The sequence below is a fragment of the Coffea eugenioides genome, chromosome 3 (genome assembly GCF_003713205.1).
Source record: "Coffea eugenioides isolate CCC68of chromosome 3, Ceug_1.0, whole genome shotgun sequence".
Taxonomy (NCBI): Eukaryota; Viridiplantae; Streptophyta; class Magnoliopsida; order Gentianales; family Rubiaceae; genus Coffea; species Coffea eugenioides.
Genome location: NC_040037.1, coordinates 7,254,108 through 7,325,444, shown reverse-complemented (window position 1 = coordinate 7,325,444; position 71,337 = coordinate 7,254,108). Strand labels below are relative to the sequence as shown.

The 71,337-nt window shown below is 35.3% G+C and overlaps 8 protein-coding genes across 9 annotated transcripts in view; 7 read left to right on the top strand and 1 right to left on the bottom strand.

The window, feature by feature from the left end:
- The first annotated feature begins 14,567 nt into the window (after window positions 1-14,567).
- LOC113765183 (probable pectate lyase 8) lies at window positions 14,568-19,848 on the top strand. Of its 2 annotated transcripts, none has more exons than XM_027309270.1 (7): window positions 14,568-14,837; window positions 15,291-15,344; window positions 16,296-16,370; window positions 17,683-18,325; window positions 18,426-18,529; window positions 18,685-18,823; window positions 18,930-19,848. In XM_027309270.1, exons 1-7 carry the CDS (start codon window positions 14,716-14,718, stop codon window positions 19,149-19,151), a joined length of 1,359 nt encoding a protein of 452 aa, XP_027165071.1. In that variant the 5' UTR covers window positions 14,568-14,715; the 3' UTR covers window positions 19,152-19,848. The 2 variants fall into 2 exon arrangements, with proteins under 2 accessions (XP_027165071.1, XP_027165070.1); XM_027309269.1 differs by having other exon boundaries at window positions 15,288-15,344.
- A 3,833-nt stretch (window positions 19,849-23,681) lies between these two features.
- On the bottom strand, window positions 23,682-26,928 carry LOC113765430 (inosine triphosphate pyrophosphatase). Its single transcript, XM_027309603.1, has 8 exons — window positions 26,767-26,928; window positions 26,599-26,663; window positions 26,144-26,207; window positions 26,014-26,023; window positions 25,306-25,337; window positions 25,080-25,192; window positions 24,318-24,394; window positions 23,682-24,214 (listed from the first exon to the last, which is right to left on the bottom strand). Exons 1-8 carry the CDS (start codon window positions 26,903-26,905, stop codon window positions 24,088-24,090), a joined length of 627 nt encoding a protein of 208 aa, XP_027165404.1. The 5' UTR covers window positions 26,906-26,928; the 3' UTR covers window positions 23,682-24,087.
- Window positions 26,929-32,756: 5,828 nt separating this feature from the next.
- On the top strand, window positions 32,757-37,594 carry LOC113765907 (receptor-like protein kinase 2). Its single transcript, XM_027310149.1, is given in 3 exon segments — window positions 32,757-32,810; window positions 33,860-36,869; window positions 37,077-37,594. Coding segments are annotated over 3 exon segments (3,582 nt in total).
- Window positions 37,595-43,613: 6,019 nt separating this feature from the next.
- LOC113765906 (putative disease resistance protein At1g50180) lies at window positions 43,614-46,733 on the top strand. Its single transcript, XM_027310148.1, has 3 exons — window positions 43,614-44,658; window positions 45,371-46,608; window positions 46,719-46,733. Exons 1-3 carry the CDS (start codon window positions 43,614-43,616, stop codon window positions 46,731-46,733), a joined length of 2,298 nt encoding a protein of 765 aa, XP_027165949.1.
- Window positions 46,734-50,098: 3,365 nt separating this feature from the next.
- On the top strand, window positions 50,099-50,872 carry LOC113765535 (glycine-rich protein 23-like). Its single transcript, XM_027309752.1, has one exon. The coding sequence runs from the start codon at window positions 50,173-50,175 to the stop codon at window positions 50,662-50,664; it is 492 nt and encodes a 163-aa protein (XP_027165553.1). The 5' UTR covers window positions 50,099-50,172; the 3' UTR covers window positions 50,665-50,872.
- A 3,560-nt stretch (window positions 50,873-54,432) lies between these two features.
- On the top strand, window positions 54,433-59,059 carry LOC113765905. Its single transcript, XM_027310147.1, has 5 exons — window positions 54,433-54,531; window positions 54,652-54,741; window positions 55,613-55,762; window positions 56,221-57,809; window positions 58,026-59,059. The coding sequence occupies exons 2-5, from the start codon at window positions 54,682-54,684 to the stop codon at window positions 58,930-58,932; spliced, it is 2,706 nt and encodes a 901-aa protein (XP_027165948.1). The 5' UTR covers window positions 54,433-54,531; window positions 54,652-54,681; the 3' UTR covers window positions 58,933-59,059.
- A 9,069-nt stretch (window positions 59,060-68,128) lies between these two features.
- On the top strand, window positions 68,129-69,373 carry LOC113765904 (F-box/kelch-repeat protein At3g23880-like). Its single transcript, XM_027310146.1, has one exon. The coding sequence runs from the start codon at window positions 68,129-68,131 to the stop codon at window positions 69,371-69,373; it is 1,245 nt and encodes a 414-aa protein (XP_027165947.1).
- Window positions 69,374-70,804: 1,431 nt separating this feature from the next.
- The window catches only part of LOC113765902 (F-box/kelch-repeat protein At3g23880-like), a 1,269-nt gene continuing 736 nt past the window's right edge, over window positions 70,805-71,337 (top strand). Inside the window, exon 1 of the mRNA XM_027310145.1 lies at window positions 70,805-71,337. This exon is cut by the window's right edge and continues 736 nt beyond it. Coding sequence (XP_027165946.1) covers window positions 70,805-71,337 — 533 coding nt within the window.

The window sequence follows — 71,337 nt, the reverse complement described above, 5'->3', positions numbered from 1 at the left end:
CTTCTTTCTACATTTGTTGGCACCAACCTGACCTAATTACCATTACGCGGAGAGAGAGTTTTCCTTTTCTTTTCATTTTTTCTCCCTTCAAGAAGATAATGTAATACTTTTGGAAAAGAAATACAATAACTCTCTTGATTTCTGGTTTCTTCTTTGGGTAGTGAAAATTGTGTAGGTCTTAGGATAGTTAAACCAATCCACTGACCCCTTAAGAGGGTTGTTAACATATTCAATCACCACTATCATTTTTGGAGAAATCTAACAGTTCATCACTAGTTAGTAGTTACTCACTTTAAAAGTTTCCAACAAACAGAATTCTGACAATCTAGTTGGTTGAGTTAGACAAAATTGAGAAAAATTGGTGGAATGTTGAAACGTCTTTGTCTAAATTGTCAATTTGAAAAAGAAAATCTATAATGGTCTATTTCAAGATATGAGAAATTTTAGTAGGTCCAAAAGTTATGCAACAGTAGTAAAATTTTACTCTCAACGATAGTAACTTTTTTTTTTTTGTTTGGCGGGGGGGGGGGGGGAGGGGGTGATTATATATAGTTAACCTAAATGGCAGTCTCAATATATAAGGATGATAACTCAACAAAATTAAAACTAATAATAACAAGATGAAAACTAACATCTAGTGAAAACAGGCTCACAATTTCTTTAGTTTAAAATTTGACGGTAAAACCAATGTATTATCAAAACAATAGTAACTTGAAGATGCATTAATCAGAAAATTTTAAGTTTCTTTGCTCAAACTTCAAATCATGAGGGTTAAAAAAATCAGAAATTTGCTCTAACAAAATTGTTAATACATGTAATCGAATGTTGATAAACACACATTTCTTCTTAAAAATTTTCCTTAATATACGCTATATAAATATTCATGTTAGTGTGTTTCACACTCAATATTTGTTAGTTACTCATCTAATACTTAAATTAGTAGTTACGTACATGTTTTTCTTGTCCTGTTTTTCATGCACTAAACCATGCTATTGGTAGTAGCAGTCAAATCAAGGGGTTGGAGGCTCAAGAGATATCAAAGAGAAAATACCGCCAATCACTCCGTAAGCAAAGATTATAATCGTCTATCACAAGAAAGTTTGTTGGTGTATATATAGCAAAGATTATAATCGTCTATCACAAGTGTGTGTGTATATATAGCAAAGATTATAATCATCTATCACAAGAAAGTGTGTGTATATATATATATATATATATACATACATACATAGAATTTTTCTAACACGTGCTCTTATGATACTCGTTAACACATGTAATATTTATATACACACATAAAGGGTTTTTCTAATAGGTGGCACTCGTTAACACACGCAGTATTTATTTAACCTATTATATATATACACACACATACATAAATATACATATTAATAATTATTATCTTTTCTTGCATTTATATATTTTTTCTATTTAATCTTACTTATTCTCCCTTATATTTATTTATTTATTCTGATTAATTTTATATTTTCAAAAATTTAACACCTGAAATATATAATAACCATATATAGAGAGAGAGAGAGGGGAAGAAGAGAAATGAATTATATACTAATATAAAAAATTAAAAAGTCGGCCAAGTGAAGTTGAAGTGGTGTTCCTTGATAACCGGAGAGTGCCCATGTGACCTGGTTTCGTGTGCATGGGTGGTCGAACCATGATGGCGGATGGAGCCCACAAGAAAAGTCCATCCGGCCTGATCGTACTTTGGTTTTGGATCACGGCTAGGACCCAACTCAACGTGTAAACGGTTTTAGTCAATCCATCCACTTTGGCGTATTTTCTAAATTTCCAATTGCCTTATTCTTTACCAATTATTTACACCAATTATTTAATGATCCATAAAGTAGTTGCAAGAACCACTACTACAAAAGAGTTTATTGATATTCAAATTAGAAATATGTAGAATAGTACTATAGGTAAATTGGTAAAAATTAGCCCCTTTGACATTTTTCTCTTTTTTTCTTATATTTATTTTTTTTCTTTTCCTCGTTTTGGTTTTTGACAACTTGAGGAGTTGACTTGATGTAAACCATCCAAATCCAAATATTAATTAATTCATCTTGGTCCTATAGAAATAAACTTGTAGTAGCTACATCACTTCATCCATAACATCAACATGTTACTTGACATTAGTCTTTTACAAGAAAGCAAAAAGGAGAAAGGCAAAAAAAAAAGAAAGAAAAAGAGAAGAGGGCAATGCAAGTCATGTATTATTCATAAAATTATAATGTTGCTTAACTCGACAATAGTCTTTTATAAGGCAACAAAAGGGAAAAGAAAAAAGAGAAAGAGAAAAGAATAATGCGAGTCACGTATTATTCATGACATCAAAATGTTACTTAACTCGACATTAGTCTATTCTAAGACAACAAAAAGGAAAAAGAAAAAAAAAAAGAGAAAAGAACAATGCGAGTCACGTATCATCCATAGCATAAAAAATGTTGCTTAACTCGGCAATATTAGTCTATTACAAGAAAGCAAAAAAGGAAAGAGGAAAAAATAAGAAAGGAAAGAACAATGCAAGTTACGTATTACCCATAAGATCAAAATGTTACTTAATTCAGTATTAGTCTATTACAAGAAAATAAAAGGGGCAAGAACAAATGCAAGCCACGTATTACCCTATTACACGACAGCAAAAAGAATAAAGAAAAAATAAATAGAGGAAAGAACAACGCAAGTACATTAAAAGAGTAACGACAAATACATTAATGCTGTGTCGGTAGAAGATCTGATTGCATTTAGATTGTCAAAATTATTTAAGTTGCTTCACTCAAAATTAAACTGATTTGTCTTTTTCCATTTTGTATGAAAGACATCAAAAGACGGGTATTTTGATAATTTTTTGTATTTTAATTTTTTTTGTTAATTATTTAACTTTTTATTGAAATGAATTTAAGTTTTCTAGCTTAGCTAAAGAGTCCTATTATTCGTTCAACCCTAGAAGAAGAAGAAAAATCCATCTTGAATTGGATAACCCTTTTTTTTTATAAAAAAAAAAAAAAAAGAAAAAATCTTCAACTGGATAAGGTAAACAAGGAAAGAAATGATATATCCATCTAAGAAATGTCAATTCATCAGCTCAAGAAAGTTAATATGTGTGAAGTTCCCAGGTTGAAGGTTGTCTCTTTCTTTCTTTCTTTCTGACCTGTGGAGTTGATAGCTGGTAAGTTAAACGGTCAAGTAAAGGATCTTGAATTGGAACCCACAAGAAAGTGATAAATGTATAAATAACCCTCAAGAAAGTGATAAATGTATAAATAACCCTCAAGAAAGTGATAAAGATAAAATAATATTAGGGTCAATGATTAAAAAACATTTGCTAATCGAATTATTCTCCTCAGATTCTGAATTGACAAATGACAAATGAATCTTCTTTAAGGAGTAAAACTGAAAAGGGCAGAGAATAATCCAGGCGCAAGGCGCCAATCAAATGTTGAAAGAATCTATCTGCTCAAGATTAAAGCTCTAAACGGCTAATCAAACCGTCAATTCATGCATGTGGACGCTTCTTCATAAGTTCTTTTTTTTTATATATATATATTAGCAATAATTGGTTGTTCTACTTACTCTTTTTTATATTTTTATGTTTTAATTTTCCAGTCTATGTATTAATTATACGCTTAATTTAGTATGTATTCAGTTATGGGCTTCTATTTTTGACTGAAATCAAAGTACTAATATTTGGAACTGACTGAAACTGATTATTTCTAGTACGGCACACTCTCCAGAAGTTTTATCACTTTTTATAATGTGATGTATATATAATAAAAATTTATTAGAAAACAAATTCATGATGCGACCAAAATTTTTTTTTCCGAATAATCATTTATCCAACAACAAAAAAAGGTAAAGGGACTAAATATTCTCGTTAAAAAACTAAGTAATTAATAATCACTTTGTCATCTTTATAAAACCTAAATTATCTATTAACCCCAAATTATCACATCTAAGTCTTGTAGCAAGTGAGAATGTACCAATATAATCCAACCAAATCACAACATTAACGGATATCATCTGTCTTCTACTCTGATTTCGTAAAATAAAAGCATAGATATTATGCGTACAGAAACCAGATGATTGTAAGGACAGCCTGAGGAAGCTGAACTAAAACAAAAAAGCCCCACTTATCCAGCAAATGGAAGACAATGGTTGTTGTCAAACACTTGAATAAATCATAAGACAAAAATATATGGTGAGATATTGAAAAGAACATTTCAGCAGCAAATCATGTTGAGAAGGGCAGGCATGTATATCTATTTACTCCAAACAATAAATGACGGGGGGAAAACATTAATATGTGAAAAGGGGTTTTTCTCTAATGAAGTTGATGGACAACAGAAACTAGAAAAAATTGATGTGATCGATGGGTTATTCCTGCGGCTGTAGCGGCCGTTGTGTACCACTTTTGCACATGGTATACACATGCAAGGTCGATTATGCTTGCAAGATTACTCAAACTTGTGGATCTCTCTGTGTTTTTCATGCATGGGGATTTTGGATTAGATCAAATAAATTGACACTAATGATCCAAACTAGTGGATCTCTCTGTGTTTTTCATGCATGCAGGGGGATTTTAGGCCTTGTTTGCAAACAAGTTTTCGGCCAAATTTGTCTGCTACAAGTTTTTTAACAATTTTAGCTACAGTAACTTCAAAATATCCAAAAATTTACACACTTTAAAATTTTTTTCTACAACTTCTACAGTAAGTTACAGTAAAACTTTAAACAAACACCCAAAAAAAACTCACTTGCTAAACGGGATCTTAGATTAGATCAAATACATTGCGTGTCAAAAGTGGATTGTATTAGGGTTTAGATTAATAGCCAACAATGTGGGATTATTCATTGATGACCAAATTGTAGTTGGAAGGGTGATGCATCATTTGGATGGTGCAAATTAAATTCCATGTGCACAAATTGTATGGTAGGGGGACATGGGGTCTAGTGACAAGTCTCCAATGCAAATCTAGTTTGGACCTTGAAAGAAAAATAAAGACTTGGACAGCCTTTCTCTTTTATCATCTTTTATCTATGAATCTCTTTTTTGGTTGGGCAAAACATAGCACATATTAGTGTCATTGACTAATGCAGAAATTAACTTTTATAAAAGAGAATTTCGAAAGCAAGAGCCCTAGTTTATCAAAATTTCTCATTATGTTCCAACAGATAAACTAAATTAGAGTATAGCAACAAATGCCAAATACCCAAAAACAGGAATCAACTTTTTCTTGGTATTAAGCTTTTTTGAACTAGCTAGCTCATAAGGCATGGTTGCCCCTCCATTATGTCATAAACATATCAATGTTTTTGGTAACTAGGATAGTTTGATTTGATTACTTGTAGATCTAGCGGAACGAATGTCCCATGGAGGCTCTGGCATGTGCAGAGGTATACCTAAATCTTGTCAAAAACAAGATGCCTCATATGTTTCACTGAAAATGGAAACATCTTACAGATTCATACGTGGATTTACTTTATGCAAAGCAAGTTCTTGATCTCAATTCTCAATACATTCAAATTATTGACTAATAGTAATTTCATCACTAACATTTTTATTTTTCATTTACATCAAAGTTTTGCAACATAGACATACGGGCGAGATTTTAAGGGGTCTTTTTAACGTATATGAAGTATTAATGCATAGTAGTTGACAATAGGGAGAAGGTTGGGTTGGATTGGACAGTAAAGTAGGAGGGATTATAAGTGGCAGATTTTGAATTCAAAACCTCGAATTTAAAAAAAAAAAAAAAAAAACTTGCTTTGCAGTAGACAATAATAGACTAGGTACCATCAAAGAAAATGCGATCCTAATAACAAAAATTAGCAAAATCTAGTTTAAATTTAGTTGGGATGCAGCTTTCAAACTTTTTTGGGTCTCCATCAATTGTTGCTCAACGAGATCCAACTAATCATAGTAACTAGCTTCATATTGTCATAATATCTGGGGTTATTGATTCCATAAATGCATTTGGTTTACTACCCCATTGTTCATAACATTATTTATAAATGTCTTTATCCCAGGAACATCCAGTACTTAACAATTTCGAAAAGTTTCTTTTCTGAGGCCTATTGATGACCATAAATTCTGAAAGCAACTTCCATGTGTTTTTGCGTGTCTCTGGTTTTGTAGTAAGATGAAGACTGAATAGTCACAATTTTTAAACCCTTTTCTGTGCATTAGGAACAGCTGCGAATGAGATGACTCTCAACTGAATCCAAGAATTCATTTGCTTTTAAGAAATTTGAATTCATTTTCTTTTCCATAATCATCATGTACACTATCAGCCTATTCAAATTGGAAGAAAAATAAAAGGTGAAAAATAATAGATTATTTAATCTCCTGGGTATATTTAGTTAATCCAAGTTCTTTTTGTTTAAGTCCTAAAAATTGTAGGGAAATTTTTCATATGTAGCATAAATGAATTACTAAATTGTCAAGAATTAAATTTCTGACTTTTCTCAAATCATAACCATTTGAAATGCTATTTTTAGGAGTTTTTGTTAAAAAAAAAATGTGCTGCAGCGATTGATGTATGTGAAATAAAAAGGTGATTGAAAAACGTATTCACGAAAAACATAAAAAATTTTCCGCAAAAAATCACAATCCAAACAAGAACATTTTTAAAATAATATTCTAAATCAAGACATTCCAATTTTGGAATGTTGTGACACAATAATATATGTTGCTTTTGTTCCACTGAACCCTTTCCCTTGCCCTTTCCCAAGTCCCAACCACCACGAGCATTAGTTAAATGAAACCACAATTACAGGGACTCGTTGGACAAATTTCTGTGTGGTCCTAATAAAAACGATGATACAGCTGGGTAATATTTTGACATTTATTTACAAGGACAATACAGAAAAATATGTATAAAAAACCTTTCTAGCATGTGATGTGATTTGCCAGTTTGTTGTCATTTTGTTAACGGCTCCACAAATAACGAAAGACTTCAGGGGTGAAAACGTGATTAATTAAACATCTAACGGGTCATTGGGCAGCATACGGACATCCAAACGGGCATATGTGCAAATCTTGACCAAAAGCAAATTAGACCAAATGGGTCAGCCTATTTGCATAGTCGTTGTCCTATGGACGTCCAAACGGCAATCTACCAGACAACTAAACGGGAAGAAAAAGAAAATTACGAAATTTGCCATAATATTGTATTACAAACAATTACTATTAGCTAGTTGCATTTTATAGTCGAAAATGATACTTGTAATTGAAGGTTTATAGTATTTGTTAAATGCTAGATTAATATTTTTTGCACTGTTAGTGTAAAGAATTTTTTATTCACGTGTGCAAAAAATGAATTTGAATATTGAATTAAAATTAGTGTCATAAATCCAAACCTGTTAATGTATAAAAACTTTTGCACTAACAGTATAAAAAAGATTAATCCTCAAATTAAATACTTGTACAGTTTAGTGAATCTAAATTTAAAGACAAAAGTAAGAGATTGTAAACGTACTCGTGTTGGATATGTGGGAAAAAAATTGAACATGTGAATTTGAATTTAAAGTGAAGCTTTGGTGCAATCGAAACATATAGTAAATGTGAGTATCTTAAGTTTTATACTCATAATGCAGTTAAGCTTTCTGTAATGTGATATATGTGAGATAAAAAGATGATTAAAAAACGTGTGTATGATATAAACAAAATAATTATATTTCTACATAATCATCAATTGAAACGCGCTCATAGTACTACTCTAAAAGAAACCATTTGGTATAATATGCAGTAATCTTGGCATTATTCATATTCAGATCCGTCAAAAAGCTTTTCTGATCTCTTTCAAAATTACACCAAAAAGAGAAAACTACAACAGAAGAAACAAAAAAATTATATATCAGCAAACTTGAAGGCCATTCCGACTTGTCAGTAAAAATTCAAAGAAGTTTTCACCTTTACCAAAATTTGTGGTTCAAACTTCAAATGAGACAGGTAGGATCTTGACTGGCACACTGCAGTGCACTTTGGAAGAAATGCTAGGAAAAGTCCATGAGCTAAGACCCGCCAAATTTCGATGCAAACAGGGCCTACAAAATCTAGCTTTCACTTTTCATTATGTAAAAGATGAAGTAATAAAACACCTCCCTTCAGCCACAACTAAGGAAAATAAAAACTTAAAAAAAAATTTCTTTCACACTTTCTCTCTCACTTTCTCTCTATGAGGCAGATGATTTCTTCTTGCTTCTAGGCCAAGGAATGCAAATGATGAAGGCTTTATAACCTTGTGGGCCTCTTTTTAAGGACCATTTTTTTTTCTTTTGGTTGGCAAACACCCTGTACTTAAATTGAGATAAGTATAAAAGGAGAGGGACATGCACCTCCTCGAAAATAAGGAAGGACCTGAATATTGTAAGACTTAATTTTTCCTACACTGACAATGTATATACTGTCAGCATTGGATGAATGATAACTATGCAAATTTTGAATTTAAACTCCGACTTTTACATATGTGTCACGGATCAAATGATGAAAGTATATACGCTGTTAGTATATATAAGATTTATTCATATTGTAATACTAAAGTTACCATAAATTAAAGAAACCTCAAAGCAAAGTTCTACTGGTTGAAATGGAAATTGTAATGCAAAATGTTGGAAGAAAAACTTCTTTTTCTACTATAACAACCAGTTTTGATTCAAATAATATGGTGGTTAGAATTATATTAACATATTTATAATATTTACCCACACTTTCTTGGGGGAAAAAACGTATATTCCACATAGGTAACATAATTCTAGACCTTTTTTCCTATGGGGACTTAGCCTAATATTTCTTTCTTTGTCAGTCTCTATTTGGTTCCTTAAAACTTGCAATCTAAATGGAAGTGATACAAGTTGTTGAAGTCATGAACGAGTATATTTGCTGAAATGTCACTACCTTAAAGGTATAAACCTAATTAACCACCAATAATCATAGACAATAGGGATGAAATGACCAAGTTAGTTAATGAATAATTACCAGATGTTTGTTAGGATGTAACAAGTATAAATTGATTATTTTGTGGATTATAAGATCTGAGAGGATTGGTCCAGGGCTCCATGCAATTGATTATGTGGTTCCCCAAGGGTATATCTCTATCATTATACTTGTTTTGCTAACCTTTTGAACTTGTTTGGCATGGGCTGGGAATTGAGGTAAAACTTTGGAAGATGCTTTTTGTTACAGGCGTGAAATCTTGTTATGATGGGAGCCACTTGGTTGTTGCATGGAAACATAATAGTGGCCCCTTAAAAAAGTGTAAATAAGGAAGGGCTCAAAAAACTTAATTAACACCTTAAGAGCAATTTGAAGCAACACGATTTGAAAGGAAACTTGTTCTTCAATTTTAATGTTTTTGCACACTACTCCTAAGGAAAATTATATTAACCAAACTTGCAAGGAGCTATAGAGCAAGATGTTGTAAGAAAAAAAAGGAGGAAAGAATGAGTATTCTTTCCATGGTAATTAATAGTTATGCAACTAAGGAGTACCCACAAGACACTCGTTAGGATGGAGTTTAATAATTAATATTTAAAAAAAAAACAAAGTTAAATAGGAAGAGCATACAAATCCAAGGTTAAGTAATAATTATTAGTATGTGTATTCATATGGTATGTTACGAATCATTTTTGATGTACTAACGAGAGTACTCACTAAGCATCTGTTAGAAAAATTGAATAGTTATTAAGAAAAAATCTATACGAAAAAGAAATACTATAATGCATCTATATGGATAAAGGGCATCAATCCTAAAAGAAAGAAGAAGGGAAAAAATGTTGTACTTGCAAAATAATCCTAAAAATTATAATGATGAAAAGAGATAATTCTCTTTAAATTTTCTAATTATTAAAAATTGTTGTTTCAGTGTTTTGACTTGCGACATATTCTTATCAGCCAAGGAGGTTTAGAAGGAAGGAAAAGGTGAAATTAAATGGCCTAAGAGAAAATTTTCTCGACCAGATGAAGGAGAACTTTTCACTAAATCCCTATGAATTGTCTGTAGAAATGTTCTAAAACTTGAATAGTTGTAGTCATCCTTGTATTGCAAGTGTCTTGTACTCATTGAACATTTCTACTTGAGAATTAGCTTGCATGCTTAAATGATGGAATTTGAGTTAATATGATCTGATTAAGTGTAATTTAGGCAGTAGGAGCAAGAGGTTAATTATGATTCAGAACTTCTAATTTCTTGATTTTGAGCTAAAATGAGGAACATTTTCACCCATAGAGTTCTTTAGGGTGTATGACAAAGTAAAAAAGCAAGACATCTATGAATACATTTTTCTGCTATCATTCACTGTATAAAAAAAAATGGAAGATCACATAGTCCCTAAAAGAAAAGCATACTTTTTTCTGCCATAATTCACTATATAAAGAAGGAAAATCACATAACACCTAAAAAAAAGCATATTTATCTCAATGGAAATTACATTGAACCAAAGGTGCAACTTCGTCCAAAACAAGAAAAGTAGTAGTAAATACTCCTAAATACGTGTGCATTGAATTCGTCTACTGAAGTTTCCACTTGTAATTCAGAAAAGATAGTTCCTGTCCATAGTATCCAATTACAACATATAATTTGGAAAACAAAAAGGGGTTGTCTTGGTAAGTGATTTAAGGACTTATGCCTAGTAGAACTCTCACACTTAAATGCAAGAAAACAAATATATTATTGGCCATTAACTTGTAAAAGGTCCAAAATTTGAACTGTTTATGTCGTAATCAAATAGCAAATTTTTTTGTTTAATACTAAAACATGATTTGATATCGAAATGCAATAATGATGGTTAGATTGCTAGTCATTAGCGAAATACGAATTCTTGCGCTTTTTAAGGTATTCAAGATCAGCAATTTTGGAGAGTGTCGGATCGATGGTAAGGTGAAATAATTGTAAATAGATCAGAGTCCTGAATTCAAGACCTCTCACTTACTGAAAAAAAAATATAGGATAGCAATTTTATTTGAATAAAAAGTAGTAATAGTAAACCCAATAAATATTAGTAGGACGAGACAAGTTACTCCTAAAAGTTAAACAAAATTCCAACGTCAACCTAAAACATAGTTGCATGTTATCCCAAAAAGCGAAAGAGACAACTCTCCTCAACTCCCAACCCCCAAAAACTAAAAACAGTGCATCTTAAACTATACACTTCGAACATCATAAAGTAACCAAAAAGAAAAAAAAAAAAAAAGAAGTTTCCCATTCCCCCCTCTTTCTTTTTTCTCCCAATTCCCACCCCCAAAATTTGAAATCCAGTCTGGACCCAACTCCCAATGACTTCTGCCGAGACTCCCGGCAAAGGAAATCATTTTCCACCCAACCAACACATCAAAAACAAAATAAAATAAAATAAAGATATAAAGGAACAATTTTTTTTTCTTAACAAACGGTCACACCTATATTATCCTACCTTAACAAGAAGAATGAACCTAATTAGAAAGGGTGAGAATGCGCACCTGCTAGATTTTTCTTAATTATAGAGTTTGGAATTTTTAAACTGCTGGGTGTGCGTGCAGAGTTTAAACTGTTAATCTATATTTTTAAGAATAATTTTAAAGAGATTTAATCATCAACTTGTCTTGAATTTTATTCCAAGAAAAAAAAGAAGAAAAAGCCTTGGACAAGTAGTTCTGAATTACAAATTTTCTATCCCCTCTCCATTTTTTTAAATCTCATCCCTTCTCTGCTTTTTTTTTTTTTGTCGACATAGGGATGTCCGGGTCAATTCTTACGGGGCCCGACTAATCCTCTGCGGCCCGGGCCCGGCTTAGAAAAAAAAAATTATAAAAATTTTCTTGTTCTGATATAAGTGGGAGGTTTCAAACTCACTTACACTTTCTAAATCCATGGAGGAAATCAAATTCCAAGAATTCCTCCTTTTTAATTGTTTGTGGTGGAGAAATTCAATTCCGCGGAATCAGCCTTCTAAAAAGCGAGAATGCCCCGTGAAATCTGTTCTGTTTTCTTTCCTTCGCCACCCCACCCATGGAATGTTCGTACGGCCACCGTAACTTCTTTCCCATCCCCCCATCCCCATGTGGCCATATCCATTACAACGTTTGTGGGGCCCCGCAAACGTCGTAATATAACGGAGTTTTCCTACGTGGCCCTGCAGTTAACATCACGAGTATTACCAGCCTCGCCCAACATTTACTACCGTTAGTTAAACCGTTAATAAAAGTTCGGACGAAAATGACTATGCCACATTTGCTTTCTGAACAAGTGCATACTAACTAAAGTACTTACCACTAATATTAAATACTTCATTATGGAACTAATTGTCAGTATCACTTAACTGGTTAATGAACCGTACGTACTATAATAGGGTTTTAGGTTTGGAAATGAAGGACTGCTTAAGTTGTCATCAAATGAAATTAATGGAAGTAAGCAACCGAAAAAGTAATTTGTATAAATCAAATTTGACGCGTACACGGTTTATTATCTGGCCTTATTTGGATTGCTTTTTTTTTAAAGAAAAATTTTATGACTTTCGTAAATGCATTTTTCAATCAACTTTTTATTTCATATACATCAAATTACTGCAGTACTTTTTTTCACAAAAATTTCTAAAAATAGCAACCAAAATGGGAGATTTTTGTAACTTTCTTTTGGAAGAAAATGACTAATAGTATATTGTTTTGGGCTCACGAATATGTATAAAATTTGAGACATACATTAATTAGAATAATGATAACTAGTTAAGCTAGTAAATTGGCCAAACACTCAACTCAAAAAAAAGGAAGGAAATTGGTCAAACCCTATCAACACCCAACAAATCAAAAATTAAATATTGGCTGGTCAAATTGCTCACAAAAATTTCTTTTCTTCTTTCATAAATTTTGAAACTTGAATCAATCTGCGTTACATTCTTGCGCTATTAGCAATTAACTGTCAATAATTCTGCCTTTTAAAATAAATGAAGAAGGATTATACACCAAATTGGAAAATGCTACTATTACAAATCTTATCTCTCCTAAAATTTAACCATTATGCAAATTTCTTCTATGAATGATCACATGGGCAAATGATGGAGTTAATACAATTTTCTTTATATGATAAAAATCAAGAAATTTCATACTCTATTTGATTTCCCCTTTCTTTCCCTTAAAAAACAAAGGAAAGACACTCTCCATTGCTATTTTCCAACTTTAAATGTAGCTACACCAATTAAACAAATAATTAGTTTCACTAATGAATAACAACTAGATCGAAAAATTTAATTTGAGAAAATAAAATTAGCATAAAAAGGTACCAATAAATTTACCCCTTGAAATCCTTATTTTCTCACTTGATATTGAAAAGTATCACATCCCATATTTTGTTGAATAAAATCGATATAAAGGGGAAAAAAAAAGACCAAGTAGCTAAAAAAGACATGCCATAAGGGACAGAGTACAAGGCACGTGAGAGGCAGACTAGGATCACGTGACAAGTGGGTTCGCGTCGGTGAGAGACAAAGAAAAGTGATGGCGGTTAGTGGCAGTTAGTTATGGAATGGTTAACTCCTCAAATCTGATGCCATTTAACAGAAAAGGAATCATTTTAAGGGCAAGCAAAAGAAAATTTTATTCTCTCTTTCTACCTTCTCGAAGGAAAATACATATGCTCTTTACAGTTTGCAGACATCCCCGTTTCTACTACTACTATCTATTATCCTAAAAACCAAAAACACAATGTAAAATTGTTTCAATTTTAGAGTTTTATTTTTTTATACATTTTTTTGAAGCTTCAAATTTCTAAATATGCAATATTGACATATATATATTTTTAAAAATATAAAGTTCAATTACAATATAGTTTACGTCCTACACTTGCTAAATACAGTTTTATTTGAAAAGCAAAAAATAAAAGAAGAAGAAGATATCAGTAAATGTGTTATCAGTTTTATTTGAAGATACAGTTTTATTTGTAGGTCTCGTAAAAAACTCTGTTTGGATATCTAATTTCTCAAAATTTTTTCTATTACTTGATAACGCATTTTCCAATGTTTACGTCCAACACTTGCTAAACGGAGAATACAGTTTTATTTGAGAAGCAGAAATAAAAGAAGAAGAAGATATCAGTAAATGACTTCAACTTGAAATCTTTGTAAAATTAGGTCTCGTAAAAAACTCTGTTTGGATATTTAATTTCTCAAATTTTTTTCTATTACTTGATAACACATTTTCCAATGTTTTTATGACATCTACTATATCACAAAAATATTATGGTAAATAACACAAAAAAATCTTCTAAATCAATCCGAATAGAAAAAAATTCAAGAGTGTACATATTACTATATTAGGATATGTTTATTTATGTAATTAATTAATAAATAAATACATTAGACTCAAGAATAGGTACAACTATTACTATTGTCTAACTAGGTGAATCAAAACAGTAATGGATAAAACAAAAAAAAAAAGTGCGGGGAATAATAAACGGCCGTGAAAAGGAGAACGTTAAGTCAGGAAGGGGGACAGTCTATAAAAAGCGGAGGCCGTTATGTTGGGGGTAGTGCTGAGTGCCCTTCTCACTCTTCTTCTTCTTCTCAGGCTCTCTTCTCTCTGTTCTTCTCTGCTCTCCCCTGCTTTTTCTCTTTTTGCCCTTTTCTTTGGTCAATTCTAGTGAGAGAGAGAGAGAGAGCTAAATTGTATAGCGAGAGAAAGCGAAGAAGAGCTTTCGAGAGTTGGAGAGAGAAGGGTTTGGAGGTAGGAAGCAAACTATGGCTTCTTCTCCTTCTGCGAAGAAATGGGTGGTTTCTGTTTGCTCCATAATGCTGCTTGCGGTTGTTATCGTCGTCGGAGTTGTAGCTTCTGTTCGGAAATTTGAAGCTTCAAACCTGAGGTTTGAAGCTGTCTTTCTCTTTCTCTCTTCTCTCTCACACACTCAGAGAAAACACGCACATTCACCTTCCAATTCGTGTTCTGTTTTCCGCCATTGGAGCGCCTTAGATACCACCGTATTTCCTCCAAAATTTGCACGTTTTTACTTAACTACAAATGTGTTTCCTTGAATTCTGGAGTAAAATTTCTGGTTTGCTCTGCAAAATTCATCAGCATTTTCTTATTTTTCGGAAGTAGGAGATTATTTTTCCTCTTTATTTTGTCTACATTTTCGCTACTTTTCTTCCAGAATTGGAGGTTTTATTTTTCTTTTAGTTTCTTCCTTTTCCTTTCCTCTTCATTTTTAGTCTGAAACAAAAGGAGTTGGAAATTTGTCAACTACGGCGTCGTTTTTTTTGACGTTCAGAAGCTCTAAAAAAAGCCTTTACATTTTTGCCTTTTCTTTTATAAGCAGCGATGCTGAACTGGAGAAGCTGCAGAGCTTACACAACTCGACAATGGCGGCAAGGTCAGTTGTTCAGTCCAATTCAGTGATTTAACTCAGCTTTTTCCTTTCACTTTTCTCTGAAAATGACCGAGTCGACTCAGTATTGTTTTTTTTTTTTAAATTTTACATTTCCGTCCAATCTTAACCGTCAACTTCTCCCTCCAAGATCAAACTCAACGACTCTCCACCGTAAGATTATCAATTCCACCTCGCCGTCTCAACCCGACCAGAGCAAATCTCAGCCGTTGAGATCCTTCGCTAAACCTTAAATCTCAACCGTTTATTCCGTTAACATTCCCTTCCCTTTGGATTCCTCTGTTCTTTTTCTGTGTCTGTCTATTTCACCAAATCCTCATTGGTTCATTCAAGGCTTCAACCGCTTCTTTCCTTTTTTTTTTTCCTCCCACTTTCCACAACTACCCCGGTCAACAAACCTTTCATAATTATCAACGTCATGGGTATTATAGTCATTACATTCTACACTGCAGTTTTCAGTTACCACTATTGCTACTTTCTCTCTCTAGGCATAGGGCGGGCAGGGCAGCCTTTTTGACGGTTTTAACGGTCTGCGTGATGCCTCCACCTCCACCGCCCAACTGACATTAGGAAAAAAATGTACAGAAATTTGCACTTAAATTTTTGCACACAGTGAAGGTGTAGTGTGTGTAGTGGGGCTGTTCCTTTTTTCTTTTGGCAGCAGTGTGCCACACGCGGCCACTTTTTTTTTTTTTTGTTAATGCGTGGATTGCTGCAGTAGATGTCGGTGATCTATTCCACATGAAATTACCAAATTGACCTCAATGCTGAAAAGGAGACATGAATTTCGCAGATTAATCAATAAAACGAAAAGGGACTTTAAATTGGATTAATTTGGTTGATGTGTATGATGTCTGCAGTTGAAAATTAAATACTGGCCAAAAAAATGGTAGAGAATGTAATAATAATGGTAACGGGTATTTTGGGATGTTTCAGGTTGGAAGAGGTCGAGGCTGCTTTGGCTGAGCACGCAGTTGATGACCCTGAAGAGATTGCTTCAATGGTGGCAATGTAGGCTACTACCTTAACTGTTATTCTCTGTTTTGTCCCTGTCATTGTAATAAATGTTTTCACTTGCATTTACTCAACATGGTGTTTTGGATGTTACGGTTTGGTTTATCACGTGGTCCTTCAATTGAAACTGCTCCTCTTTGGTATAGCATTGATACATAGCAGACCTACCCAACCAGCATTTTAGTCCTCCTCATCTAGCAACAAATTTTCTCCAGCTAATGATTCAATTATTTTGCTGGGTTCTTGGTGAATCTTGAACTACCTTTGAGTTCTAACACTTCTTGCTCTACACTATTGTTACTTGTAAATTGCTGGTGATTATGTGCCATTGGAACTGACATTATGGAGATTGCTTGGATCCATAGAACCCATGTTCTTATCTGCACTTCAGTTTGTGCACATGGGACTCTAGTTAGATCCGTGTCTTACGCTATTTAATTCTCTGATTTTGTTCTGTTTTTTTTTTTTAATTCAGTTAGATTCAGATATGGACACGTATCTCAAATAGACAAGTGCCCGTACATGTCGATTATGGTGCATTGTGGGAAACTGAATTGATTAATTCTGTTTCATTTCATTGGCTAATTTATGCTACCATATGAGATAATACTACATTAAAAGCAGTGCCACATTCAGCAGATTTCTTTATTATCTTGTTGATCTGTTTAGTTACGAACTGTAAAGTAATCATTTGACTGCTGTCTGCTGTCACATACATATGTATATTGAATTCCATGTGCATCAGTGCATGTGCATGCTGGAAAAGGTGCGCGAGACATATGACCAATCCACTGGTTGGTGCATGCCTGTAATGTAAGATAGATTAAGCCTGTTCAGATAAGGAATCCTCTTGTGTACGTAATCTTTCATGCCATTTTCTGTCCTATCTTTTTCACGTGCCTGTATCATCCATTTGTGGCACATGAACGGAAAAAAATTGTGGTAGATTTGATGCACAATTTAGACTTGAAGCGAAGGACCTAATGTCAAGTGATAGCCTGTCTTCACCTTTTTGTAGAACAAAACAAGCCCAAATGTGGCTGTTAAAGAAAGAGACGACTTCAAAAGGTCAATGAGCATAGTTACCTCCACCGACACATCATTTGGCAAAAAGTCCTACATTTTCTTGCATCCCTAGAATTACTGAGAATAGTAATAATTGGGACAAGAAAATATCAGACAGGGACATGTGACACCTTGGGTTGCTTGCTTTACCCATGGTTATTGTCTGATGAAATTAATTCTTACTCAACGATTACAATCTGGAGTCCTAAGCAATTTTGTTTTTTTTTTTCTTTGGGATTAACAGGAGCATCAAGAACAGCACTGAGAGGAGAAAACTTGGATTTTTCTCATGTGGAACTGGTAATCCTATTGATGACTGCTGGCGCTGTGATCCGAATTGGCAAAAGAACCGCAAGCGCCTTGCTGATTGCGGAATTGGTTTTGGACGCAATGCCATTGGCGGCCGTGACGGCCGGTATTATGTTGTGACTGACTCTAGTGATGATGACCCTGTTAACCCCCGGCCTGGTACCCTGCGCCATGCTGTTATCCAGGATCAGCCCCTTTGGATTGTGTTTAAGCGTGATATGGTCATCACACTGAAGCAGGAATTAATCATGAACAGTTTTAAAACAATTGATGCCCGTGGAGTGAATGTCCACATTGCTAATCGTGCGTGCATCACAATCCAATTTGTTACCAATATCATAATTCATGGACTGCACATCCATGATTGTAAACCCACTGGGAATGCCATGGTTAGAAGCTCTCCATCACATTATGGCTGGAGGACAATGGCTGATGGTGATGCCATCTCCATCTTCGGTTCGAGCCATATCTGGGTAGATCACAATTCCCTCTCTAACTGTGCTGATGGCCTTGTTGATGCTGTCATGGGCTCGACTGCTATTACCATTTCCAACAACTATTTTACCCACCACAATGAGGTCTGGAATTTGAAATCCCTATTTCCAAACTTGCTCCAACTTAAGCCTCTATTTTTATGGTGTATAATAAATCAATCAAGTCTCATGTTTTTGGAAACAGGTAATGCTCTTGGGTCACAGCGATTCCTACGTGAGAGACAAGCAAATGCAAGTGACAATTGCCTACAACCACTTTGGAGAGGGTCTTATTCAGAGAATGCCAAGGTAATTTTATTGCAAATTGTATCTAACATGAAAATCCAGTAACACAAAACACTCAATGGCTGAATTATCTTTTTAAACATTCTTCCACTCAACGCCTTCGGGTTCAAGCATTCTGTTTAGGAAACCTAAAACAGAGACAATTTGCAAAATTGCAGGTGCAGACACGGGTACTTCCATGTGGTTAACAATGACTACACTCATTGGGAGATGTATGCCATAGGTGGAAGTGCTAGTCCCACAATTAATAGCCAGGGAAATCGTTACCTCGCCCCGCTCAATCCTTTTGCAAAGGAGGTAATATACAGTTACCAGCATTCAACATCTACCTGGTGATGACTTTTTATTAACCATGACCTCATTGAACTGATCCCCTTTTATGTAAATGGACTGGTTTTGACAGGTAACAAAGAGGGTCGAAACTGCTGAATACCAGTGGAAGGGTTGGAACTGGAGATCAGAGGGCGACCTGATGCTTAATGGTGCCTATTTCACTCCATCTGGAGCAGGGGCCTCGGCCAGCTATGCCAGAGCTTCAAGTTTAGGTGCCAAGTCGTCTTCCATGGTCGCAACAATGACTTCTGGTGCTGGTGTCCTTGATTGCCGCAGGGGCCGCACTTGTTAGCAGCTGGTGCCAATTGCACAAATATGAAAGAGAGTCTTTTTCTGTTTTTTTTTCTTTTTTTTTGTTTACTTTTTTCCCCCTCTATACTAGTAGTATCCCCATCTCCATGATATTACTGCCATTGTTTGTGAGTCATCCATCCATCCATTTACTTCAATTGGCAAGTGTACATTTTTTGCACATGTCAATCATTCATCCTCATCCATATTCTCGTATGCCTTTGTCTCCCATTGTTATTGGCAACCTCGGCCTGCTTCAATTGAAAGAAACCACCGCCCATTCCAGAAGCAGGCGCAGAAGCGTTGTTCATATTCTTAAATCTTCTTTTTCCTCCTCAGTCTTCTGTCCATTGTTCTAACCATCATTTTATCCATCTGCTAAGTGTCCGGTTTATAGGAACTAAATGATTTTGTAATTTCTTTTTTCTTGCCTTTTCTTTTTAGCCTTTTGGAGTCGTATACCACAGTGTGAATGTCAATCCCCTGAGTGATGGAAAAGGGAAAGAAAAAAAAAAAAACAAAAAAGCGAAGCTTTTGTAATGGACGATTGCATAGCAACAAGGTTCTTTACCTTTATTCCTTTTTTTTTCTTGCTTTGTCTTGTCAATGGAAGCAGAGTCTTGGTCTCTTGATTGTTCATTATTATCACTACCACTTTATGCTATCAATCATATTAATCCACCGTTTGCTTACTTTTACTTGCCCGTGGTTGCAATGATTATTCCATGTGCACACGGTGAAGATTGCCGTGTTTACACTAATGATCAATGATTATTCATTCCCTATCGTCTAACAGATTAGTTACATTACTATCGACTTTTATTGTTGTGATTATGATCTTGACGGGATTTATTTCTTGCACCAACTTTGCTGGATGATGATGTTTGTATACACAAAAGAAACCAAGTGGTCTCAACTTTGAGAGGAATCTTGTTTCACCACTGTGCAAAGAGATCCTTGTAAATTCTCCAAATCCATATGATTTCCAATTGGCAGGATGGGCATCGAGCACCCTTTTACTTTCACTTTCAGTAGTACTTTCTCGGGTATTTCACCATTCTTGGTGTTGAAAATTAAATGATGCAATTGTAGAAAGTCATGGAATGCAACAGAAGACCTAAACAATTAGTAGTCTATAATATATGACTGACTGCATGAGAATGGGAATTCGTCCATACCAATATGAAGTGGAAAGAAAACCTCTTATCGAAATTTTACCTCATTTGCTTCTGCTATTGACTTTGCATTCCCCTCCCTCCCCACCTTCTAAATACATTGATCTTAAAATCAAAAGAACCATATAAGAAAAGTGCACATGTACTTTGATGAGAAGGTAGCCTCCTTTTCTTTGTGGAGGGAAGTTTTATTCCAACGATTCACATGTAAGCATCTGAGGTCCATGCTAATAAATACTTTGTTCTGAAGTACTCTGTTTCACTTCTAAGGTTTGTTTCAACGTTGGGTGCTGTTGTCTAAAGTACTTTGTTCTCACTTTCATGAGTTTCGTCCTATGGTTTACAGTACACCTGCCATACCACAACAACATTCACTTAGGTCCTTCCCCTCTTTTAGAGGTGGCAATTTGTCCCAAGTCCCAATGGGTTATCCATGCCCATGGGGACTTTGGGCGGGATGGGTATTGGATTTTGATATTGGGTTTAAAATGGGACAAATCCCAATTGTACCCATTAATTGATGGGAATACTTGGGAAATACTTGGGTACCCATTGGGCTCAAATAACAAGGGCTCTGTTTGGTTTAACTGTTTTTGGGGGGTATTTTTGAAATATTTTATTATAGCAGTGTATATGAAAAATTTTTACTATAAAATTTTTTTGAAATATTTGATATACTAATATGGATGGGATGTTTTTTGAGTTATTGTATATTACTGTAACATTGTATTTGAAAAACTTATTTTTTGAAAAAATAGCCAATCCAAACGGAGTCTTAGATTCAAAAATTATCTTTAACAATTTTTATAGTCATACTAGAGAATATAATCTAGTAGTTTTCCTAGTCATTATCCACAAGAATTTTCAACATTTCAGTCAATTTAGACCTGTCATCTTTGGACAATGATGAGAATAAATATTCAATACCTTAAGTACCTTGGCCATCTTGATATATGTTGGAATATGACTGTATATCTATTTTTTCCTTTATTTGTTAATCCAATTTTTGATGGGAATCCTGAGTATAAAGCACTTGCATGTTTATTTAATAAAATTTAAAAAAATTTAATAAATCAAAAATATTAAAATTATATAAAAAATAAAAATGAATTAAAGGAAAAAAATATGTAGAAAATAGATTTGGGTATTGGGCGGGATCAATCTAAACCCATCCCAAAGTGATCCCGCCCAACTTAGTCCCAAAATACATATGGATAAGATTGGACCCAAACCTATATGACCCGGTTCCATCACAAACCCAAACAAATCCCGCCCATCCCGCCCATTTTGCCACCTCTACCCTCTTTGCTTTCAATTAATGCAACTTTTCTTTTAAATAAAACAAATTCATTCGCGATTAACATAAGCAAATGAAATTAAAATCAAATTACTAGAATGGGTTATCTCCATTCCACCAAATACTCATCGTCAATAGAATCTGTAACATGGGTTTAATCAAATATTGAAGTAAAGCTAAATTCCAATTTAGTAACTTCTTATCCGATCAATTTTAGAAAATGTAGGTAGCTTTAGGTGTATATGAACCCCTAAGCAATGGACTACTAATGCTAAAAATTGCAACGAATCTTTTGTTCCACTCACTTACCATTCTCGTCTCACTTTTTATTATATTGATATTTTTCCTTCATAAATATCGTATTTTAATTCTTTTTTATTTTCTCCAAATCCAATAACTATTAATTGAGTAAAAAAATAAATATAACAGTCTCAAAAAAGCGATATACAATAAAAAATTAAAAATATAGCAGAAAATCTCATTTTTTGTGTATTTTAATTTTTTGAATTTGTTAAATTTTGTATATTACTCAGTTAATAACGGTTACATTTTTTTAAAGAAAAAGAATTAAAATATAATATTTATGAAAAAAATATCAATATAATAAAAAAGTAGGACAGAAGATCGGTCGCGACTCAAAATCGGAAAATGAATCCCGTGCTCTATCTAAGCCACGTGCAAGAAGCCTAAAGCCACAGAGCTCTGCATGTGAGGTTGGGTCCATCGTCCATGGGGGCATGTGAAGCCATCCTTTTGCCCAAATGGACACTTGGGGTTGGGGCCTTGTTCGCTGATGCTGATGCATTCGCCCAACAGCCAACGGCACATGTATTAATTAGCATGTTGCATATAGTAACTTTCCAAACCAAACAGGCCTAATTTGCAACAAATTCATATTCGCTATCATTCACTTTCCCTTTGATTGTTGCTACATCCCTCCCTCTCACCAATATCCAGAGGCGCAGCAGAGTAAATGGGGTCTTTACTCGTTAGGGTCTCTTCTCGTCTTATTGTTTCAGTTGTCTTTCTTGTTTTTCATCACTTTTACACTTGAATTAATGGGAATAGGAGGCTGCTCTCGTGATTCAATGATTCCGAATCCAAATTTCACACAGAGCAGATTCTACTACTCTTACTGACATGGCTGGTGGATCTCAGACATGATTTACTGATTGGTTAATCTAATAATTGTGCTTCTTGGAGTTAATTATAACTAGATAATGATGATAATATACGACAGCTGGGCAGAAATAGTCATGGCTTTGGATCTAGCTTCTTTTACTAGTTATGTAATTATGTGTGTATCAGCAATAATCCAAAGAGAAATCAATTTTCATTTCGTGTAGTAGTTTGCAGCAAATTGTGACCCTACCTACAGCAGTTAAAGATTCATTTCTTGGTTTGACAATGGATGTGCATAATTTCTTGAGAAAGAATTCGAACAAGCAATGATCATATGCCCAGAAATGAAACTTTTAGGCCACAAACGTAATAATAGTCGTAATTTAAGACAAGACAAAAAATTTGCAGATTCAAAGTGGATAAGAAACAAAAGTATTTGGTTGAAAGAAAAATGAATCACAAGAAGTGAAAGTTTACGTTCTTTGTAAAGGATTAGATTCTTTTTTTTATATATATATATATAACTTCAGCGTAAGAAGAAAGCAAAATATGGTTCTTTAAAAGATCCAGTTGCTCTTTAATATTGGAAGAATAACTTGAAAAATGACAGGTAAACTTTGCTAATCCTCTATTATTGTTGGCAATTTTTGAGTGTTAAGACGATTGGCAGAATGACTATTCATGGACTGGATTGCGGAAAAGACATCTATATCTTCCTTAATAGAACAAGCACAATAAATTGCTTTTGATGCATGTAAGCCTCCACCTGGATTTGGGTTTAATCTTTTCAAGATCCGCTAATGATGAGAGATAATTGCCTAGCTTAGAGTAATCGAATTGCTTTTTGTTTCGTTAAGCAAATAATTTCTTGAATAATTACTCTTCATTGGTATACATCAAGCTCTGAAGAAAAAAAAATCCGTCAAAAAAACTAACATTAACACCATATGAACAGCCATTCTCAAGTTAAACAGTACATTGTATTTCAGCTACAAAAGTTAATGAGAGCAGAAATTCTAACCAAACCGAATAATGCAGTTGTCCGTCCTGTGAACTATCAGCTAGATGGAACAACCAAAAGCAGTGTATCTAGCACAAGTTTTGGTTAGTTTACGTTGTTTATTGAAACTTTAGTCGTATAATCTCCTTTTATAAGTCAACTCCAGTGTGCAGTTTGATGAGTCAAAGATACAGATTTAGCTGACAGCACTAAATCAGATTTCCGTGATCTAATCTGTGATCATAAACAGAATAATAATCGTTTCTTTACAGTCCTATTCATGTCTTCAAGAGCTTGTGATGTGCAATTGCCTAAAACTTTTGGATCGATAAGACCTCATAGCTTACTCTGCGATTGTCGTGTCAGTTTGAAATGTATATCCAGCCTCAGCAAGATGGGATTTCACCAGGGAAAGAGCTTTGGAGCGGTGGGAGATCTTGTTCTTTTCTTCCTTCGGCATCTCAGCATACCTGCAGCAAGAACATGTCAATTATCTGGAAGGATTTTGTGTTAAAGAAAATGATAAATCTGAAACTTAAAAAGGAGCTGCTCAAGGTAGAGAATGGGTATTACGTTTCATTATAGCCATCAGGTTGAAAGACGGGATCCCATCCAAAGTCATTGGGTCCTTTGGCAGGAACAATTTTGCCCTGAAATGTCAAAAAATTCGAGAGTCAATTGGTTACTCCTTCCTCCTCCCCCATAGATGACGGGGTGCGGGAGATTACCATTAAGATAAAACAAAAATAGTGCAAAAAGATGAAGTGAAACATTTACTCCAAAAAATCCTACTACTCTCTTGGAGAGAAGGGAATGAGGACGCACAAAATTAGCTTTGGAGAAACTACAACTTTCAGATGTATGCAAGTAGTTAAATAATTTTTTCCTTCCGAAAAGAATTTTCTTGAGAGTTATTGCTAACGCAAATCCATTAAGGAATCTGTTAATATTAGTTCCATTAAGGAATCTGTTAATATTAGTTTAGAAGAGAAGTCATCCAATGCACCAATTAGATAACGGTATTTATCAATCCATTATTGCCTCTCCAACTTCATTCAAACTCCTTCCATGTTTATAAAATGGAAAACAATCACAAATAAGTAACCCAAAAAAGAAGTAACGTATCTCAGAAACAAAGGATGGCCAGCATTCTCTAGCCAGTTTTCTAACTCAGCACAACTTGAAAATCAAAAGATTAATGTATGTAGGAAAGCTTGAAGACTTCTATCCAATAGCAAAAGCTTTATACATGCTTGCAAAAATGAATGCTACAGACTATGAAACTGACAAGCAAAAACACATAATACTTGATTTGATTCAGTTAATAAGACATACCGCAGTTTTTCCTAGAAAAGTTATTGGCTCCATATTTGGCCCAAGAGCAAGAGAAAATATACAAAGAGCATAGGCTGATTTATCTTCATATGCCATCAGTAAGTTGTTCAGACCTACAATAGCAGAACAAGCTTAACAAACAAGAAAATGACTGGAAGGACCAAAAGAAGTTCTTATAATTGCATATCAAAGAATCAAAAGAAACATAACAACAGATAAAATATACCTTCATGTCCAATCTTCTGCAAAAACCACTTGCTAGAGATTTAGTTTGTGATTGCCATAAAAAAGCAAAAGAAAATCAGGAACACATAATTGAAGAAATGAAGAGTAGTACTTGAGTAATCCAAAATGACATTTCAAGAGCTATAATAAATCGATTTACCAAAGAAGCACATAATGTGCTTGTAAAAAGAGAGAACTTTATGGTGTGGTAAAATGCATTCCAGCAGTTACATGATAAAACCTCTCGTGAAGTTCAGAGAGTCCAGCCACAGTTGCTTTTTCTGGAACCAGAGCTTATGCAAGATGTTTTTCAGCTTTATCTTTCTTTACACATTCTTTCCGAAATCACAAGACAGTAAATCTTATTATTATATGAAACTCAAGTTGTAGTACTAAACGCCACCCCTTATGAACAAGAAAAAGCCCTTAACATATCCAGCAATTTGGAGACGAATCATTCTTCACATTAGAAACTAGACTGGACTATTTGTTTTTCAACCAATTTTGATCTATGGCCTAACAACATGCTTCAGGCTCAAAATTCATTCACTTCCGACCGCAGTTTCTTCACCAGAGATAACAAAGAAGAACCCTGATTTTTTGCGCCATTAACAAGTCAGCTTAAGAACGTAATGGTATGTCTAAGAAAATGCTAGTAAAGCAGAAAAAAAAACTTAACCTCATGGAAGCTTGAAGTAGAAAAACTTACATATAAGGCCCTGCAAAATCATTTCAACAAAAATCATAAAATTAGCAAACACTGCTCACAACATGTTGATAAATTAAAAAAGAAGAAACGAAAAAAGAAGACCTAAAATTCCATCTTTTAAGGGAATTACCTGGCAGACCCTTGAGGGCATTGAAACAGAGGCAAGTATCTTCCACCAGCACCGGTCCATTCACCTTCCAATTCCATTTAAAAACAATGAAACTCAACACCAAGCATAAAAACAACGCACAAACAAAGACGCATACACTACACAGATAGTGTTATGAGACAGAGCATCAATGGCAGAGCATATTCTTTTCAATACAATAACTTAAACACAACAATTACCGACGAAGCATGGACTAAAACCTGTACTCCGTGCAGAAATACTTGCGCCCCATGCTTCGAATCTTGCACTCAAGGGTTTCCATTTGATTTAACAACAAAAAATTCAAATAAAGCACACAAAACAGTAACACAAGCTGATATATAGGAACAAACCAGTGACAGAGCAACAACGCAAAAAGTGTTGTACGGCATGGAGCAAGAGTAGTACTTTATGCATCGATAGTTGTACGCACATACCTCTTTGGCAGCAATCTTAGCCTTTTCCTTGGAGATATCCTCAGGCTCACCTTGTAGCTCCAGCACTGCACAGCCACCATAAACCCAAAAAACCGAAGGAAAAAGAGAGATCAAATAGCGAAACAAAGAATTAAGTGCTAATATATATGTTGTAAAACAATTACATACAGTCAAGTTTGAGGGATTGAAAGGGAATCGAGTTGCCGAGAATAGCACGAACTTCCTCGAGCTTCTTGGCGTTGCCGGTGACAAAAGTCACTGGCCGGGACAGCACCAATCCCTTCACCACAGCCGTCGCCGCAGACATTTTCCCGCGGTTTTCTCTCTTTTTTTTTTTTGGGTGGGTTTTTGTTGTGATGGACCGATGGTCATAGGTTTGGTAATCTAAATCAACGTTGTAAGAATGCCTTTCTAACAGAAGGCCGTACCAGGGAGCCCAGAATCAATCAAAGTTTACTTATAAGGTCTCAAAAGCAGACATTTTGAAGTGAACCAGCCCAAACTTCCCTTGGGCTAAGCTTGGGTCATTCTACGGATGCTGGGGTTATCATTTCATTCATTTAAGCTTAGTTTGTGTTTGGGGGAATGGGAGGTAATGGAAAAGAAAGAAAATGGAGGGATAAGATTCTTAATGTTTGGAGGCTTCTAGGGAGGGACAGAAAGGATAAAGAGTAGAGGTGTAATCGAATCGAGTCAAACTCGAGTAACGCATTACTTGCTACTTGAGCTCAATTTGAGTTAAAACTCGAGCTCTTGAAAGTCAGAGTTCAAGTTTGAACTCGATTTTATTTTGCCTTATTTGAACTTGAGTTTGAGCTTGTGTAAATCAAGTTCAATCGAATTTAATTCGAACTCAATCAAGCCTAATTGAGTTTAAAAAATATCAATTTATACTTTATATAACTTTAAACAAGAAAGAAATAGGTATTTCATACTAATAAATAAAAAATTAATAAGGTTTCATTTATTTTCCTTTTATATTTAATACAAACAAGATCGATGGATTTCATTTTCCTCTACTTTCTTTTCCTTTTCTTTTCACCGGAATCCTCTCCTTTCTTTTTCGTCCCTTTCCTTCAATCCAAACGATGTGCGTGGCAGGTAATACCAATTTGTCCACAATTTCATTTCCGAGGCTCGATTCATAAATAAAACCATTTGAAGGAAAAACGTGAAAAACTAAACACACCTAGACAACAAGACAGTCAATATTTTACTCCAAAGAATTTTTGTAAAGCACGTAATTATTGGCTTCACACATGATTGCCCAAATTGCTTTGATATGGTAAATTGTCTTCTTTTTTTTTTTTGGTTTTTAGGTTTTTTTGTTTTTGACTATTCCAACACCAGCGGACTCCCAAGTGGACATCATGCAAAAAAGACAAGGTTCGATCTTGCTAACTTCAACAATGAAGTTATTGTTGACTGAAATTTATTTGCTTCGCTAACTTCTGAAGATGCTACCAGTTTAGGTACGAGAATTTCATAATTATTCTACCATGTTTGTTAGCAGCTTCTCTTCATTACGACCCTTCTTGCCTCCCTCTCGGTTACAACAAACTCTCATATTCAAGTTCCTATAAAGTCAGCTAATAATCACATGTAATCATGAAAATGCATGGCAAGTTCACTACAATACGACAGAGCTCCATTTTCGTTCATTTTTTTCCTGTTTGGATGTGATCATATTTGCGAGTTGAACTAGTCCTATTTGGTCCTTTATGAGTTGTCACACATTTTCCTCTAAGCATATTCCACACCTAGGGTGTCCTATCACCTATGAGCCATGTTAGGTTGTTTCTTTTTGACTAGGAAACCATTACAAAGTAGTGTATGGAGACCGCCTGTCTGGCAAGTGAGTTTTTTAGGTATTTTTCTAAAATTTTACTGTGATTTACTGTAGAAGTTTTTTAAAAAAATTTTGAAGTGTGTTTTTTTTGAATATTTTGACGTGTATAGTTTAAAAATTTTGAAAAGTTTTTGAGATTATTGTAGTTAAAATTTTTAAAAAACTTATAACAGATAAATTTGACAAAAAATTTGTCTACCAAGCAAGGCCATATAGAACGCAAAATGTAACTCAATCAACTTAAACCAATGTAGTCTGTTTGGATAGGGTATTATTTGAAATATTATTTGGAATAATTACTGTAGCACTTTTTGTAATGTGATGTATGTGAGATAAAAAGGTAGTTGGGAATATAAAAAGGTGGGTTGGAAAATGTGTTTATGATGCAAGCGAAATATTATTTGAGATAATATTACAATCCTTTGCTATTGCGAGCTAAGGATATTTCGGATTAGTATTTACCCTTTTTCATTATCTTGTACCTCGTTCTTTTTTCTTTTTCGAGTTGGACAGAATCAATGATAGTTTTGACCGAACTATTTATGGGCTCAATGTAATCTTAGAGCTGTTTCAGAAAATTTAGTGCAGTTTCTTTACACGACACGATAAAACTTTTCAACTTTTTGAAAAATCTGCAGATTCTTCTGTAATACTTGTAGAATTGAGAAAGGACCTAATACAAAGAGAAGTAACTATATAGGCAATAGAAGCTTATTGCAAAACTTGTCGGTCCAATAATCAGGCAAGAGAAGAGCTCCTAAAGTCAATTTAATGATTACGAGAAGATTTGTGTGAAGATGCTAAGAAAAAATAGTCTTGAGTTTAATTTTCAAGAAATGGACTATGATGCATCAAACTTCAAGCAATGCTTGCACCATCTTTTGGATAATTCTCACGTACTTAGTTTAGGTTTAGTCAGGATTTAGATATCTTTCTTATATTTTCTTACCCTACATTTTTTGCCTCCAAATCAACAATGAACAATGATTACTAACCTTCTTACGCGAAATCATACCTGTTTTCTTATATGAGCATTTCATGGTTATTATAACTAAGAAGAAATTTCAGGGTATTTTCTAAGTCCTCTCAAAAATGGAAAAAATAAAATCAGGGTTTTAGTTGGGCAGGTGAGGGTGGTGACAGAAGAAAAAGGTGGCCACATCCATTGGCGGGGTTCCCAAGGTCATAACCCTAAATATAGGGGCTGCGAGCTGCGCCGTTTAGCTTTATATTTTTGGACCATAGTATCATCCATAGACCATAGTCCCACATTTTTTAGTGGAACTTTACGATCTACATTTTTACTCCCACAATTATAAGAATATTTTTGTTCTCTACCACACAAATAATGCACTATATACATACATACATTATACATAAATATACATATATTATTTATGTATATTGTAACGATTGAAACTCTCACCATATAGACTTAAAGGGAGAATTGGAAGAAAGGAAAGGTTTAATTTATGTGGTTTTATGTTATTTTGTATTGTACAATTCATTTCTTTAATAGGATCATTTTCTCGCGAGAGGTAATGAGAAGAATTATGGAATGGGTTGCTACCTATGTCTAGATCATGAATAAAAGGAAAATTTTCACATAAAACCCACAAGTGCCTATATTTTTTTAGTTATATCAAGATTATTAGGACTTTCTCTTTTCAAACACGGCACAAATACTTTTATGCAATATCCCGTCCATTGATAAAATTTTAAAAATTTATCTAGAAATTGGGTTTGATTAACAAGTGCCCTCAGATAGTTTCAAATGTAAATTATTTGATAAGAGCAAGACCAACTTATGAAAATAAAAGGCACTAATAAATATAATCGTGTAACATTCACAAGTACAATTTAAGAATTTTAATGAAGGGTATGTCTAACGAATGTTCATTGGGCACTCGTTATAATATAATTCAGGTGTCATATTTTTGAAAATATAAAATTAATTAGAAAAAATAAGTAAATACAAAAGAGAGTAGGTAAAATTAAATAGGAAAGTCACGTAAATGTAAGGACGGGTAATAATTAGTATATGTACATATACGTAGATTAGGTAAATTTTAGGTATATTAATGATTGACACCAATTAGAAAAGCCCTTTAACGAATACTTCAAAACACTGATTATAAAAATCCATAAAATTTAACACTTGTAATCTCATTTAACTGATTCCCTTAAAGGTACTCGTTATGTAAATGTTGTCAATAAAAGATGTTGACTGATAGTAGGAGTTTAGCAAGTGGTAATAACCATTTGAAGAAGATTTGCTATTCCAAATCTATGCATGTTCGTGCAATTATTTTGACAAGGAATGATAGGATAAATTCACAAATGGCATGATCAATAATGATGTTGAAAAGGGATTTGGGTTAGTCAACGATTAGTGGGCAAAACTATATATATATATATATATATATATATATATATCGATTTGATTCCTCTATTCACGTGATATGGCCTCAAAATCTGGAATATGTTGTAAGTAAAAGGTATCAGTCTCCAGTCCACTCAATCCGCTTAACTCCAAATTTTGGACAACTTTCTTGTTTTTTTGGGGCCCAAATTCTTTTAGTACTTCTTTTTAGGATTTTAGAATGGTGATTGAGCCCACTTTCATATGGTCCCACCCTTTGGGGTTTTGATTCGCCAACAAGACCTTTCTGACTACAATCTACCAATTACCATCATTGTCAACACGTGTGGACCTACAGATTTTGTTGTATGCTTCTTATTTCTAAGATTTTGTTGCAAGGGGCAATTTGAACTTTTCATTTCCTTCATTTTTTTGGATTAATTTTTCTTATACTCGTAGCATATATACTGTCAGTCAATTTTAGATAAATAATAATTATATAAATTTGAATTTAAAATTCAACTTTTACACATGTATCAGAAAATTATCGATGATAATATATATACTATTAGTGTATATAAAATTTACATTTTTTTTGTTATAAAGTCTTGCGTGTTGATACATGTTCCAATTCAAGAGAAACTATAAATCTTACAAGCGAGAATAGAAAAAGAAAAATGCTTGAGAGTTGAACAAAGAAATTTAAAGTCATTTAATTAGTATATCTACTAATGAATCAGCATTCAATGACACAAAATTTTTAAATATATATGGAGAGAGAGAGAGAGAGAGAGAGAGAGAGAGAGAGAGAGAGAGGGAGGGAGAAGACTGTAATTCAAAATACGTCTCTGAAATTTGTTAAAAAATGTATTATTAATAAGCAGTTCTGCAATTACATATAGATTTGCGTAAATATTTATATTTTTGTGAGCCCCCTAAGTTCGGTCTCATTTGGAAAGCCATTTTTTCCTAAAAAATTTCTACATATTTCAATCACCTTTTTATCTCATCCAGTGCATTTTTCTACAAAAATTTCAGAAAATAGCAATTCAAACAAGATTTTTTCTCTTTATGCCATTGCAGATTTATTCTATTTTATGTAAAAAAAAATAGTGAGTAAGGTGACTCTCCTTACTTGCTCATTTAAAAAAAAAGGTCATACTTACTCTGAGCCATGGAAATTAAAATAAGTAGATTTAAATTAATTGTATTCAGAATTGTCTCCTAATGCATAATAAAAAGCACAAATTTCATCGGATCTAATGGCCATTGCTAATTCCTATGTACTCTCCGTTGTGTTTTGTCAGCTCAAAATGTTTAATGATAGTTTCATCCCTTTCACAAGCAATAATGACACGTGCAGTCGACGCGCTTTAAAGTGCATAAATAATTAACTAAATATTTAATGAATTAATTTTGACATTTCCAGAGAAAAATGATTGTTTTACAAAATTAATCTACATTATCATACAAATCATGCTTTTACGCATGGCCTTTCCCTTGGGTTTAGCAGGCTTGCGGCATTAGCAATCTTCAATCATCTTCCTTCCAGTTATCCTCTGCAATTTTTGACATTTGATGTTAAATAAATAAAAAAGTAGATTAGTAGGATAATCACATTTTTTTTCCATGAAAATTAGACCAATAAAAGTGTGTGCCTATATATATATATCACTACTAATTTGTCTTGTTCTTTCATTTGTTTAAGAGGGGAGGATGAAGATGACAAGCCAAAACTGAATTCTAAGATAAGAAGAGCTTTTCATCATCATATGGATCCATTTGACTCTTGTTTTTGTTGGAATAAAAAGGATTTCTTTTTTGAAGAAGAGGAAAAGTTTGATGGATTAATTGTAAAACGATTATGATGAAATGAATTTTAGCCTTATCTTCCTGCAGAGATTCAATCCTGACAATTCCAACATATGTTAAACATAAAAAAAGAAAATGGCCTACACTTTGTTTTTTCCCCCAACAGAAAATGGCCTATACTCAGTTATGGTAATTCATCATTGTTCATCCATCCATAAAGATTCACTACCATTATTCAACTCTAAATTGCTTTCGAATTTCACAACCACTAGGAGTAAAAATTAAAATAAAACTTGCCATTTTTGTTGATTTGATTCCTAGGAGAGGTGGATATAGTACAGAAACATATAAAATTCAGACTATTTCAGCCCATCATGATGAGTATCTTTCGTTGTATGCATATCATCATTTTTTGTGTATTCAGAGTCGGCATGTGTTACTGCTACTATTGAAAATTGAAAATCAGTTTCAGGGTCGATTATGGTACCATGAACAGGCTGAAAAAGGAGTTGGGGAGAAGACAGAAACGGAGAAAGAAGACAACCTCTGCATTAATTCTCAACTGGATGAAGCTATCTGCCCTTTTACACTCATTTCAGCCTATACACAGCTGTGCTGAATCATGTATACTAGAGGCAAAACTCAATAGAGAAATCTGCCATACAATCAAGAAATCAACAATTTCATTAACAGAAAAAATCAAGTCACGGGACAGCTGTTGCTTAGCACCTGCGCGTGACCAAATCCATGCATCACTTATCTGACCAGCCTTCTGCATTAATATATTGCATAGCACCACAAAAACAATTGCTAAATCTTTCACACACTTGTTCACACTCACAAACACACACTAGTAGGGAGTGGGATCCTAGGTGAAGTTAAAAAACCGAAAGAAATGGTCAGCCATGTTGAAGTGGGGGTGGTGGTGCTTCTGCAGAAACTTGCTAATCTCTAGGTATTCCTTGCTTCTTGATTTCATTATTCGTCTTTGTTTTTCTTTAGTATAGTAGTAGCTAGCTAGCTTTACAGCCCTTCATTTCTTTAATCATCTTTTTTATTATCTTGGGGGTGACAAAACTCTTTTGTTTAGTGGTTACTTTTGTGGTTTGTTTATGTGAAGGAATTAGGTAAGAGTTAAAACCTCAGACTTTTTGTTTAAGAGTTTGAGTTTGAAAGAAGCAAAAACCAGAAAAAGAAGTTATTGCTGCAAGACAACACAGAGATAGAGAAAGGAACAGCAAAACGTAAATGGTGCAAACCCGAGAAGAAAGGTTTGGAAATTGAGGCAAATGTCGATGCCCAGCTCGAGGCAGCAGCTGCACTACTACTCCTACAACCTCAGCCAAAACAACTTCTTCCCTTCATTCTTTACTACCTGTTTATCACCATTCTTCCTTTCTTTCACTATTCTTTCAGCCCTTTTGATCAATCTCCTTACACCAACTGCTTTTGCCATCAATCATGAAGGTTTAACTCTGTACTCATGGCTGCATTCCTCTCCTTCACCACCTCAGGGTTTTTCAAGCTGGAGTTTGCGTGACTCAAATCCATGCAAATGGACTTTCATAACATGCAATTCACAAGGACTTGTTTCTGAAATTAATATACAATCCATCCCTCTTCAGCTTCCCTTGCCTTCAAATATTTCTTCATTCATTTACCTCCAAAAGCTTGTGATATCTGATGCAAATGTTACTGGAACTATCCCATCTGAACTGGGGGATTGTGCTGCACTTACAGCTATAGACTTGAATTCAAATACCCTTGTGGGAAGCATCCCAACAAGCATTGCCAAGCTTCAGAATCTCCAAGATTTGCTCTTGAACTCTAATCAGCTGACAGGGAAAATCCCAGCTGAGTTGAGCAATTGTCAAAGCCTGAAGAACCTTTATCTGTTTGACAACCGTCTGGGTGGGAGCATACCTGCTGAATTAGGTCTGTTACCAAATCTTGAAATTCTGAGAGCAGGTGGCAATAAGGACATCGCTGGAAAAATCCCTGATGAGCTTGGAAACTGTGGTAACATGACTAATTTAGGCCTCGCAGACACCAGGATTTCCGGTTCTCTGCCTGCTTCATTAGGTAAGCTTACCAAACTGAAGACGTTGTCTATTTATACTACAATGGTTTCTGGAGAGATCCCTCCTGAAATAGGGAATTGTTCCGAGCTTGTCAACTTGTACTTGTATGAAAATAGCCTTTCTGGTTCAATTCCACCAGAGCTTGGGAAGCTCAAAAATCTAGACAAATTGTTGTTGTGGCAGAATAATCTAGTTGGGGTTATTCCAGAGGAGATTGGGAATTGTAGTAAATTGACAATGATTGATTTATCTTTGAACTCTTTGTCCGGGACTATACCATGGTCTATTGGTGGCCTTGTTGAGCTTGAAGAATTTATGATTAGTGACAATAATGTGTCTGGATCAATTCCTTCGGTTCTGTCAAATGCGACAAATCTCATGCAGTTGCAGCTTGATACTAACCAGATATCAGGTTTGATACCACCTGAGCTGGGAAAGTTATCTAACCTCATAGTGTTTTTTGCTTGGGAAAACCAGCTTGAAGGAAGCATACCTGCAAGTTTGACTGGTTGTGCTAGCCTACAGGCTCTAGATTTATCTCACAATTCACTCACTGGTAGTATTCCTCCGGGCTTGTTCCAATTGCAAAACCTTACAAAGCTTCTATTGGTTTCTAATGACATTTCGGGCACATTACCTCCCGAAATAGGAAATTCTAGTTCTCTGCTAAGGTTGAGGCTTGGAAGCAACAGGATTACAGGTCAAATTCCTAAAGAAATTGGGGGCCTGAAAATCTTGAACTTTCTTGAGTTGTCTGGTAATCGCCTTTCTGGATCAGTACCTGATGAGATTGGAAGTTGCACAGAGCTACAGATGGTAGACCTAAGCAACAATACGCTCGAAGGTCCCCTGACTAATGCATTGTCATCTCTGTCTGGGCTTCAAGTCTTGGATGTTTCAGTGAACCAATTTTCTGGTCCTATACCAGCGAGCTTTGGTCGTCTTGCTTCTCTGAACAAGTTAGTCTTGAGTGAAAATCAGTTCTCTGGATCAATACCTCCTTCACTAGGCCTCTGTTCAAGCCTTCAGTTTCTAGATCTTAGTAGCAACAAGCTCTCTGGTCCGATCCCTTTGGAGCTGAGCAAACTTGAATCCCTTGAAATTACTCTCAACCTGAGCTGCAATGGGCTCGCTGGGCCAATTCCTGCCCAGATATCTTCACTTTCCAAGCTTTCCATACTAGACCTTTCACACAATAACCTTGAAGGAAACTTGACCCCACTAGCAATGCTGGATAATCTCGTCTCTCTGAATGTGTCATTCAATAATTTGTCTGGTTATCTTCCTGACAACAAGTTCTTTCGGCAGTTACCTGTATCAGACCTGGCAGGGAATCAAGGCCTGTGCTCCTTTGGGCAGGACTCCTGCTTCCAGGGCAATGTGGCTGGCATTGAAGTAGCCAAAAATGAGAATAATATGACGAGGTCAAGGAGACTCAAAGTGGCAATTGCATTGCTTGTCACCCTGACAATTGCAATGGTGGTCATGGGAACATTTGCAGTTGTCCGAGCACGTAGGAGTTTGAAAGGTGGTGATGATTCAGAAATGGGAGAGTCATGGCCTTGGCAATTCATTCCATTCCAGAAACTAAATTTCTCTGTTGATCAAGTGTTAAAATGCCTGGTGGAGTCAAATGTGGTTGGAAAAGGTTGTTCTGGAGTTGTCTACAGGGCAGATATGGATAACGGTGAGGTTATTGCGGTAAAGAAGCTGTGGCCATCTTCAATGGGCTCAACCAACGGATGCAGCGAAGAGAAGTGTACTCTTCGTGATTCCTTCTCAGCAGAAATAAAAACACTTGGCGCAATCAGGCATAAAAACATTGTAAGATTCCTAGGCTATTGTTGGAATCGAAGCACTAGATTGCTCATGTATGATTATATGCCTAATGGGAGCTTAGGCAGCCTTCTTCATGAGAGAAATGGAAGTCCTCTGGAATGGGAACTGAGATATCAAATTCTTTTAGGAGCTGCACAAGGACTGGCTTATTTACACCATGATTGTGTCCCTCCAATTGTTCATAGAGACATTAAGGCCAATAACATTCTCATTGGTCTTGAATTTGAGCCTTATATCGCTGATTTTGGCCTTGCAAAGCTTGTTGAAGATAGCGATTTTGCTCGCTCATCCAATACAGTTGCAGGTTCCTATGGCTATATTGCTCCAGGTAAGTTTCTTTCTTTCTTCTTGTAGTAAATAAAATGTATGTCACATTTCATGTTTAATACACTTTATGTAAATTCACTTGATATACAGATACATCTGTGAATTTTCTGCTAAATGAATATTTGACCTCCATTGCATATGTACTGAAATCTGTTTCGGCTGCATTATCATCGGCCATACTAAACTAATTCATGGGATTTTGTTGTAGAATATGGCTACATGATGAAGATCACAGAAAAGACCGATGTTTATAGCTATGGTGTGGTTATGTTAGAGGTCTTGACTGGGAAACAACCAATTGATCCAACAATTCCAGATGGAGTCCACATAGCAGATTGGGTGAGACAGAAAAATGAAAGTTTGGAAATCCTTGATCCAAGCTTACTATCCAGGCCTGAATCAGAGATTGATGAAATGACACAAACATTAGGCATAGCCTTATTATGCGTAAACGCATCCCCTGAAGAAAGGCCTACAATGAAAGATGTGGCAGCAATGCTCAAGGAAATCAAGAATGAAAGAGAGGACTATGCAAAAGTTGATGTTCTAATCAAGGGCTCTCCAGCAGCAGGTGATAAAGGAACTAAGAAGCCAAGTAATGTCCAAGCAACTTCTTCTTCGGCACAGGCAAATCGAAACTTGTTTCCCAAAAGCAATAACACCAGTTTCTCAGCATCCTCATTACTATATTCATCATCCTCTAATGTCAAAATGTGATTTAAGTGATCATAAATGGGTGGTTAGAACTAGAGAGGTGGCATTGAAGATGCTTGTCTATTTACTATCTATTTTTTGCGGTTTTGTTTGTTCTTTAGTCTGATGTAAAGAAGGAGAAGATAGCTACTACAGTTACAAATGTATGCAGGAGTGAAGAATGAAGCCAACGTTTGCAAATTTGGCTTTTTGTCACTGATGATCTACATGCAATGGTCAACCTATCAACTTTTATCCCCAGGTTTTAAGGTTCAATTACAGCTTGCAAAGTGCTAACAAATATTGTGGGACTCACCAAAGACATGTCCAAGAAAATGAGGAAATTTGGATAGCCATGACAAAACAAAAAGTGTTATTGACTTCTGAAAATGGTGTAAAAAGTCATGCATACAACAAATTTCCATTACTTTCCTGGTCCAGTGGACTCCCATCAAAATCTGATTGACCTCTGAGAATTTCTGTTTCAAAAACTTCCTAGCTAGGTCCTGTTTTTGCTTTTATTTTCCCTTTTATGCTGTGTGGGGAAACGGTGTGGGGAAACGGGCCAAGACCAAGACAAGGGGCTGGCCTTAGCTAGTTGGAAAGAGTACTCTATCTAAGAATATAATTTTACTAGCTAATCACTTGGTCCCAAGATCGAGTCTCTGCTCTGTTGAATTCCTCCACGCACTTATCGTGATTGGGTCGGATTAGGGCGCTAGGCCCGGGTCACAGGAAATTAGTTGGGCCCCGTAAGAATTGACTCCGACACTCCTGTATCGATAAATATATATATATATATATATATATATAATTTTACTATACTGACCAATTCTGTCTCTGGGGATGTAATCAAAGAAATCATTAAGGCCACCTTGACCAAGATTCAAGTTCCACCTACACTAGTTAAGAAACTATAAATTTGTTCTTGTTGCTGAAAAGGGTTTCACAAAGTCGAAAATGAGGAGAGGAGAAAATCGGCCAAGCAAAACTAAAATTGTTCCTTATGAATCAGAAGACAATTGCCAAAAGTTCTTCAACTAAAAAACTAATAGTCACTCCAAAGCCAACCTAGCTTTATTCTTTAACCTTGCATGAAATTGTAGAAATGCATAGAACATTTTCCACTCAGAAATTTCAAATCAATTCGTCCATTTCATACAACACATGGAGAATCTTGATCCATGATGTACAGAGCCCACCTTGAGGTTCCTCAGACAAGACCATATAAGTGAGGCCTGTGACATGCATGTGGTCCTATATGATGTTTCAGCCTTTTACTGATTATTTCCTTATTTGGAAATCAAGAATGCAACAGTTCATTCCTGGCTAGTATAAGTTCAATTTCCAAAGTTTTATTCCTTCCTTTTTTGCTATTTACATATGACAACTCTTTCTCAAAAGAACATGACTTTGATGAAGACCCTGCAGGTTTTAATAGCCTTAGATTCATATTTGGAATGGTAATGATGAAATGTTTTAGTCCGTTGTTGAGAGGACAGTTCAATAGCTAGGCATGAATTAGTGAGGCTGGGTCCTTTAACAGCTGCTAGACTGCTTTAACTTGATAATAAATAGTTTTTATCCCCTGATAAAGCTACTGTAAAAATGTCCAAAGAAAGGAAAAAGAATAAAAGATAATGTAACAATGGATAAACTGGAGGAGCTAAATTGACACATGTTCATTCTAAATCCACATATTGTATAAGTTTTAAGAATAAGAATAAAGTAATTAATGCTATGTACAATTTGTTGACTCGCGTGTGAATATAACTTTTTTTTTTTACGCAGTTATCTAACATTGAATAAAGTTCTTTTGAGGCGATATTTGCATATAATTAATGTGTTTAGTTTTCAAAAGATGAAGAAAAACTAGTTACACAAAGAAATTAGAAATCAATGATTCTCGAATTACTCATCATAGAAGTTATTTTAACCTCAAATACTAATAAGAATTGCTTAGTTTCAACTTTCAAGCCATCTTATGGTATGAGATGAAACTGCTTCCTAAACAAAATATGAAAAGTTGAGGAGAAAACCCTTTTGTGTGAGTACCATAAATCAACAAAAGGGATTCAAAGAGAACAACCAAAGATTGCTACGAATCAAACAATGGACTCTATAGAAGGCTTAATTTCAAAATGTTTCAATTGTCATTTTAACTATTTTTTCCCCTTCACAGCTTCCTTGACCTTTTCCCATGCGCTTTTTTCCTTCTCATCTTCCGAAGCATCTACTGCCTTTTCAAGTGCCTTTTTGGCCATCTCAGAGATTACCTGAGCAACCACAACATTAAAAAGGTTAACACATGAAAAAGAAAAAAAATTCCAAGTTCCTAAAGCAATGCATTTACTACTATTTTAGTAGTATTTTACTAAGTAAACTAACGAATAGAGGGATAGAACATAAGACGAAAATTGAACAAAATGGCTAAGGAGTTTACTGTTCCAGCATTAGAAGAAACTGTTTCTTTAATAAATTGACCAGTTTGCCTGGTTTCTTTGATTCCTTCTGTGATGGCTTCTGCTGCTTCCTTTAGCTTTTGGCACGCCTCTTTATCCAAATATTGCTGTAATCCTCAATAAAAGTCAAAACAGTAATATCATACAATTAAGTTTACTACAAATTTTAACAAGCTTCTTGAAGACTGAGACAAGGCAAAGGTGTGTGTGTGTGCGTGTGTTTTATATATATATATATATATATATATATATGTATGTATATAAGAAGGATATTATTCTCAAATCTATCATTGTGTGCCTATATCAGCTAGCTAACAATGATTCAAAGAACACTGTCATTGCTGTACCTCAATTAAAATGAGAAGTTACTAGATTACCTATTTTTTGGATTCTGATTTTAGCTTTTTAACATCAGCGTTTACAAAAAATCTGAATCAATTGAGAACAGGCCCATGTCTTTTATTGTCAAATACAGACCTTAATTCGGTTCACAAATTTCAACCAAAATTCAAATTTTATAAACCAAAAGCACAGGAAGTATTCATTCAATTAAGAAAAAAAAGAATTATTCATTCATTCATTTGATTTCTGTAAAATCTGGCTCAAAAAGAAAAGGCAAACGATAGCCATAACAGCTCCCAACTACAAACTGCCACTATGTCTATGTTATGCTTCATTCACGTAACCAATACCCCACCCCACCCAAAGTAGAAAATGGCAATTGCTAAACCACTAATTTGCACCTTCATTCTTTCTGACTTCATACAAATCAAACCAAAAGATGTAAATCCGAAAGATGGGATTTCACTCTCTTTCAGTTAAGACTACGAAAAATAATCTTGGAAGAAGAACACAGCATGAATAACACATCACAAGTACCAAATAAATATAAGCACCTAAATTTCTAGCACATCCCTATTGTCTTAAAAAGGCTGAGAGAATGTATGAATCTATGGAACGTACTTTTTCAGAAGGCCTTGTGGAACTGATAAAAGCCTTAAGAATCCACGTACTTCCGGGCTTTATTCCTCTTGAAGAAACGCATTTCGACATCTGGGCTGCTAGTCTTGAGGTTGCCATGTTTGCCTTAACAATTTTTGTACAGAAATCAGCTCTTTTAATTGAAGGTTTCTTTTTGACAAAAAAAAAAAAAAATTGATTGAAGGTTTCTTAGTCTAATTCTAAACAAGGAATGAAACTGTCTTAGATCTTGATCTTTGTTGTTGGTTATGTAATCTTGCAAGAGAAGTGGCCACACGTCATCTGCTGAGTAATTTTTGCAAACCTGCAGAGTTTTTGGCTGACTTGAAATTTTAAAGGTGTATAATTAAGGAAAACATTGATTAATTACAGAAAAACATAGATAGGTGGATTAAAAGAATACATGTTAGGCCAATCTTGGTTTGGATATTACTGAATTTGAGAATTAGAGCACTAAAAATTGTATGAGAATTCAATAGATCACGAAGTAAATATTTGTTAGTTAATTTTTATTGTTTTGGAGAAAAGGTAAGCATAACTGCAAAACAATAGCAACCAATTTTTTTTTTTTTTCAGTTAAATTGATGGTTGGGTTCTGGAGCAAAAATGAAGTTAACGAGAAATGGTCTCAAAATGTTAATCATTTAGGATTTAAACTTATTTGTTGGGCCTTTTGGAGTTAAATGCTCAAGTTGATGAGAACAATTTCTTTTATCGTTTGAGCTGCGAAGCACAAATTTGGGCTAGTAAAGCACCTGTAAATATGGTGGTTGACACATAAAGGTGGGAATTTGCTAGGTCCATTTCCAATTTTTTTTTTTTTTTTGGTTTCTTTCTCAAATAAAACAAGAGGGAAAAATTTTAGTAGAGTCGTCTAATTCTTATACTGGAAAACGAAATTGATTCTTAATTTAGTTATCAAAGGGGAGAATTTTCAAAATTATAAAGTAACCAAAAAGATCAATTTGTAAAGATTTGCATCCATGATCTTTTTGTGCATAAACCACTCGGTTGTGGCAACTAATTGCAACTCTAGTTGATTTTCAGCTTTTGATAGCAATAGGTGATTTGATTCTAAGCTCTGATGTTTCAAAATTATCTCTTCTCGCAGTGGCTGCTGAAAGTTGAACTAGAGATGATCAAGGGAGAACAGTTCAATCATGACCAAAATGCATGCATGGGGCCTCATCTTTTCAGATGAATTCTCAATCTGTTGAAGGGATCAAGATCAAGAAAATGTGATTTGGAAGCAAATGAAAGAGGATTGTACAGAGGTTTAAACCTTCAAGTCATCCTGCCAAGAGGAATTGTATGGTTCCGGAACATAAAAAGCAAGGTATATATGCTTAAACCAAAATCTTGAGTTTCATTGCACCAGTTTCACTTTTTCCTGTTGAGGGAGGTTTATACTTTTCCTTAATTCTTCTTTCCTCCTGGGCCTTCAGTAGAGGGGAAAAGTGGAAGTTATTGAAATTTCCTCAATGAAGAGTTTCCTTGAAGCAATGTAGTAATATATGAAAAATAAGGGGCTCTCATATATATATATATATATATATATATATATATATATATATATATATATGCACAAGGAACTATGGAAGCAATTATGGAGGTGCACAAGGAAAGGATTTTTCATGGGAAAGCTTTTGAGGGTGAAGAAGTCACTTTAATCTGCCAAATAGGTGCAAAAATAAAAGTGCAATTACGAAAAGAATGTTTTTATTTTTCTGATATAAGGTTTCACTTAATAGGGATAAAATAGGTGCACAAGTAAAAGTGTGAATGAAAATTGGAAATAGAGCAATAGTCAAGAATTTCTCCTTCCTTATTTAGTCTTTTTTTTTTCCCTAAATTTTTGGAAGAAAGTAGAAATGTATAGACCAAGTGGTTATCTTAAGAGAAACACAAAATTGGGGTAAATCAGTTTTGATAAAAAAAAAAAAAAAAAGTTTAAGACTTTGCCCATCTGTGCTTCCAAGCCCAAAAAAAAAAAAAACTACTTTTTCCGAAGAAAAGATTTCCTTAGTTAACATAACCATCATTATTATACTATTAAAGTTGATTCTATGATGAAGGATATCTAGAAAATGCAAAAGCACCTTTCAAGAAAAGAAAAAAAGAAATTGCAATAGGAACAGAACTCTTAGTCTTATTTAGAGTGAATAAGTTCATTCAGGCATTGATGAAAAAAGATATAAGCGCTTTCAAACAGAACACTCTATTCAGTACTTTAAGAGATCCAGGACATGGATCTTATGTAATACTAGATCTGAAAATTCACTAAAGCACGTTAGGAAGATATTCTTGGCTTGATACTAAGAAAGAAAAGAAGATTGAAGGCTTATTATCTTTAACTAGGACATATGGCCAAATGTTGATGACCGGGAAAAAAAAACAGAATAAAGTGATTGTAGGAGCAGTTGGAAAAGCCAAAAGTTAGCGAGTAGGGAATTACATTGAAAGTAAAATGCCTTGCTGCTTCTGTAAGCAAGGTATACACAGATCTGCATGAATATAGAAGAAACTACATATCACAGCACTTAGTAGTTGCAACCTGAATTGATAAACTACATATCTCATCAATAGTTGTACTTGTACCATCCAAATTAATGGCCGAATTGGCAGAGCCTGTCGTGTCTTTTATCTTAGAAAGGCTCAGTAATCTATTGATTGAGGAAGGCAAGTTTCTACGTGGAGTGAGCGATCAAGCTGAGCAACTTCAGTCAGAGTTGAAGCTGATGCAAGCCCTGTTAAAAGATGCTGATGCAAAGCAACATGATGATGCTGTAATTCGTGAGTGGATTTCACAAAGCAAAGATGTTGCATATGAAGCAGAAGACTTGATCGAAACATTTGCATTCAAAGTTGGATCCAGAAGGAGAGGTGGTGTTGTAAATGTCCTTAAACGATACACTTGCATCTTCAAAGAGTGCTACATGAGGCACAGAGTTGGAGTAGATATTCAGGGCCTCAACACTAGAGTCGCTAAACTCACTAAACGTTTTCGAGATTATGGGATAAGAACAATAATGGAGAAGGAAGGTCCAAGTTCGAGGCAACTACAATCGATCAGGAGGACTTATTCCCATGTTGAGGAGGACGATTTTGTTGGCTTGGAAAGCGATGTCAAAATGCTGGTTCAGAACCTGGTAAGTGAAGATGGGACAAGCCACTATAGAGTTGTTTCTCTTTGTGGGATGGGGGGTCTGGGGAAGACAACTATTGCCAGGAAAGTGTATAACCACCCAAATGTGAGGCGTCATTTTGATAGCTTTGCCTGGCTTTGCATATCGCAACAATGGCAAACGAAAGAGATTTTGCAAGGGATCTTGGTTAAACTTATTCCTGAAAAGAAAGAGGAGATTATGAGATCCTGGAATGATGACGAACTGGTCAGGCAACTTTACCACATCCAGCAGAATAAAAGATGCCTGATTGTTCTTGATGACGTTTGGTCCACTGATGCTTGGGAACGCATAAAAAATGCCTTCCCAACTAGAGAGAAGGGAAGCAAAATATTGGTTACCACTCGTAATAAAAATGTGGCAACACACATAGGTCCTAATGGTTTTCACCATGAGCCTCGAATTTTGTCCTATGATGAAAGCTGGGAACTGCTTCAAAAGAAAGCATTAAGAGAAAGATATAATCATGGTACGTGATTTTGCAAACAAATTTTCATATGCCTTTTTATCTAGTTGTATAATAGCTTTTATTCATCAAATTTTCACATGCTTTTTTATCTAGTTGTATGATAGCTTTTATTCATCATTTATCATTCCATAAGATGCATATGCTTTCTCTTGTATACAATATATGCTTTTCAGTAGTTATCCTCTGATATTGTCTGTTAAAAACCAAAGAGAGAAGAACAAAAATTGATCTAGCGGCTTCTTTATCTTAGATATGACATTTTGAGATCCATTTAAACCTGTGAATGTCAGAGAAGATCTCAATAACGAAATGTAACAACTCCGCCTGAGGATTTTAGGGAACTGATAGCTGGGAATCTAATGTTAAATTCAAGATATAGAAAAACATGAGGAATAAGGAAAACTTACAAACGAATGAAGAACATAAGAAAGGAGGAAAATTTTCAAACAATGCTAGATGCCGAAAATATGCATGCTCAGTTCCCTACTTAAACGAACTTAGGAGGTAACTGAAACTTTGTTGCGTATTCTTTCTTCTTTTTATTTTTTTTTTGGAAATTAAATCTACTCGTGAAACTTCTTCCCTTAAAACAAACTGAAAAACTCCTTGCAAGTTGCCTTATAGAGCACAAACATTTTGTGCCTGTGACGAATGAAGTAATAGTAGCCTATAAAACGAACAAACCTTTCTCATTTTGTTGCTTCATTTATAGGTCATGAAGATATCGTCAAATTGGAAGAGTTAGGGATGGAAATGGTTAAACATTGTGGCGGTCTTCCACTAGCTGTAGTTGTTCTTGGTGGAATTCTTTCAACAAAGGACCATTTTTCGGAGTGGGAATTTGTATACCAGCATATTAAGTTTTATCTTGGTAGGGGTGAGAGGATTGGACAAAGAGAAGGAGAAATACAAAGAATATTAGCTTTGAGCTATTATGACTTGCCATACCAATTGAAGCCCTGTTTCCTTTACCTTGGCATATACCCTGAAGATCATGACATCAGAACCGATAGTCTGTATCAGATATGGATGGCTGAGGGAATGGTATCCAAAGAAGATCAAATAGAAGGAGAATCAATGATGGACGTTGCAGAACGTTATTTAGGGGAATTTGTGAAACGGTGCATGGTCCAAGTGAAGTTAAAGGACGAACCTGGGTACAGAAAATTTGAGTCTTGTCGCCTTCATGACCTTATGAGAGATCTATGCTTGGCCAAGGGAAGAGATGAAATTTTTTTGAAGGTTAATGATTATCGTCGCAATGATAATCTAGAGTTAATAGAATCAACACCTTCTGGAAGTAAATCTGATAGGCTTGTGATTTCTTTGAGCAGGGATGAAATCCCGAAGTATGTTCCCCACAAGAAAAAAACAATCAGGCATGTCCGATCACTTACATTTTGCATAAGGGACCCTCCATACTATGATCGATTGGCAAGGACAAGGTTTAGTAACTTCAGGATGTTAAGAGTATTGAATATTGAAGGCCTACGTCCTTCAGGTGGAAATAACTGCAAGGATAACACTTGTATTCTTTTTGATTTTTTCAAATTAACAATAGAGGGCCATATCCACTTGCGATACCTAAGCCTGAGAAATTCGGATGCTATTATTCTTCAATCATCTATAGGAAAATTGGACCACCTGGAAACCCTTGATCTCCATGGTTTTCACGTATTTTGGATTGCCAATGTTCTGTGGAAGTTGAGACGACTAAGACATCTATATCTTCCCGATCCTGAAGAATGGGCGTTTCTAAATCGCAAGTGTAAGTTACGTTTGGCGGGTTTGATTAAACTGGAGATATTGGAGAACTTTAGTGCATCTAATTGTGATGTTAGAGACTTGCAACAATTAACTAGTCTTCAGGTGCTAAAAGCAATTGTTAATGACGAGAATGATGGTGAAGAAATCATGAAGTGTATCTCAAGTTTACAGCACTTGAAGGAGGCAACCGTCATATTTATCCTGTATCGTTCTCTCACCCCAGAAAAATGGTCAAATCTTTTAGAAAAGTTGTTTGAAAGCAATCTCCATCATCTGACTCTTCATGGTTGCAGAGGCGTCTTGCCTGATTACAAACTCCACTTCTTTAAAAACCTCAATGAACTGTTGCTTCGTCGCTCAAGTATCCAAAGAGACCCAATGGTAACACTAGAAAAGCTACCCAATTTGCAAAAGCTCTGGCTGATTGATGTATCCTTCGGTACAGAGATGGCTTGTCATTCGTTGGGATTTCCTCGACTGAGGTTTCTTGGGCTAGATGTTATGGACAGGTTAGAAGATTGGAGGGTGGAGGAAGGTGCCATGCCGAACCTTTCTCATCTTAGAATCAGAAAATGCACGGCGTTGAAAATGATTCCTGATGGTCTGAAGTTTATTTCAACATTGAAAGAAATTGTAATTCAGGGAATGCGAGACACATTCAACAACAGGGTTCGAGTTATAGATGGTCAAGAAGGAGAGGATTTCTACAAAGTATGCCATGTGCCGTCCATTTTGATAAGGTGATTCAGCACGGCAAAATTGATCGTTTGTTTCACTTAACGGGCAATTATGCAATCAGGTACCTTACATTCTTTTAACAAAGAAACTTCTCCTTTTTTCAAGTCTCCCCCAAATTTTCTCTTTGATATTGAGGTGGTTCCAGCACTGCCCTTGTTTTCATTCTTACACTGCATTTTGCAATCATTAAGTAACTTGATTCTTTCTGACTGCATTTGGATTGAAGGGTTTGACGATATATTTGAAATTCTCTCAAATCCTTCTGAGTTGAGAGGATGGCTTAGCAGCTATTTAAATTTATAAACCTCCAATTATTTCTGTGTTTTTGGTTTTTTCATCATTCAGCTTAATAGAAAATTGATTCGTGGGCATTACGTTAGTCTATGCATTCCTCTTTTCTCGCATACGTTTCAATGGAACTGATACTCATATTTCTTTTGGTAAACTTACCAGCTATTTTAGTTTTTTTTTTCATTGACATTTCTTTTTTTGCAGAAATCAAGTGTGTGAATAAAGTTGGATGTTTTCTGCAGCAATTCTTTTCAGTGTTACTAGCTCCAATGGGTCATTTCCAGAGACTGACTGGCTGTGTAGCTCTGTAATATTGCTCCAGCATTCTTGAATCCTTTTTCTCAAAATACAGCGAACAATTTTCATTTCCTTTGTTTTCCTGTGTCATTCCCTCAAATTCTTCTTTTATAAGTATCAATCTCCACCAGTTTGCTAATTTCTGAGATCCATCACACTTTCTAGCATGTTGCTGATAACTTCTTAAAGGACAACAAAATAGTCATTTATTTCGAGCCCTCACCAATGAAATTACTTTGGTTGACTCATGCTAAGCTGTCTGAACTTCAAATCCGTGCTATTTCTTCAAGCCAATCTTAGAGGATAGCAGCAAAATGTGGAAGTAGTCTAGATTGCAAGAATTTCGTGGGAAAGCTTTTTGATCCATCTTCCCTTGTCCTTCTCTCAAATGCTGTACACTTTTGATACACATTAATTATATAGTTTTCTTTCAGAGCATGATCTTTAATAGTCTCAAGAATTTACAAAGTTTACTTAAAAAGGGCCATAAGGGGAAATTAAAGAAGTAAAGGAATAAAATCCATCAAAGGATTGGAATGACTAAATTCAAAAGGTAAGTCATTTACAGATATCATACTGAGAATCACGTATTTTTGACATCCATATAGAACTTCTTGTGACCTCCTCCATTAGGCCACTTAAAATCGCTGTAGTTCAAATTCAAACAACAACAATCACGCCTTCTTCAATTCCAAAAGATGAAGCTCTAGCTATGCATTTACCACGCCTTCAAGTTTCCTGTCAAGACTCCACTCCTTTAGACTTGGAAGGTTTGTTAAAAATCACGCCATTGCAATTGAAATTGAACTCAAGAGCAGAATTTTTTCTATACATATGTAGAATTTCTTGAGACCTCTCATTAGGCCTCTAAAGTCGTGGTATTTTAAACAGCAGCAATCGCGTCTTCTCCGACTCTAAAAGGTGACAATTAACCACGCCTTCCTCCGACGGGTTACGATTTTTCCTATCTTTGTTCACGCCTTCAGTCCTTTTAAACTTGATACTCGCAAGGGATTGGAGCAACGGCAATTTCTCATATGGTATTCTTTTTCAAAAATCAAAGCCTTGGCAATTGGAATTGACTAAAATGATCAAAATTCAAGATGGTATTGCCCAATCCTACATTCTAGGGGCTTGCTAAAGGCGGATTAACCTATACCACCTCCCCTTTCATTAATTAAGGCCCATCTATATACAATTACGCGTGTTATACTCTTCATAATAAATCTGTTAATTGTTTGAGCTGCCCCAGAATACAGTTGTGAAGCATGCAGGGGCCAAGACTTAAATTCTTCGATAGTTTTCGAGTCAATGTATACAGTTGCAGACTACTTTTGTAGTCTTTACTCTTCATATCTACTTTAGTTTTTTTTCTTTTCTTCTCTCTTCTTCAACCGTCAATTCATAGACCTGATAATGATGAAGCATAGATGATACACGGCTGAGGCAGCTGCGGTTCCCACTTCCCAATGCTCAATTAATATGTTGTGTAAGTCAAAAATTGAAAAGGGCCAGCCAAAGTCAGGTGTACTGTAATCTGAACACAGGTACCAATGAGGAAACAAACATCTGGAAACAACATATGACTCTCAAAATCTGTTTGTATATCATCTAAAATTTTTTTTAATTTCTGTTCTTTTTTGGGGTTTGTAACATGAGTTTTAGACTCGTCGCCGCTATTAAACTTTTTTCTCCAGATGTTGAATATTTGTACACATAGATACATTTACATCATACGAAATATTGATCCTAGACATTGTTCACGTTTACATAAAGTAAAATTTTCACATAATATTCACATAAACTTTACATAAAGTTTACATCATACGTTTACTTCTAAAGCTACATATAATATTCACAACTTTTAGCTTTAGAAGTGATTTAAAATCTTATATTTATGTCCATTTAACCTTAAATGCCCAAAACTACAGTACATGACCTAGAAAAATCCAAGACACAAGAAATCTGGCTGTAGTAGCATCTGTGTGTGTGTGTGTGTGTGATGAATGCGTGATATACATTACTACTGCGTAGTGCGTACTAGGCAATTGTGGTTTGGCTTTAGTGTTTACTGGAGGGGTTGACATTTCTAACTAAATGCTCTCTTCTTTCGATTCACCTAACTCTGCCCCCTTATAGATATACCGCTACTCCTCTCGAGATTCTGCATGCAAATTTTAATGCAACCCTCATTTATTATTCTCTTTAAATATCCCCTATCTAACCGTACTCCTTTAATTTTGTTTTCTTTTTATTTTTTACCTTAGCTAATTGGATTGCGTTTCTCAATCTCTCCAAATATAAATAGGCCTTCTTGTCCACATTCACGAACACCCCACTTCCTGATTATAACATCTCTTTATTTTCTGCTTTTTTCTGTTAGGTTTTGTGTGAGGGAGAGAGGGAGGAAAAGGGCTAGTCATGGCCAGGTTGATAGTGTACGTGATGGTTGTACTTGCTGCAGTAATATTTGTGCATGCAGCAGCAGCAAGAAACATTCCTAGTACTACTATCGCTACAACAGCGAAGCCTAACGAAACTCAAACTGAAAATACACTGAATGTGAGAACTGCTGCAGCTCCATCTCCAAGTGGTGCTGGCGTTAAGGACAAGAAGAACTTCATCACCTATGGTGGCATTGGGGGATGGGCTGGAGTTGGATATGCTGGCTTGATTCCAACACTTGGTGGCATTGGTGGAGTTGGTGGTGGGGTTGGTGGAGCTGGTGGTGGGGTTGGGGGACTTGGTGGTGTTGGTGGACTTGGCGGCCTCGGCGGAGTTGGTGGCCTAGGTGGCGTTGGTGGTGGAGGTGGTGCAGGTGGTGTTGGCGGTGTTGGTGGAGTAGGCGGTGCAGGAGGAGTGGGCGGAGTCGGAGTTGGTGGTGGCATTGGAGGTGGTAAAATTATTCCCTAAATGAGATGAGTCTAGGTTGTTATTTTACTTCTGATCTTGCAATGTTAGGGCTTTCTTTGAGTTCAACAAGTACTGTTTTAGTGTTTCTTGGATGTCATTTGTAGCATGCAATCTGCATAGGCTGTCCTTTTCAGCTTGTTTTGAAGTCATTGTAATCCTCTTTAATTTCCTAATTTAGTGAACTTGTTTAAGTGTAGGTTTTTTGTTCTATTCCTTTTGAACTGTCCTTGCCATCCGACGCTTACACTATCTTGCAGCAGAAAGGCTACAACAATTGTTATTGATCAAGTTAACTCTTGATCATCAGTACTTTGTTTAAGAAAGTGGAGCTAATGAAAATGAAGTTCTAATACTGGAAACTTCAACACAATGATTAATGAAGCATCACATTATGATTCATAGAACAAATTTAGTACATACAAAAAAAATAATAGAATGTATTTTACATGGAGAATTGTTTCTTTTATTCTTTTAAATAAGCATACATTAATATATGGTAGCCATGTTTCTGCAATATTGAATTTCATGAATCAAACTCTCCTCGGTAGGTTCTTAGTTTTCATTCCAATGTTTTTATAGACGGTGAAAATTTTGCTATCTTATGTCCTACGGAATTGGACATGCGAAATTCGTTATATGGAAGATTAGAGAGGAACTTGCTAAGGACTAAGTCACAATACTACATGTCTCCTAGATTCAAGACTTTATAAACATTTCCATACCAGATGCTCTTGAATAATGAAACCAGAGGAGATATCCGACAGCAAATACAGGAATCGCACATTGCATATAGATGTGCTTTAAATGTAATGGCAAGTTAATTTGGCACAAAGGCATCACAAGTAAAGCTGCTGACGACTTAAATTCACATTCATAAGAGTCACGTTATGCCTAGATGATATGTACTAAATTCGTTAGATATTCTGAAATAGGCATACAAAATCATATTTATGCAGATAATGCAGAATGAATATATATATATATATGTGTGCGCGCGCGCGCATACATGCGTATTTACAATTCTAGTAATTGTACTTGTACATGCGAGCTACAGAGTTTGATATTTTCCATCAAAGCCTTTACAAGTTGAAGTGGTTTGTGTTGTTCTAAAGAAAGTCTTATTGTATTTCTTCAAGTTTGACATGCTTTAATTCTTAATCCTCTAACATGTTGATCGTGGCTACATTTTAAGCCGCTTAAGATTTTACTTTGTAACAAGGTCTTGCTCGATAATAAGGGACTCAACTTTCTAGTGTCCTTCAAGACTCACCATACAAAATTGATTATGATGCTGTAGTTTATCTTATAACTCTACTTACTCTAGAAACTACAAATCAAATTGAATATATATCATCAAATTCATTGTAAAAATGCGAAATTTCTTTAACTTTTGATAGTCGATCGCTTTTGAGCATCATAAAGCAGAAATAGTACGGCCTTGTTTGGATTGCCGGTTTCCGTCGAAAAATTACGTCGTTTTCCGTGATCACATTTCCCTATTACCTTTTTTCCACACATACATCAAATCGCTACAGTAATTTTTTCATGAAAAATCACGGAAAATACAATCCAAACACAACCTACATTAAGCCATTTCCCAGAGTTATAACCCACTAACACAAGTAACAAAATAGACAAGTAAGTGAAAACAGGAAGAGAGAGAGAGAGAGAGAAGGCACAATTTAGTTGGGTGGTTTTCCAATGCAAACCAAATTACAAGGGCATATATGAAATTTTGTTCAAATATAAAATTTTCCCTCTACTAGTTTTCTTAAAAGGCGGGAAAACAAAGAGAGAAACCAAAAATACACGTAGCTGGTGCGTGTTTCGGGTGTTTGTTCTAGAGAGAGACAAAAATGAAGGAATCGAGCTCAACCAGAGATCTACAGAGCTTGCTCGACGCCATTAAAGCTTCTGATGTAAGCTTTCTGTTTCGATTTTTGAATCGGTAAAATAAGTCTTGCAGATTTCATTTCGACTCTAGAATTTATTCTTTTGTGCATTTCGTTTCGTTCAATTTTTACGAACTTCCGATTTAAATTCTGTTTTCTCTCCTAATTAAAGTTTTAATGAAGTTAAGCTACTAAATTTGTTGAATTTCTCTAAGTTCCCGTTTATTAGTGTTAGATTACGGTTATATATGCATTATTAAGTGGTTAATAATTGTCACTAAATTCTATGTTTGAGCTCAAGCTTTTCATCTGTTGAGCTTCAATTTCTTAGATGCTTAAGAAATTTAATGAAATTTCAGCTTGATTTAGAGGATTTTCATTTGTCGGGACAGGGAGGCATTCAGGTGAATTAATGACATTTTGTCTGTTATTCCTTTAAAACAATGAAAAAAAATCCCATGGTTTGTTGAGATTATGGTTGTGATTTCTGAGCTTAGGGATAAGATTGCACATGCTTTATAGCAGAAAATAATATCCTTGAGAAGGTCAAGTTAGCCTGCACGATTGTGGACAGCAAGTAACAATATAAGAAAATACTGATTCTTTTAGTTTGAATCTAGAATGTGATTAGAACAAGAATTATTAAAAACCAGCTAATTCGATACATCAGGAACAGATGATTGAACATTGTTTCTTTTTGGAAGATTTACTTTGTCTCTTCTTCGTCAAATGACTGTCAAAAAAGGAACTCGCATTGTGGATTTGTGTTGCCTGTGCTGTTTGGATACATGATAAGTAATTAAGCATCAGCTGATACTCCTGGGATATGAAGCGACGTGTATTCTGCATTCCACTAGCAGCTTTCTATGGGTCAACTAGCAGCCGTGAATGGGTTCACATGCTGTGCCCTGCATTGACAGTATTCTACTTTTGTCTGTTTCAGCCATTTTTCTTGCACATTTGGCTATTTACTGTGTGTTGTTGATAAAATTAGTTGCTAAACCTTATAGAAAAATGGGTAATATGCTCAACAGCACTTATTGGTCTTGTCCAAAGGATATATACTTATCTCAGTAAGCAGCTTGGTGGTTGTCTTCTCCTCTACTAACTTTCTGAAAATCATGGATGTTTTTCCATATTGTTTTGTCAATTGTGCTTGCTGATGCTGTGCTTCTTGCCAATTTTTCTTCCATTCTGCATCATGACTTGATGATTCAAATGATAAGTCTCATAAGGCAGTACCTGATGCATGCTTGGGTTATCGCCATTGTGTCTGCAGGTTGTTGAAAACCGTGTTCAACTGCTTACTGAACTCAAGGAGTTAATTATAAGCGAGACATCTGAATTGACTTCAATAATTGAAGCTTTAACAGTATCCTATCATTCTTCTGCATTTTATCCTGCATGATAATACACCAAAATCCATGGCATTTGTTATTACGAGCTTGGTTTGAGGGGTCAAACTTTGCATGAGTTTTGGTGTCTTTTAGATCCTCATGCTTAATGGTGACTAATTTCCATTAAATGCACATAAGAAGCAGCAAACTATGCTCACACCTAAAGTGCTATAATATAATCAATTTTCTCTGCATTTATTGATCTTCAGTTCTATTTGTATTGTTCTTGAATCAAATTCTGTATGCAACTGTAAGATGTCATTGAGACTTCAATGCTCCACTTCCAGTTGTTGGATTTTTTTCTGCTAGCTTATATGGGTAACTCCACGTATGACCATTTTACAATCTTCCAGCCAAGAGTTTTTATTCTGTTTGCGAGTTAACTTCTCATACACTTCTGTACAAATATTGTCTGTTTGCCATGTACCTTAACATTTGATTGGGTATTCTGGGAAGACTTTACTTGTTTGGACATTTCTCAATGCATATTAAACAAGACGATATTGAACATTGCTGCAAAATATCTAGACCTAGACATTTCTGGATGCCAAGGAGAGTTTCTGGGCCTAGGGATAAAGGTTTGTTTCCTTCAATTCTATGTAAATATGTTTTTGATTTATAATATTCTTCTAGACAAGGGGTGATTTTCTTGCAACTCACCAACAATATATGTGTTTAATTCGTTCTGTAATCATTAGGCAAGTGCATGGTGTCGCAAGCATCTAAAAATGACATTAATGTCAACTGAAGAATCTCCAGAAGAAGAACACAGCGACTTGTTTTTTGAGGTAACATGTTGGCAAGTTAAATTCAAGTGAGTTAGACTTTTCACAAAGAGCTATGTCATTGCTAGTTATCCCTCCTCAGTGACAAAAATAGCTCTTAGATTGATGAAATTCGACAAGAAATTCATCTTTATGTCCTGAATAAGATTGAGGAATGGGGACTGGATTCCAACTTTGTACTTATTCTATGTTATGTTCTGCTTTATGAAAGTATTTTCCTAACTTCCTATCACATTCAAAAGAAGTTTCATCAAATTCAAAAGAGATGATACACTCTCTTTGTGAGTACAAGATACAGTAGTTAAGCAATCCTTGATTGTTCTGGAAAGGCTTTAATTTCATAGAGCTTGTTCAGAAGATCTGATTTATTTCAATTGGTTAGAGATTTGCTTTTATTCTGTCTGAAAATTTAGTTTTATTGAACGCATCTATTGACCTGTGAATGGTCTTGATTATAACTTGTGTGGACTACATCACATCTGAATGTTGAATATCATGGATTGGTATGTTTTAGCAACACTAAAATCTGATACATCTTCCTGCCTAGACTTCATTTGGTGAAATCATACGCTTCTGTTGCTAAGTGCTTGTGGTGGTTCTATATCTTGTCATATGATAATAGGTTCATATGTAAGTATATATTTTATTGCTGACAACTTCCACCTTTTGTGATAGTTTGTTTAACTTAGCTTCAATTTCTGCTGCACAAAATGTACTGTGCTATGTAAAATCAACTATTAGATAATTTCAAGAGAGTAATTTAATGTACCTTGTGTTTTTGTAAATTCTTTGACATGAATGTGAATTGACATACAACACAAGATGCCACCAATTCTGTGGTTGCCTTATTTATACTCTCTTGACTTTGTTCCAGTTGCTCTTGAATTTGCTGAGCTACTCAGCTGCTAGCTTTTCAGCTATGGCAAGATATCCCATCTCCAGCAGCAAGGAGTTCATTCTTACAATTAAAAATTTTATTTCAGAACAACTGAACTTGACAAAAGATGCATTGTCAGAGATAAAGGTATATTTATTTCAGAACAACTAAACTTGACAAAAGACGCACTGTCAGACATAAAGGTATTCTGCTGTAGTTGGTCACTACAGTTTTAATCAGTCTTGTTTCGTTAACTATGCATATTCTATAGGTTCCAATCTGCTGGTGTTTACTGAATTGCACTTCAAATGAAGAAGCAATAATACTAATTGGCATAGCAAAATGTTCCTATTGCATGTAATGGTGACTTTTTGTAAAGTCGGGCAATTGCTCATCGTTTTTGTCTTTGTCACCTCAATTGCATTTGGTCATTCTTCACACTTTTTTCAGTAAGAATAGTAGTGTCTCTCTCATGTAATCTTTGTTCTTATTTATGTTCTTTTAGGCATCTCTATTAAGTTTCAAACCAGTTTGCACATTAAGTAATCATCTCAAGGAAAATGTCTAAATCATTGTTGACATTTGCTTTTGTCATTCCTTGACAGAGGATACATGGATTTGGTTCAGAAGTTCAGAAGGTATCTCAAGTGGTTCTTGATGCTGTTATCCGATTATGTAAGGTATATTGCAATGGTGTAAATTGGGATTTTGACAGTCTGAAAATGAACGAGGATAAGAAGGTCTTAGTTATTGAAGGGGCTAGTGATGCAGATCATGTTATTAATATAACAAAATGTACAATAGATAAGCTGTGTGAAGTAGGCATTCTTGCAGCTAATGATGGAGGCAGTCTTGTAAGTGTACTTAATCTGTCTTGGAAAGGAGTTGTTACCTTACTTCAGCTCGGAAAGGGTGCTTTAGCTGCAAGGGTAGATGTAGCAAGTGTTGTTGTCAGTCTAATTTCACTTGCCCAGCAATCTTTGCGATGTGCAGCTGAGACTTGGTCATTGCAACTGAAAGAAACTCTCACTATGACAGAAGCTAAAAGGATTTTCCTTCCCGTGAAGTTTTATCTGATTAATGCAGTAAGAATTGTCTCTCAATATACAACCCAAGCTTTTTCTGTTTACAAGGAGATGGTAGGATGTGTTGTTATGATCTCATCCTTAAAATTTTTTTTGAGCAAGGAGGAACATCTAAAATCTGCAACTGAAGCTTTGGTAGAAATTCTACAGCCTACATCCTTCCATTTACTGAACTCTCTCCTGAATTCTATCCAAGTAAAACAAGAGGAGAAGTTTCAAGTTTTGAACTGGTTGTTCAGTGATGAAAGTAATCTGAATCCTGTTCCTAGGGTATCTAATGGTGAAAATTTGCCTTATACAGTGGATGGAATCCACTTTTCAAGTTGTGCTGCTATGGCAGTCCAAACATTTTTTCTTGGTCGAGTAAACCTGTTTCTTGAACTTCTGAAAAGCTCTGCTGATCTTGAAGATGATGTCAAATTCTGGATGGCCAGGAAGCTTCAGTGGCTTTTGGATATTCTTGTCGATGAGCATGTATATGCTGCCAGTCTTACCCTGCAAGTTCCCGTCTCACGTAAAAACCAGGAGTTCATATACCAGCCTTTTTTTCATACTATAGTCAATTCACTAGAAACATTCATGGTAGTTATGTCTTCGAATCCAGTATGGGGTGAGATAGAATCTTTCCTTCTGGAAAATTTGTTGCACCCACACATTCTTTGCTGGGAGATTGTTACTGAATTATGGTGTTTTCTGCTACGTCATGCTGAGACCAGTTTGGTGAAAGACATTATTGACAAGCTTTGTGCATTACTAGGGTACACAGCTTTTCCAGAAGCAGTTTTCAGTCCTGGTAGTGCTCTTCGAAAGATTGCAAGGTCTATTTGTCTGATTGTTACTTGCTGTTCACAAGCAGTAGCAGATCAAGTTTACGATGCCGTTACAGGAGATAACAAATCTCAAGATTCATCAATGATCTACACAGCTCTTCTCATGGAAGGTTTCCCATTAACTATACTTTCACAAAGGACAAGAAGTACAGCAAAAGCCAGAGTCTTAACAGAATATTTCTGCTTTGTGGAGAGCTTTGGTAGTGAATTACCAAAAACAAGTGGTTTTGAAATTTATGGTGCTCCAGTAGATGCTCTATCCGCTACATTGCTGGCTCAGTAAGTATTTTCTTTTCTTAAAGTACGTAGTTTTTACTTTTTCATATCCAAATTCTCTTTGGTTGATTACCTGTCTGGATGGAATGATACGCCAGAGTTCAGAAGTTGTTACTTGGTGGCCGTGTCCTTCCCTAATGATATAATTTAGATGCTTATTGTACCAGCTTCATTTACGTTCAGCAAAATATGCCTTATGCTGGTTCACGTGTCCTGTAGACAGGTTAGCATATCTGATCCAGAAATGAAGACCTTAAAGTTTCTGGTTGCTATCATTGACAAGTACAGAAAATGCAATGACAGCAAATTGAAGGACATCTACTGCAGGCTCCTTACTGAAGTTTTAACCATCACCTCTAACATGAAGCATTTGTATTCCTGTGATGAAATAGAGGGAGTCATCCTAGAACTTAGAAACCTCTTTATCCCCAAACCAGCTTTATCAGCAGAAGATAGTCTACTGTTTCAATGCAAACCTAATCTAGCAAACTTTATGGCTGGTCTTGGTCATGTTGAGTTGGCAGAGAGTGATGATAATGCAAGGACTTCAGCCGTTTGGGAATTGTATCACATGTTATTGAGAGAGCAGCACTGGGCCTTCATTCACCTAGCATTGACAGCATTTGGATATTTCGCTGCTCGTACACCTTGCGTCCAACTGTGGAGATTTGTTCCACAAGATGCGGCTCTTTCATTTGATTTGGAGTCAGGAAATGAAGCAGATGAGGACGGATTCATGGCCGAGTTGAAAGGATTTCTAGATAAGGAATCGGCTTCCATTTTAACAAAGCCTACCCCTGATCACACTGGGATGCTTCTGAAAGAAGGCTTGAAGCTCAAGGAAATGCTTAACAGAAACTTGGCCATCAATGAGGAAGCTGCAATTGGTGATGATGCCATGGAGGTTGATGAACACAACCATGGTAATAAGAAAAGGAAATTCCCCGATGAGATAGGCAAAGGAGTTGAATTATTGCAGAGTGGTTTGAAAGTCATGGGTGATGGACTTTCGCATTGGCAGCATAATCAGACCGGATTGAAAGAAATTCATGACAAAATTTTGACACATTTTTCTCGTCTTGAAGATGTTGTCTCTCACTTAGTTAGACTAACTGGTGATGCCTGAGAGATCGTAAAACTCCACTGATGTTTTAGCTCTTACTGAGAAGCAAAAGCAGTGAATCATATGTTTTCCTCTGCAGAGAAGCATCGGCCCCGATAAGTTAAAAGAGAGTTCCATTCTTTTGACTGAATAGCTACATATGTACCTTACTTTTCCCGTACTAGTGAGGTGAAAGAAACACGTCCTGCATATTTGGAGGACTCAATGCTAGTTAAAAAAAAAAAAAAAAAAAAAATTCATCGACATCATTGAGACGGCTGCCTTGCTCATCCATTCGCCTCGAGACGTCATAACAATACCTCTAAGAGAAAAAACTAATTTAGTCCCTCGAGGTTTCATAACAAATAATTCAAGAGGAAAAAAAAAACTAATTTAGTCCCTCGTATTTTTAATTTCGATCACTTTGGTCTAATAAGTGATGCAAAAAAAGTTTCCCCACAGCACATAATAAAATGCGTTGCATTCTTGTGTAATGGTGGAAACTATGATATTAATTTTTTTTGGGGGTTGTGTAGGGAACTTATATTCATGCTCAATGCAAAGCTTCAACAATCACAAGTTGGAAAATCTTGCACAATTCATTACACAAAAGCTCATTTTGGGCAAGGAGAGAAGAGAGTCGCTCGCCACGATGGAATCACATATGCTAAGGAATGTCTAAGAAATCTTACAAGTAGTAACATCTTAATTAATATCCCAAAATAGGGATGTCAATTGGGTTTTATGAGCCAGATTTTGGCAAATTCAAATTCGGCTCATAAAATAAATGGGACTTTCGACTTTTATGATTCGAGTCTAGGTTAGAAGGCTCAAGCTCAACCCATCATTTAGTACGAGTTTTGGACTCATATCGTACTTGATCCAAGTTCATAATTAAGTACACAATTATACACAATATATTAATATTTATGAATTATTATAAATTTATATAAAAATTATTAATAAATAAATGTTATATTGTGTGTGTGTATATATATTACATATGAGTTATCCGAGTTTTAATCGGACTTGAGTTTAGTAAAGTACAAACTCGGCTCACATTTAATTCGGTGTCTAGGCCAAGACCTCGGCCATTAATGTCGCATGTAATATTCAAACCATCAGGCTCGTAGAGATCGTTGATGATGATTGCAGTATACTGGACGATATCAGAATAAGCAAAGAGTGCATATGCAAGGGCAAGGAAAGCAACTAGGGAGAAATAGAGTGTATTTAGAGGCCATTTTTTGAGGCTTATGATGATGTTCTTCTTCTGCTGCTTTGAGGCTTTGGAAAAGAAGTCTTTAAATAGGAGAAATTTGTGGCTTCGTGGTAATTATGGTTTAATGATAATTCACTGTATCAATTAGGAGAAATAGATTTGATTGGTGAACATATAGGTCCAAAGTAAAATATTTTAGGTTTTTCTAACCGGGTGTTTATTGGGTATTTATTAACACACCTTAAATTCACCTAACCTATCATGTATATATAGATACTAACAATTATTACCCTTTCTTATATTTATATACTTTTCCTATTTAATCTTATATACCTGCCCTCCCTTATATTTATTCACTTTTCCTAATCAATTTTATATTTTAAAAAATATGACATCTAAAATATATTTTAATGAGTGTCCAATGGATATCCGCTAAACAAATCCTTATTTTAATTAATTATCCATAAATATATTGCCATAAATTTGGTCCCAAGTATAGTCTTTTATATCTTGAATCCTAATGTTTGTTCTTGCAAGAAATACCCAGAAAGAGGATTATTGTTTCGGGCAACAACTCCTACATCTGAATTTAGTTGACCCAAAAAATCTGAAAGTTCATTGGTTTTTCTATAAGTTGAATGTGGTCATCTGGAGGAGTTGTGTCCTTGTTCAGACTATTTGCGGAGATATTATGGCTTTTGACGTAAACCGGAGGCAGAAAATGAAATTTCAATTTTAATGATTTCTTTAACAAGCGTTCAATGGGCATAGACACCGAAATCACACCTAAGTTACCATATAAATATGCATGCTCACATATATTATACGCCTTGTGTTACGATACTTTATTAAATTAATTATATTTTTTTCAAAAAATTAATAGCTGAATCCCTCTTAATGAGTGCCCATTAGGCACCCGTTAATCAAACCGAATTTCAATCTCTATATTACCTCCAAATTAGCGTATTAGACATTAATGAAGAATGAAAGTTGGAGAGAGTTAATGTGCTAAATTAGTTTGCTTAAAAGATACTAAACTTTGCTAATAACTGATTGAGATTGTCCTAGAAAGTCATGGAATTTGCTAATGGCTGCTGTTAACAAAAGAGGAGTAAGGTTTACAAATAAATAGATAACTCCTGCTAAATATTAGCAAGATTTTGTTAAAACAAACATAGCCTTCCCCTTTTTTTTCTTTTTTTTTTTTGCTAAAACAATAATAACTTTTTTGGTGTACGCTAATAATCCTTTGTTAGCTGCTTATCTTTGTTCCTCGATTCTTAACAATCCTATTTACCCTTTCCACTTCGACTTTCCCATTCTTTTAGGTGAAAAATAAAAAATTAAACCTTTGATTCCTTTGAAGTCTAACTTGGCCTCCATTTGACTGAAGAAAAAGTCATGACTTTACTCTTGGGACCCGACTCTTTTTTGTTACTTACTGAAACCTTACCTACCAACACAAACAAAACTTTAACAATAGATAAAAAAAAAGAAGTTTTCAGTGATAATTGGATAATATTTTTTATGGTTAATTCCACTTTGCACCCTTTTAACTATATCAAAAGTTTTACTTTGGTCCTTAAATTTTAAAATGAGACACTTTAATCTCTAAACTGTAATTTTATTCCATTTAATTAAGATTGTTGAGGAGGTGGAATAGACTTTTTTATTTAAGTGAATATACTTTAGGGACTATAATAGAAATAATTTTATAATTTGAGGACTAAAGTGGAATAAGTGACATTAACCCTAATTTTTAACAAGAAGAAAAAGTAACTCTCAAAGTGACAATAGGGGGAAATATCCTAGGTAAGCGTAACCCCTCTTAATGAGTGTTCTATCTTTCTTTTTCTTTTTTTTATTTGGTTTGTTCTCAACCTTGTCAATTGGCAACTTCTACACTAATTCTACTCCTATTTTAACTTATCTGAAGGAGGGCCTAACTGGGTTAGGAGGATTAGAGGAAAATATTCCCACCTCTAAATCAAAATGGTGTAATACTATTATACAATCTTTGCATTTAATAGAAGTCACATATTAGTGACAATTGATAGGAAGAGGCAAGATTCGAACATTTGAAACCTTTGTGGTGACCGACAGCCCAAGAGACCATTGGTTTGTTTTTCAAATAAGCACACAAATTTGTTGTATTATGTCCGGTAAATGTGGAAAAGTGCTCGTCGACTGCCATTCATTGGCGGGTAAGGTGATGATGGCGCTACAGCAGCAAAATCCTACATCGAAAATTCTTCCTCTTCTTCCTTTTTCTAATCCTTTTTCGGCTAACTCTGAGGCCACTGTTGCATTTTGATTTATCATCATTATAATTTTTCATGGTGACAGCCAACTATAAATTCCTCGAGTAATTGAAAGGAGGCTCCTATTACCTACTCTCTTCTTCCACTCATCTATGATATCCTCTCACAGCTCCTAATCAATTTCCTTATGAAATTCATGTGCATTTCGAAATCTTGCGATTCTTCAATCTCAAGCACAGAATTCATCAAAATCTATCCTAAAACATCGTCTCAAACCAGCGTCGACACCGCTCACCATAAGCTAATCTTCTCTGGTTTTCCTCCCTCATTGGTTGATCACCTCACAGGATGTAATCTTAACTTTGCATTGAATGCACTTGTAACTGAGACAACCAACGTGGTACTATATCTCGTCTATGCATTATTGGTGACTGAGGTCAATATTCGATACCTAGAGGGCATAAGGTGACAATTTTGGGTTCATGTAACTGGCTGGTTTGCATTTCTAGCCAGAAGCTATGTAACTGGTTGGATTGCATTGGAAACCCCACGATTAGAAAAGGGAGGAAACTGCCTAATTGGGGTTTTCAGTTTCAGATTTCTGGTCTACAAAATTACAGGTTTGGATGTGTTGAGTGCATGATTATTACAAAGTTGTCACCCTCTTATGACACCATTGATATGTCACATGTCACAAATTGATCCAAACCCATGAATTATTTTAACTAATGCAAACCAATTTCGTAAATTTCTTTCGGCACTTTCCTTTGGTGTCATTAAGTTTGAATTAGTTAGTCTTGCTTTTTACTTTCTTTGATTCCAGCTACGTCCTACTCTTATATACGTAGCAGTACGATTTCTACGTGTTTTTTTTTTCCTACTGAAAATAAAAAAGAAATTTAAGCTTTCTGCATCTTAAAAGTGTTGTGCATCTCCCTTTGATCTTGTGACATTTCTTTCCTTTTTGTTCCTGAGGCCAAGTATTGTTGCTTGGTTTTTCTCTTGTTCTTCGAGGGCTCTAGATATTCATTAGTTGTGCCAATTTCTATCTCACCCTTTATTTTCTGGCAAGGTGTCAATACACTGCTGGGGATATTCACACTCATGTGAGAAAAAGATTGGTACAAGAAGTGGGACAGAAAGACCATATAATTTTTTGGGCTTCAGCAGCCCACTCTAAATCAGCCAAGAATGGAAACCAAGGCTGTCAGTGATAAACTCCCAGTTGAACTGATCTTTGAAATCCTCACAAGACTCCCAGTCAAATCCCTTGTGAGGTTCATGTGCGTCTCGAAATATTGGCATTCGTTAATCTCAAGCCCGGAATTCATCAAATCTCATCTTCAAAAGTCATCTGAAACAAGTGATACTGCTCACCAAAGGCTAATTTTCTCTACTTCCATGTACATAGTATTCAATCCTGAACTCAAAGAATGTGATCTTAACTCTGCATTATATGCACCATCGACTGGGGCAACCAACATGGAATATCCCACCTATGAATCCATCCCTCATCCAACCAACTGCTGCCCCAGTCCAACCAACTCTGAGGATTTCCAGCAAAATTTTGAAATGTACGAGGCAAAAGCAGTTAAGGTGTTGGGTTCGTGTAATGGATTGGTTTGCATTGCTACCCCAGAGAGAGATTTATTTTTGTGGAACCCATCGATTGGAAAATATAAGAAACTACCTGATTCTGGTCTTGAATTTAAGTATTCGGATTCCAAGAGTGTCTACAATTGTGTTCCTGCATATGGATTCGGGTATGATGAGTTGCATGATGATTACAAAGTTGTTGCAATTTTAGGTCGCTGCTTGGCTCTGGATCCGGATGAGGAAGTGGTTAAAGTTTATAGTCAAAGGACTAATTCTTGGAAGAGGATTGAGGATTCGAAAAAATGTCTTCCCCTAAAAGATTGGTGCGTTAATAATATTATCGGTGGCACATTGTTAAATGGGAAGCTTCATTGGACTGCAACCTTTGGCAGTCATTACCACCGTTCCGAAAAGAAAATCATTAGTTTTGATTTGGCTTCTGAGACATTTGGGGAGGTAGAACTTCCGGAAAATATGGGACAGCCAATATATCCAGAGGATCCTTTCTATAGATGGACTATAGGAGGTTTAGGGGGAGGGTGTCTTGCTCTGCTTTGTGATCATAATCAGGAAAAGACTGATTTGGATGTTTGGATTATGATGGAGTATGGAGTTAGACAATCTTGGAGTAAAGTAGTTTCGGTTCGCTATGCTGAATATCGTGAATATATGTGTAAATTCGACATCCTTGTTCAACCTGTGCTCTCATCGAAAAAGGGTGAAATCTTGCTGAAGCTTGGATCCAAGTTGGTGCTTTACAATCCACAAGATAATTCTTGGAGGGAACTTCACATTAGTAACATGCCAGATGAGTCAGGTTTTCTTAAGGCGGATATCTATGACGAAAGTTTGGTTTTGCTTGATGCCAACGATGGATAAAACTAAAAGATCTGATTATCTTCTTATGTCGCCTTACTTTTGAGTACTCAATGGAGGGCAAAATGGTTTAAAACTGAGTTCATGAATTTGTGTAGTTTGCAACATGATTTTGTATTGGTGGAGTGGATGGTATTCACACGTGGTTTGTAATTTGGTCCTGTGCTCTCTGCCAAAGTATTTGTTCTTGTGCAACACGTAATGCAAAGTAGTGTTTGCACCATACGAAATATGTGTTTCTATTTATTAAACAATGTAAAATTTTTGGTCTTATGAGGCTTTAATTTTTTTGATGTCCATCAAGAATTTCCATGTTATTTAGTAGAATCTTTTCCATTTTACACACATGCACACACTTCAATATATATATATATATGTGTGTGTATATATGTATGTACGTATAAATTAACTATAAGATTCATGGTTCTACTCTCAAAGCGTCCATTTTCTTTTTGCTATCTGTACCTATATATGGAGTCGGAGTCTCCCTTTGAAAAAAAAAAAATCACATGTACCAAAGCTTCTTTTTGAGTCTTAACTCTATATATGTTGATTATGTTATTCGTTTTAATTTTTTTAGTAGGAGGGGAGTGAAATTTAAGAAACGAGAAGATGAAAGAAGATTTAAATTCAAAATCTCTAAATCCTAGAATGTCAAGTTTAACTATTAGATCAAGACTTTCTCGACTATGTTGATTATAATGTTATCCTATAACGATTGTTATTGTTTCCATCATTAATTCTGAAACAATTAGAGACTGAATAATCACAATTTGTTAAAAGAAATTTGTGCAGCTGGAAACATGAATTTTTGAGTACCAAATAATCGATAATTAAATGGCTTGATGTAAGAATATTATTCTCTCCATCCCATAGTCAATTTTATATTTCCACTTTTTGAATGTCTAAAATGAGAGAGAATTTCTAAAAGTTGACACCACATTGAATTAACTTTTCCATTTTGTCATTTGATCAAAAAGTAACTTTTCCCACCTGCCTCATATATAATTTCAAAGTTTGAATCTAAGATCTTGTTCTCAATTGATTTTCAACACCTGATTTTAGATTATAGAAATGCTGTTTTGTTGTGTTTTCAATTGCTTTTCAAATCCTCAATAAATTTTTTGAGTAAAAAAAAAAGCTGAAAATTAATAAGAAACACCTATCTTGGATTTTTTTTTTTAGTTCTGATTTTCTAAAATTAGCTTTTTACAAATTCCGACGCCATTGGGAACAAGACCTATGTACAACATTGTAAATTCATCCAAACCTATCTCAAGTCTCAAATTGTGGGATATTAAGAGTTCTTGATTGCTGGCGTTTGGCATTACTTCCTAAAAAGGCAAAACTCAACTTTTATGACATTTGTATCCTCGACTCTCTAGTAACTAAATTAGTACTATCTATCTAATTCACTCAGGATACCAGCTGAAGGCGGTGGCAAGCAATTAAGCCTTTATGGCCTATGTTTTCTGGGTACCAGAAAAAAAAAAAAAAAAAGCTTAAAGTCCAAGTTGCAATTGTTCTTCATGTTTCCTTTGGTTGCCGCAAATTCCTGTGCAAGTAGTAGCACAATGAAACACAAAGTTTTGTGCATCTGTTGATTGGTTTCTTTTTTGGGTGTCAGCAGCCAACCCCAAATCATGCAAAAAATGGAAAGCCAGGCTTACCAACAAGGCTCCCAATGATCAACTCCCTTCTGAACTTTATTTACGATATAATCTCACGGCTCCCAGTCAAATCCCTTGTCAGATTCACATGCGTTTCCAAATCTTGGCATTCGTTAATCTCAAGCTCATAATTCATCAAAGCCCATCTCAAAGCATCATTTCCTCCCCACAAGCTAATTTTCTCTACTTTCATGTATATAGTACCCAATCCTGAACTCGAAGGATGTGATCTTAACTCAGCATTATGCATGCGCACCCATCACTGAGGCAACAAACGTGAATTATTCAACCTACGATTCAATACCTCGACCAATCAATTCTCAAGATTCGAAGAAACATATCCAAGAGCAGTTAACGTATTGGGTTTGCATTGCTACCCAGAAGCGACACTTATTTTTGTGGAACCCATCCAACAGGAAATACAAGAGACTGCCTGATTCTGGTCTTGAATTCCAATACACGGATTCTACTGCCGTACATAGCTGTCTTCTTACATACGGGTTTGGGCATGATGAATTGCACGATGATTACAAAGTTGTTGCTAACTTAGTTCTATGCTTGGTTCTTGATCCAGGTGAGCAAGTGGTTAAAGTTTTTACTCAAAGGACTAATTCTTGGGAGAGGAATCAGGGTGCCAAACATATTCTTGTTCTACAAGATTGGCGTGTAACTACTAAAACTGGTGGTACATTTTCAAATGACAAGCTTCATTGGACCCCGAATTCAGGCAGTTATTACCACCGTTGTGAAAAGGAAATTGTTAGTTTGGATTTGGCTAATGAGAGCTCTGGGGAGGTTGAACTCACAGATCATATGGGACAGCCGAAATATCCAAGGGATCATTTCTATAGATGGACTATAGGAGGTTTTAGAGAAAGGTGTCTTGCCTGTTTTGTGGTCATAATCAGGATAAGCCAAAGTCGAGAATTGTAACATAAAATAAGGATGGCAACAAAGAAAAGTATGGTACAGGAGAAACTAAAGCTTTTAATCTATCACATATTCAAAACTCCAAATTTGCGGACGGTTTTCCTAATTTTACCTCAATCTAACTCCAAGCCCTTAAACAGAAATACAACCTATTCCAATAGTAACATCTAAACCCAATTCAACTTTGATACTAATTCTAATTCTAGTTACCAAATAACAAATCAATTTCTAAAACCACTAAAATTCTAAATAGCTTCATTTAAATAACAAATCAACTCCTAACACTACTAAAATTCTAAATAGCTCGATTTTTTTTTTAGTCAACCAAAGAAAAATTCCCTCATATGAACTAATAAGTTAGGTCAGTAGGATAAAATGCAACACGGAGAAAACTTTGAGGTGGACTGATTATTTAACCTGTTGTCAAATGAGATTGGGAAACCAACAAATAGTGCTTTCTTAGTCCGACCTCCAACTGGTGAAATTGGCTTTTTAGCTCATTTTTCTTAATCAAAATTTGATTTTAGCTCCATTACTATTTATCTTCTTCTTCTCCGTTTAGCCCCCTGTCGTTTCTTCCTTTACCAATCTTTTGAGACTTTTGTTTTATTTAATTTATTTAATATGTGTGGTGGCAGGCAAACCTAAAATCAATTCCTCAAATAATGGAAAGCACAGCTCCCAAGGTTCCCCATGGTCATCTCCCTCCTGAACTCATCTTTGATATCCTCTTACGGCTCCTAGTTAAGTCCCTTTTGAGATTCACGTGCGTTTCGAAATCTTGGAATTCTTTAATCTCAAGCCCTGAATTCATCAAAACCCATCTCAAGGAAACATCTAACGCCCGCAATACTGCTCACCGTAAGCTGATTTTCTCTAGTACTTTTTCCCCTGTCCTTGATTTCCTCACAGAATGTAATTTTGACTCTGTGTTATATTCTCCCACGATCGAGGCAACCGACATGGTAACACATATGGTTGCATCATCCATGACTGAGGCTACAAAAATTCAACATCCCGCGAAAAAATCAATTGATATTGTGGGTTCATGTAACGGGTTGGTTTGCATTGCAATGGAATACACATTCAATCCGTTTGCTTCAGATTCTATCCGTGACCTATGTTTTTTTTTATGGAACCCATCGATCAGGAAATACAGGAAACTGCCTCAATGCAGTTTTGGTTTTGATTTCGAGAATTCTGATGTGGCAGCATATGGGTTCGGGTATGATGAGTTGCATGATGATTACAAATTTATCGCATTTTTGCGTGTCCGTTCGCCTGAGAAAATTGCTGAGGATCATGATGTTGAAATTTATAGTCAAAGGACTAATTCCTGGAAGACGAATGAGGTTTTCAAAAAATATTGCTTTCTGCCATTTCAAGGGGGATATTTTGTTGATGGAAAGCTCCATTGGAGCGGAACCTTTCATCACGAGGAGGAAGATCACTATCCTTCATACAAAATTGTTAGTTTTGATTTGGCTGACGAGACTTATGGGGAGATAGAACTTCCAGAAAATTATAAGAGAAAGTCGAATGCTTTGAGATGGAGTATAGGAGTTTTAGGGGAAGGACGCCTTGCTTTCTTTTGGCTTCATACTCCCGACCTAGATGTCTGGATTATGACTGACTATGGAGCTACACAATCCTGGACCAAAATGTGCTCGATTCGCTATCCTAAAGATCTTCAATGTCGGCTTGGATTCCACCTTAATGTCCACCCTGTGTTCTTATCAAAGAGGGGGGAGTTATTGCTGAAAGTTAAGTCCCTTTTACTACTTTATAATCTAGAAGATGGTGCATACAAGATTCTCGAAGTGAGATCTAAATTGCGGGGTTTTCGTGGTATTCTTAAGGTGGATATGTATGATGAAAATTTAGTTTTGCTGGATGCCCATGATGGATAAAATAGCTTATTGTTCCTTTACTTTGAGTGCCTAAATTAGGAATTTCCAGTGCCTTGATTTTCGTAATTTGCTAGATGATTTAGTATTAGTGAATGATTATAATTACCAATTAGTATTATTATAAGGTGTTACAAACTGAGTTTTGTCATGTGATTTTAGCAAAATGTTTAGATTTAATGCAAGCTACTTTTTGCTAGTGCAAAGGTTGCTAGTCATGTACAAATCATGTAAGTTCCTAGTACAGCATTATTTTTGTATGTCGATATCCTCAAAAAAAAAATTCTCAGAAAGTGCTTCTTTATAAATTATTATAATCCCAAATGAAGTCGTAGTATGGCTTGATTCATTGGTTTTTGCTCACACCAAATTAAAAATATGTAACAATAAATTTTGTAAGTTAACTATATATAACTCTTCCAAGGGTATAATATTAAAATTTTACAAAAAAATCCTATTAAAGGGATTCTTATGCATAACATGTTTTCTCCTGTTTGTACATGCTACTTGAGTTAAAGGCTCTATTTAGTTTTTTTTTTTCTCATTAAGATTAGTTATGACATAAGTAGTTTTTGAATAGTTTCCTTAGCCTTAGAATTTTTAAAAGGATTAATTTTTTATACACTGACAATATATACACTTTCACCATTATATGTATGACACCTAATTCAAATTTAAATTTAAAACTCAAATTTTACATATGTGTCGTATATCTAATCGTAATAATATATATATCGTCAATGTATATAAGATTTATTCTTTTTAAAAATCATGCTTTAAACTTTAACCAAGTTGTGGATGTACAAGGAGCCTTTTCTTGGCGAAACCTACCCATTCTTTGTCAATATAAGTGCATTCAGTTAATAAGGATGAATCACTTCTTTAAAAAAACTGTTTTTTTTTTCCCTTTTTTTGTGTAATATGAGAACGGTATTTGTGGCTGATTTGTAAGAATTCCTATAAGTTACCATAATTTGGGGTATGTCTTGACCTGTGGTGATGATCGAAATTAAATCCATTCAAACCCCTTTTTCTACCAAAAAAATTTTATTGATTCTTTTGCTATTGAATTTATCGGCAATAGAAATAAAAACTGATCTTTTGCCCAAAAAAAAAAGGAAGGTATTAGTTACTTTATAGGAAAGGGGTAAGATGCTATAAAAATGAGTTAAGCGGGATAAAACGTACCCTAGTGTAATTTGTTTCGTTGTTAAATTAGTTTAGGAAACAAATAGGGCTTTCTGGATCCAGTCTTGTTTCCAAATTTTCATCAGAATTCGGTTTTAGCTCCTTAATTTATTCGATCCTTGACGCTGTATCTTCTTCCCCAGTCTGTCACCCTCTGTTGTTACCTTTTCTAATATTTTGAGGCTTTTGTGTTATTATTGAAAGTATATTTTTTGTGGTTGCGGCCAACTTTAAGTTCCTCCAATAATGGAAAGCAACGCTCCCAAGGTTTTCTGTGATCAACTCCCTGTCGAACTCGTCTTTGATATCCTCCTACGGCTCCCAATCCAGTCCCTTTTGACACTCATGTGCGTGTCGAAAGCTTGGAAATCTTTAATCTCAAGCCCGGAATTCATCAAAAACCATCGCAAAACATCATCCAACGCCTGTGATACTGCTCAACGGAAGCTAATTTTCTCTATTTCCTGTCCCCCAGTCTATGATTGCCTCACAGAATGTAGTCTTTACTCTGTGTTGTATTCACCAACGGCTGAGGCAACTAACATGATAACTGATCCAATCTTTGCATCATCCGTGACTCAAGCTACAAATATTCAACATCCAGCACAAAAATCAATTGAAATTGTGGGCTCGTGTAACGGGTTGGTTTGCATTGCTATCAGGGAGACCCGGGGCTGGACTTTCTTCAATTCTACAGATGACATGTGTTTATTTTTGTGGAATCCATCGATCAGGAAATACAGGAGGCTACCCCATTGGGGATTTGACTTCGAGGAATA

Excerpts from the sequence above, each read along its gene's own strand:
- LOC113765904 (XM_027310146.1), top strand. The coding sequence starts at position 68,129 with ATGGAAAGCACAGCTCCCAAGGTTCCCCATGGTCATCTCCCTCCTGAA.
- LOC113765183 (XM_027309269.1), top strand. The coding sequence starts at position 14,716 with ATGGCTTCTTCTCCTTCTGCGAAGAAATGGGTGGTTTCTGTTTGCTCC. Across the intron at positions 14,838-15,287 it reads TTTGAAGCTTCAAACCTGAG|CAGCGATGCTGAACTGGAGA; the intron begins GTTTGAAGCTGT and ends TTCTTTTATAAG. Across the intron at positions 18,530-18,684 it reads CTTATTCAGAGAATGCCAAG|GTGCAGACACGGGTACTTCC; the intron begins GTAATTTTATTG and ends GCAAAATTGCAG.
- LOC113765905 (XM_027310147.1), top strand. The coding sequence starts at position 54,682 with ATGACATTAATGTCAACTGAAGAATCTCCAGAAGAAGAACACAGCGAC. Across the intron at positions 54,742-55,612 it reads ACAGCGACTTGTTTTTTGAG|TTGCTCTTGAATTTGCTGAG; the intron begins GTAACATGTTGG and ends ACTTTGTTCCAG. Across the intron at positions 55,763-56,220 it reads ATGCATTGTCAGAGATAAAG|AGGATACATGGATTTGGTTC; the intron begins GTATATTTATTT and ends ATTCCTTGACAG.
- LOC113765906 (XM_027310148.1), top strand. The coding sequence starts at position 43,614 with ATGGCCGAATTGGCAGAGCCTGTCGTGTCTTTTATCTTAGAAAGGCTC. Across the intron at positions 44,659-45,370 it reads AAGAGAAAGATATAATCATG|GTCATGAAGATATCGTCAAA; the intron begins GTACGTGATTTT and ends CTTCATTTATAG.
- LOC113765430 (XM_027309603.1), bottom strand. The coding sequence starts at position 26,905 with ATGTCTGCGGCGACGGCTGTGGTGAAGGGATTGGTGCTGTCCCGGCCA. Across the intron at positions 26,208-26,598 it reads CTAAGATTGCTGCCAAAGAG|GTGAATGGACCGGTGCTGGT; the intron begins GTATGTGCGTAC and ends TGGAATTGGAAG. Across the intron at positions 25,193-25,305 it reads GCAGAAGATTGGACATGAAG|GTCTGAACAACTTACTGATG; the intron begins GTATATTTTATC and ends CTGCTATTGTAG.
- LOC113765535 (XM_027309752.1), top strand. The coding sequence starts at position 50,173 with ATGGCCAGGTTGATAGTGTACGTGATGGTTGTACTTGCTGCAGTAATA.